The 72089-nt window shown below is 41.4% G+C and overlaps 1 protein-coding gene across 1 annotated transcript; it reads left to right on the top strand.

Moving 5' to 3' along the window:
* The first annotated feature begins 20591 nt into the window (after window positions 1-20591).
* On the top strand, window positions 20592-46258 carry DACT2 (dishevelled binding antagonist of beta catenin 2). Its single transcript, XM_042464845.1, is given in 5 exon segments — window positions 20592-21752; window positions 38507-38639; window positions 40152-40279; window positions 40281-40437; window positions 43632-46258. Coding segments are annotated over 5 exon segments (2439 nt in total). The 5' UTR covers window positions 20592-21527; the 3' UTR covers window positions 45428-46258.
* Window positions 46259-72089: the final 25831 nt, after the last annotated feature.

The raw sequence follows: 72089 nt of genomic DNA on the forward strand, positions 1-72089 counted from the left end.
AGTCTTCCAGGCAAGTGAGGAATTTGCTAGACCTTGAGGATTTGGCCGAGTTTGAATTCCAGCAAATATCAGGATAGTTGAAGTAATCCATCACTACTACATCTCTCCTTTCTGAGTGTATGGCCATCTGTTCTAGAAAGGCATCATCCAATTAGCTTTATTCTTCAGGTTTGATTCTAGTTGGAACTAACAGTGGGGTTCAGGCCCATAGGTGGAGAAATCAGATGTAGTCTTACTTTATGTAGGGAGCAAACAGATCAGAACCAGTTGCTCAGTTGACCCCAGCGTTTGCTCTGAAAAAATGACAAAGTTCTATGTGGTCCCACCAAATTTATGTTTATGCCTAGGAATCGTTTTAGCCATTTTTACAATAATTGGACCTTTCTCACCCTCACTTTGGACACTGAAGATTTACTTCTTAGTTAATGTGGATGGGCTTGCACTGTTAATTCTTTACAACTTTGTGATTTTATGATCCAGCATAGTGTAGTGATGTGAATGTTGGGAACTTATTGAATGGACAAAAAACCTGATTGCACCCCAATGGGATGCAGCCAGATTGCAGGATGCAGGCAGGAATTATCACACATAATTCACCGCCGATTCCACTGGGCGATTGTATCCCGGCTACATCCCAGTACACTTTGGAGGCTGGTTTTCAAAGGAGCTTATCATATGGACAAAATAACCAACTGCACCCCATGTAATTTGCTGCCAATTCCATTGGGTGAGTGCAGCCTGGCTGCATCCCGGGTCCCAGATGCACTTTGGAGACCGCTTTTCAAAGTTGGAAAACTCCCGGCTTTGAAAAACGACCTCCAACAAAAATGTTGTTCCTGTTTCAAAACCTCCCTATAATATTAAATGAGACGGTGTTCAAAAGCTGGAGGCGGGACCTAATAAACTTTATATGGGCAGGTTGGAAAGGAAGAATTAAGTGGAATTCGATGATAGATGCAAAAGAAAGAGGTGGTCTGGCATTGCCCGATTTACAAATTTACTATCATTCCTGCTGTATAGATTGGTTAAGGAATTGGGTCCAGTTGAAGGATGAACATTTGTTAAATTTGGAAGGATTTAATGTAATCTATGGGTGACACGCATACCTTTGGTATGGGAAGGTGGAACAGAATAAACAGTTCAAAGATCATATTATCAGACATGCATTGTTAAAGGTTTGAGAAAAATACAAGGATAAGATATATACAAAATGCCAGTTTGGGTTTCCCCTCATGAGGCCTTCCTAAAGAGAGGTAAAATCGAATCAAAGGGCTGGCTGGGGTATCAGGAGATTTTGAAAACAGAGTGGGGGGAAACGGAAATGAAATGAAAATCCAAGAGGAATTATATGATAAAGGGGTTAGATTAAATTGGTTTACCTACTATCAACTAAAAGAATGCCATTCAAGAGATATTAAGGAAAAGGAATTAACTTCAGACAAGAATGAATTGGATGATATATTGATGAACCAAAAGAAAGGAACAATTTCGAAACTCTACAAATACTGTCTTAGATTACTGTTGGAAACTGAAATAATCAAAACAAATATGTTGGAATGGGCCAAAAATGTGGGACATAACATACTGTTGGGAAAATGGGAGAGAGCCTGGGGGAAAGAACTAAAGTTCACACTTTGTATTAAAGAAAACATCATAAAAATGCTATACAGGTGGCATCTGCCCCCTTCCAGATTAGCTAAAATATACAAGAAAGGAGAGGGTAAATGCTGGAGATGCCAAAAACAAATTGGTTCATACTATCATATATGGTAGACATGTACAAAGATAAGAGAATATTGGAAAGAGGTACACAAGATTATTGAAGATATATATAAAATCAAAATAAAATTTGAACCAGAATCATACCTACTAAATATGTTAGATGAATAAACAGATAGGAAATTTCTGAAGCCAATATTATACTTATTAACAACGGCTAGAATAACAATTGCTAAGAACTAGAAGGGGAAAAACGCACCTGAGATAGATTCCTGGCTAACCAAGGCTCTAGATGTCATTGAGATGGACAAACTAACAACCTACATTAGAGGTAATGATACAAATCAAGAACAATTATGGGATCCACTGATAAAATACTGTTCAGAAATATGGAAATGTAGTTCATGGAAATAATAATTATTTATACCCACTCTTTAACTTATGTTATGTTGTTTATATAAATGAGACGGAGGTAGATACGAGAGCTATATATATTTTCTATATTTCTATTTTGGTGAAATGTAAGCAAAAGAGAATGGTGGATTGATTAAGTTATAGTAATACATATTGCCTGATGGTAGATATAAGCTCGACAGGAAAGATTAAGATGTGGGAAATGGGATGAAAATAGAAGAGGAATAATGGACATTGCTATAAGCATGATTTCTGTTAATTCTGTATGTAAATATGTATAAAGGGGACAGGGAGGGATACAAGGAAGGATTGACAATATGTATGGTTATATAAGAACAATTTAGAATGAATTATTTGTATTTTTTACTAATATTAATAAAGAAAGAAAGAAAAGTGACCTCCAAAGCATGCCTGGAAGCAGAGATGCAGCCAGGCTGCACTCGCCCTACAGGATGGGTGGCGAATTTCATGCATTAATTCCTGCCTGCATCCCATTGGGATGCAGTAAGGTTTTTTGTCCATGTGATAAGCTGCATAGTTGGAAAGCTCCTTGCTTTGAAATGCGGTCTCCAACGCATGCCTGGGACCCAGAATGCAGCCAGGCTGCACTTGCCCAGAGGAAACAGTAGCAAATTACATGCAATAAATCCCACATGCATCCTGCAACCAAGCTGCATCCCATTGGGGTGCAGTCAGGTTTTTTGTCCATGCGATAAGCTCCATAGACTATGATTCTGGAAACCAGGACTCAAATCTCTGCTTGGCCGTGGAAATTCATTGGTGAACCATGGACAGCTCACATTCTCTGAGCTTCAGAGGAAGGCAAGGGCAAACCTCCTCTGAACAAATTTTGCTCCCCAAAATGGTAGATTAGGGTCATCATGAATCAGAAAATACAGGTTGAGTATCCCTTTAACAACTATGTTTCCAGATAATATTTTGATTCCTTTTGTTTTTGTTTCTGTTTATGCTCTCTACTGGGAGTTGTGTCCCCCAGCGTAAAAAGGAGATCATCAAAATAATGAATCCATTTAGTACAGGTTGAGTCTCAGAAATGCTTGGAACAAGAAGTGTTTTGGATTTTGGAATATTTGCAAGTATGTAATCAGATATTGTGGAGATGAGACCCAAGTCTAAACATGAAATTCTTCTATTTTTTTGTATACACCTTATACACATAGCCTGATAGTCATTTTATACTTAATATTTTTAATACTTTTGTTCATGATTTTTTATTATTATTATTATTTTTGCGTACAATGAACCATCAGAAAGCAAAGCTATCACTATCTCAGCCACCCATGTGATCAATTTTGGAGTATTTCAGATTTCAGAATTCTGGATATGGGATACTCAGCCTGTACTTGAAAGCAGACAACAACAAACAACAAGAGCTATCAAAGGTTACAATACAGTACATGGCAGTATGGAATCCTCTAAAAGTTCATTCAAAGACAGCTGCTTTGCATGTATGCACAAAATGGTGTGCCAGTCCTTCCATTTATTTCAAAATAATTTGAACCAAATACTAATTGTCAGCATGTTGTGTGGGATCGTCAAGCAGACAGCTTCATAACTGCACTGCTGTGTGCCTTCAAATAATGTCTGACTTATGGTGACCCTAAGGTGAAGCTATCACAGAGTTTTCTTGGCAAGATTTGTTCAGAGGGGAGTTGCCTTTACTTTCCTCTGAGGCTGAGAGAGTCAGTTTCCATGGGTGAGCAGGAATTCAAACCCTGGTCTCCAGAATCCTAGTCTAATGCTCAAACCACAGCACTGCACTGTACAACAGAAAGGAAGAATTATCCTTGGTGCTAGGAAATATAGATAGAGTGGAATAGAGATGAAGATGAAATAAAGAGAGAGGGGGGGGGGAGAGGTACACACACACTCACATGAATAAATAAATAGATCCCCCTTCAAATAAAGCCTTTGTAGGTAATGGAAGCTGCATCATGTTGCAATGGTCACCATGGTTTTTATTGACTAATTGGCTATATAGGGGAAAGAAAATCCATACTAGTTGTGATCACATGAATATTCTTCTGCACAAGGCTAGCAAAGTGCAAATGTTCAAAGAATTAGCAGATAGAAATATGCCAAAATGCAGCCCTTTCTAACCTCTCAACCTTTCTGTTCTCATCTATTAGGCAAGTGAAGTAAAGTTCATTAAAATCTCAGGTATAAAATGCAAACATGAAGGAAAAGTCATTATGAAAATGACTGTTCTTCAAAACATAAAGAAAAACAATCTTTAAATTTAAAAAGAGAAAAGGCTAAAGCTATATTTCTTATACTGTAAAAAATATTACAATTCCATTTTCAATATGCAAAGAAAAATAATAATAAATATTTACATTTATATGTTCCATATTACTAAACTAAAAAGTTAATGGCACTGGTCTTTGCCATTTGCACAGGGGTTCCCCCCCCCCCCCGGCATGGAGGATGTAGTAATCACATTTTTCTGGCTAGTTACCATCTAACAAGTCTCTCCAAGGTAAGCAAGCCATGCACAAATCTATAGAATACACTTATTGATGGTTGTATCTGCTGGTATATTGTTTGCTAATTTAGCACTTGGTGACTTTCAGCTTAAAATACCAGGGCGCCAGCAGACAGCCCTTTGTGGGCGGTCTGCACCGGGCCTTAGTTATTTTTATAGTTACAGTGGCATGGATTCACTGATTGGTAGAGGGATAATATCATATGCTTCAATTGCTACCATCAGAAGTAGAAGGCATGCTTTGCCTTCTACTGCTGAATTAAAAACATTTAACGGTAAAATCCTAGATGACCTCTTTTCACTTAGTAGCATCATAATTATGCTGTCATGTAGTGGATTCTGGCCAGATATCACCCCCCAAACCCACTTAACAGTAAGTAGCTGCTGGGAACTATGGGGGTCCACCCCCCCTGTCAATTGAGAAGGAGTTGCCTGGAGTTTCCACCCACTCACACGAGCAATCTCTGGCTCAACAAACAGAAAAGGGACCCCTGTTCTAAATCCCCCTTGCACTGGAGATCTCTCACATCTGGGGGGCTGGAAATGTCAGGCAGCTACTTCTCAATTGATAGAGGAATGGATCCCAATTGATCTCAGCATCTGCTTACTGGTAAGTGGGTTTTGGAGGACTGTCACAGTCCCTGTGAAGTTCTTAAACTAGGGGCTGCATAGGGATCAGCAGTTATGAATGCATAACTGTAGATTATATATTCAAAACTGCCCAACAGAGTTCTGGCCATTGATTTAAAAAAAATAACTAAGGCGCGTTCCAGACGCGCTAATAGTATGTGCTCGGCACATACTAGGGTTACGAAAGGGCGTCCTTTCCGGATGCCCTAGCCCTAGTACGTGCCGAGCACGTACAAAATGGTAGTGCCCATTCTACATGGGCACCGCCATTTTGATGTAGCATCCACATGTCGCGGCGTGGAAATGACGCCGCAAGTGCACCATTGGTGCTTTTTGCAGCTTCTTTTTGCTGCGCCGGGGAACTGCACAGTTTGTCCGCTGCGGTTCCCTGCCGCAGCAATTCCCTGCCGCAGCAATCATGGGCGCCGGCAGAGTACCCTTTTTGGGCGCTCTGTAAAGCACCTAAGATTACTATTTATGAGAAATGAAACTGTATCTGTATAGTATTGTACTTGTTAAAATTGTAAAGCTGAAATATGATTCCTGTGCTGGATGATTCAGCTGGTAGTCTGGTCAGGTTGTGTACCAGAATTGGGGGGGGGGGGGCATCTAGTTACCTTTGCCTTTGGCACCACAATGTCTTGGCTTGTACTGGAATGCACTTATGAGTGTAACATTTCTTTCCATTCCTTTCATGACAACATTTCATATTTCTTTTGATTAAAAAGTTCAGTTTCTTCCTTCCTTTATTGACAAAGAATTCAGGCAGTTCAGACAGAGGAACCCTTATGTGTAAGGATGCAGAATGATAACACCACAAATAACAGCATCACAAGTCTTATGCAAAGGAGTCACAGCTCAGCACTTCTGTTCTTGAGAAGAGTGCCCCTGGGCTTTTTTCAGATGAAGGGCTTCTAGCATTAACAGGTTGTGCAGACCGCCCCTAAGGGAAGGACTGTAGCCACTTCCAGCTGCACATAGGGTTGCCATCCCTGAGGACCTCCAAACCAGGAAAAATGTAGGACAAGGTTTAAAAATGTAGGACCTTTTTTTTTAAATTTCCTGGCCAGGAAATTAAAAAAAAAAGGTCCTACATTTTTAAACCTTGTACAAGCCTCAGGGAGGCCTTGGATGACTTGGCGATCGTGGAGCCGCTTCCAGGGCCTCCCTGGGGCCTGGGAGACAGTGTCTCCCAAGCCCCAGGGAGGCCTTGGAGGACTCCGCAATTGCAGAGCTGCCTCCAGAGCCTCGCTGGGGGAGGTAATCCAGGGGGCGGGGCCAAACCAGGGCGGGACTGTGCAGACCTGCCCCAAACCGGGAAAGTCCCGCCCCCAGGCGGGATATGGCAAGCCTAGCTGCACAGGATCAGGGCCATGGCAACAGCTCGCCATGGCCCTGATCTGGCCTTTCCAAGTTGCAAAAAGGAGCCACAAATAGCAGCTCTTTTTTGCCCCCTGGAAAGAGCGTGATAGCCATGGTGCCACAGCTGTAAGGTGCTGCTTTGGCACTGCGTCATGTGGACATAGCACCAGAGGAGTGCCGTTATACCACACACCATGTGGAGTGGCATGCAGAGTCAAACCGCCAGGGTGGCGGAGTCATGGCGTGCATCATATGGACACCACATCCTGACTACACCCCTTAATGGCTAGTTTGCACAGCCCCTAAGTCATGCAGTATAATTCACAATTTGAATTGCAATGGACATTTGACATAGGTCTGTTGTTCTGGTGTGTATATTGTCTGTATGTTCTGTTCACATTAGTGAGGCAGGACAGAAGTGGTGAGGAGGGAATGACAGCTCTTTCTCCTAGAATCATAGAATCATGGAGTTGGAAGAGACCACAAGAGCCATCCAGTCCAACTCCCTGCCATGCAGGAAATCACAATCAAAGCATCTCTGACAGATGGCTATCCAGCCTCTGTTTAAAGACCTCCAAGGAAGGAAAAGCACTATGATTCCACTTGAACTACCATGGAAACATCCTATGGAATCTTGGGATTTACAATTCAGAGGCAGATATATTTTTGATCCAAAGCACGCTAGAGTCTCATCGAACTACAAACTCCAGGAATCCATAGTACGTTGTCATGGTTGTTAGATTTATAGGGCTCCATTTGGCAGCATAAAAAAAACCCTTATTTTAAAACAAACACAAGACTGCTTGCTTTTGCTGCTGCTCCCCTTTCCTTTCCCCAGTAAAAACCAAGGGGGTGTGGCCAAAAGGCCCATGCCTCTAAAAACAGCAAATCACATTACAGGTACCTTCCCAAAGCACATCAAAGGTGCTATATTTTCTCTGCATCATTAACTCATAACAAGTTTAAAGAGAAAATCCACTTTTTTTCTCATTGAAATGAGTAAGCGATGCAACAGAACCGACTTAATTGCAGCCTGCAAATGAGCAGAGCAGAATGACATTTGTGAAGGCTGCATGTGAAACCACCTGCCTAGGCAAGTGGTGCCACCACAAAAGCTTCATGTGAAATTGCTCCTCTTCTGAAATCTGAGGGTACGTTCTGGAGGTTTCCAAGCTGATACCATTGCACAAAGCAGCCAAAAACCCAAATAATTGGAACTCCAGTTCACTCCTCAAAAGAATATTGTTTGTTAAGATTTTTTTCTCCGTAAATGTAATGAATTTGTACACTCTGTTCTGAACTCAGCAACTAAGCTTTTGAAGAGGCTGAAATTTATCAGGCACAGGATAGCTGTGCCGGTTTGAACAAAACTGAAAATCCTTCACTTGTACTTACATTTGATCTCATGTTTGTTTCAAGGTCATTTTTGCATTGGACACAGTACATTTAACTGGGTGTAAATGGACTCTACTCATCTTTGCATCAGTGGCCTTTTTTAACGGCCTATCTTTTAATGTTTATTACTTATTTCCTAAAGTCATACCATCACCTTCCTTTCCCATTTGATCATTTGGCTTTCTTTGGGGGGGCATACCTTTTCACCTTGAAATCCCTTTCTAAGGAATCACATTATCCTAACAAACTGTTGTGACTATATAAAAATCTATATTTCAACCTCATAAAAACAGATGGAATTGTAGAACTCAGAAAAGATGTCAGTAAATGAACTCTAGTCTATCCTTTCCCAGCTTGAACCCTTCCAGATGCTTACACCTGTGTTTGCATATGCAGTTGTGGACTAGTCAAGAGGTGAGTGAACATAGGCTGCATCTGCACTACAGAAATAATCCAGTTTGGCACCATTCTCACTGCCATGGCTCAATGCTATGGAATTTTGAGAACTGCAGTTTTATGAGACATTTAGCCTTCTCTGTCAGAGAGCTCTGGTGCCACAACAAACTCCAAGTCCCAGAATTCCTTAGCACTGAGTCATGGTGTCAAAATGGATTGTCTTTACAGTGTGGATGAAGAAATAATGAACCCAGTCTGGGTTTGTTGTTATTGTGTGTCTCCAAGTCATTTCTGATTTATGGTAACCCTAAGGCAAACCTGTATGGATTTTTCATGGTAAAATTTGTTCAGAGGAGGTTTGTCATTGCCTTCCCCTGAGGCTAAGAGCATGTGACTTGCCTATGGCCAAGCTGGGGTTGGTCATACGTAAACTTGAGTGCATGCACATCTTTTCTCTCAAGTACTGAATTGCCACTTACAATATTTCCAAACAGCATTTCTGCTATTGTTAGCCCTCATTCATTTGGTCCTCTTTCTTTTCAGACATATCAGCTGAACCATCCTTTGATCCTTTTGTTAGCCTGAGGTGTTTTGTTTGCTAAACAGGCAAACATATCTGAGATGCAAGTGGAGACAGGCCTAATGGCTGCTAATGTCACAAAAATGCTGATGCCTTCCTAGATATGGAAAAGTAGTACTGTTTCCCTATGAAATTGGTATGCAGTGGCTCATTTATAGGATTCTTTCAGAGATGAAAAGTATCCTCATCCAGTTTTCAGGTATCTCTTGGAACTGTATCAGAAAGCAAGGCAGTAGACAAGCTGAAAGAGATGTGACACTCAATTGTAGATAGATTTCTAAAAATCTGGAGCATTGTGATGTGAACCCTCTTTTTCGAAAGTACCAGATGGTTTCAAATCCTTGTTCACCAGTAGTTTCACTGCCTTTTAGAAAATAATTATCTATTCCCTCCATTTCCATTTTAAAATATGTGAATAATAGCAGTGTACCTCATGTGTAACCACAAAATAGCAGAAACGCTGGGAAGCATTTTCTGGACATTAAAAATATAGTACAAACAACCTGAACACAAATGAAGACTAAAATGCAGTTTACATTTGAGCTCACATTAAAGATGAGTTGGTCTGTTGAAAAATATAGTCTACTGAGGTAATCTAACCCAATGACACTATTTTGACCCTAATAAAAAAGACGATCACTTAGAAATGCTCTCTTATCTAATATCTGACACATCTTTTCAGAATTTCCTTTCTCTTGTATGTTCAATTGTTTGTTACCTATGCGGTCAGTTGCCCTGAAGGCAATGTTTGGAATTTCCTTAACTTTGGAATGTAGGATCATAAGCTAACTGTTTGTCTGCTGCTATGACATTTCTTTTTATGATGTGCTGGAGGGCAAAACAGGAACATTTATGTCACTACACAGTCTATTCTAGTCTGTACCCAGTGAACAGAGCTTGAGAAAGGGTTATTTTTTTTTTTAGACTACAGCTGTCAGTATCCCCCAGTCCATCTAGCAGTAGAATTCTGGGAGGTGTGATCCAAACACATATGTTTCCAAGCCAAAAGTCTTCAAAAGTTGCTCAGAAGATGGGAATTTGGTATGTGTCACAAATCTGCTCTGAGTACAAGGACAGACATCACTGCCACCCCATTGCACCCCACCCCACCCCTTGCTACTGTCTTTCTGTGATGGTGAGATTATATGCTCCCAGGAGGCAAGAGACTGTACTAACAGTAGCATTTCTGCTGATAGGGTCTTCCAAATCAGACAGATTTTTACTACGGAGCCAGACTAAATATGCCAAACAAGAGTAGGGACGATTTCTTCAGAGACAAAGGCAGTGGCCCTTTAGCTAATTCTTGATATATTGTGCAAAAGGAGGGACTAGTAAACAATTCCCCAATGTCTTTTACTTTGAAATCCATAGGATAAGAAAATTCAAAAGAAAGCAAGAGAAAGTGCTGGGCCAGGCTCATGGAGAACTCTCATTTATAGAGTCATCATGAGTCAAATAAAAATTACAGCAGGGACAAACAAAACTCACAATCCTGCTAGAGGCTTGCTCTGGTATCCACCCCCACCCCCACCACCCCCACCACCATTTTTCCAGCATATGTATTGTTTTAAGCATTGCAAAAAGAAATATCCAACATCTCCATGTGTAATGCCTTTCTGTCAAGCTCACAAGGCCACCTGGAGGCTTCCAAGGCATTTCTTCCCTCCTCCTGAACAGTAGTCAACTTCAGGGATGTTCCCAGGCACCATCCAGCTGCAGTTGTGCACACGTGGAAGAAGAAACAGGCTTGCCCTTGTTAAAGTAGGGTGGTATTGAAGCAAAGGCTGCTACCTAGTCCTCAGATGCAGAAGCGCAGTCAGATGTCACCTGGACTCATCCCACAGCAAGTCAACTGCCCTTGCCTATCAGGGAAAGAAGGATGAGCCTTTGTTCTCAGTTTAGTTTACTCATGCTGGCAGAGACTTCTATTTTGCCAACAACCTTACTGAAAATTGGCCAGAGGAATTGTTCATCACATGGCTTTCAAAGTACCTTAATATTAAACCCATAACTTTTTGTGGAGGACACCCTCCCTGTTGTGTTTCTAGCACTGCTATGTTTCTACTGCACTTCTGATATTTCATTTTCATGTTAGGTAGTCATATAGCAGAAATGCCAACTCAAGACATCATGTTGCTTGGAGCACAGGAGAAAACAGCGCCACTCCCATTTCACGCTCTAAAGCTGAATCAACTAACAGCTGGATATTATTGCAGCACTGGTATTATGGTTCACTCTCTTCCACTACAACTGTGTGGAAGGCTAGTTTAGGGGATACAAAGCAGACCATATGCCCCATCCATAGTGTTATACCATCTACCTGTCCAGGTTTCACAAGGTTTCTATGAATGACTCCAAGTGCCTATTGAGTGCCCAGTACCTGGCTCAGATTCCAAGCTTCCTTTTATGACAACCCTAAGCAACCCTGTCATGGGGTTTTCTGAGCAGGTTTCTTCATGGGGGAGGGGGGGGTTGCCATTCTCATCTTCTGAGATAACAATGTTTTAAAGATTATTTCTGAAAAGTAATGATGGTCCAAGGTCACAAGATAAATTTTCTTTGTTTTCTCAGAAGAATGGTTGTTAATAAAATAGTATTATGGTGTTAGAAAAACTATTAATATGCTAAATAGAATGTAATTTGCAGAATGCACACTTTAGATACCTGGATTTGAAAGGCTGGAATATGAGAACTCTACCTACATGGCTCTCTCCAGATCCTTCCCTTTCCCCAGCCACTGATGGCCTACCCTGTGACTGTGGGATGAGCCACTTTCCTTTGCTCATACCATAGCTTACAAGTACCCTGTATCTGCTGCATGGGGCAGCTTCCTAAAACTTCTTCTTATTGTGTGTCTTTGAGTCATTTCTGGTTTATGGTCACCCTAAGGAGAACTTATCATGGGGTGTTCTTAGCAAGATTTGTTTGGAGGGGGGGGGGTTGCCTTTACCTTCCTCTCAGGCTAAGAGAGTGTGACTTGCCCAAGGCCAGCCAAAGGGTTTCCATGGCTGAGTGGGGATTTGAACTCTGGTCTCCAGAGCTGTAGTTCAGCACTCAGATCACTACAGCATGCTGATTTTCCTGCCTACCAGCAGAGTCAACTTTATTCCATAGCCATTATTTTTAACAAGATCCTCATTTCTCCATAGCATTGCAAATGAAACACAAACTGGATAGCCTACAAAAAAGTTGTTACTCCTTAAACACACACACGCACACACACACACACCAGGGATGTATCTATGCTACTACAGTGTTTTGATGCCATGTTGACAGCCATGAATCCATGTCATGGAATCCTGGGATTCATAGTTTCATGAATTACTTTGAATTGTCTGGCTAGAGAGCTCTAATGTTCTAGTTCACAAAAGCAGACTGTAGTTCTCTAGAAGAAAATGCTAAGTCCATATCTAGAATTTCATAGAGCACGGCAAGACAATTAAAGTGGTAACAAACTGCTGTAACTGTGCATTGTGGATATAGCCTGGGAAATACTTGCACAAGCCATGCAAATGAAGAAAGGAGAGAAATGAACAGGGAGTGTGCTGGCACACAGCTTGTTCTGGGATCTTGATGTCTGAACCAGGATAATGATGTCTGAATCAAGTCACTATATCTAGTAACTAAAATGCACATGAATACTGGCTGACTCACTGCCTACCTCCCCAACTGATGGGAGTGGCTCTAGGACTAGGAAAGATTATGATGTCTATTCAGGCAGCTGCAGCTGGAAGAATACAGTACACCTCTAAGGGGAAAAGTGTGTGTCCTTTGTTGGGGATTTTGTTTGCGTCCATGTTGATTCCAACTTAAGGGAACCCTAAGGAGAACCTATCATGGGGTTTTCTTGGCACAGTTTGTTCAGAGGGGGTTTGCCATTGCCTTCCCTTGAGGTTTAGAGAGAGTGACTTGTTCAAGATCATCCAGTGGGTTTCAATGGCTGAGCGAGGAATTGAACTCTGGTCTCTAGAGTCATAGGAGTTTATCAGACAAGGGCAATTGGAAGTATAATCCGATGGCAATCGGAACGCAATCATGGGGTTTAAGTTTATTGTGTGATAACCCATTACACGCAATTTTGGGCAATGGGAAGTCAGTCCAAACGCAATCATGTGGTTTCACGTTATTGCGTGATAGACTGCCACATGCAAATTTGGGCAATGGCATGCTATTTTTAGGCAATGGGGAGCCAGTTCGAATGCAATGTGTATTCACGTAATTGCGCGAAACTAGTGACTTTAAGTGGGGCATTCTGGCCTCACTTTCTTTTCATTTGAATTTAAGAGAAATTCCTCCCATTTGATAAACTCTATAGTCCTGTGCTCAAACTCAAACTACTACACCATATGGGCTTTAATCTATTGCAATGTCTCTTGTACAAACATGAGTGCAGGGCTCTCAGTGAAGACACAGCCCAAAAACATTTGGCAGAGTAAGGCAGCCACTGTAGAGAATACACTTTGGATTTTGTGAGAAAGCAGCCATTTTCTTATTTTCACACACACACACACACACACACACACACACACATATTTAACTACTGGAGAAGGGGGGAAAGACACTTGTGAGATATTCTGCCTCAGGTACCAAAGTGACTTGGGTGGTCTTGAACACTATACACACTTTGACTAGGATATGGGGTGGAGTGCTACTTGCTGCTTCATCTCTGGCTGCAAAACATCTTGGCTGGTCCTAGAGAAAGGGTGGGGGAGAGGGGGAAGAGAAGGAAAAAGCACATTTAATTTTGAAAATCATTTTCCTTCTCAGCAACCTTTACAGCCATTCACAACACTTAACACTTCTAGCTTTAGTAACATCTGTCTTTTCTTTTCTTCTCTCCTTTTTGAAATCCCAGCAGAAAGCTAAAGAAATAAGAGCTTTGGTGATGACAGAGAGAGATTACTCCAGCTGTTGCATAATTTCTTGGATTAGAACAGCCTCTGCTTTAAGGAAGGAATGGAGACAGTGAGAAATGTCTGGGTGAAGAAGGCAACAGAGGAGACATCCTTGACACTGATGCCCTCCAATATACTTTGCTGATGTTAATCTGAAGTCTGCATTATACCCTTCACTATCGGTTTTGTTGTGCCTACACAATTATATTGTTTTAATTGTCATTGCTCCATCTAAAGGAATCCTGGGCTTTGTAGTTTGGTGAGGTACTTACATTTCTCTGCTAGATAGATATAGTACAATATTCTGAACAACTAATTCCAGGATTCCTTCAGATGAAGCTATGTCACTTAAAGTAATACAATTTTGTTTTTCTGATTGCCATGTCAATCCTACCCTCTCACCCTGGTGGCAGCTTCTTTTTTATCCCCATAGAAAATGGAGTGACTTCACCAAGTATGATAGCTAGGGACAACTAAAGTCCTGCTTCCCATGAGTGCCACAAGAAAGAAATCAGTGAGTGTTGCAAGACTTTTTGTTGCACAAGACAAAAGCCAAGATTTGCCACCTCATAGTACAAAAAACCAACAGGCATTGCAGTTGCATCTTACTGCAACATTGGGAAAAAGACAGCATCCCTCAGTACACCTCTATATAGCAGGCCAGACTTGGGTGGGGTGGATATAGGACAAGCCTTATGGAAGACATTGCTCAATTGATCAAGAGATGGGAATAGCTAGAGAGATAGAGATGATGATGATGATGATGATGATGATGATGATGATGATGATGATGATTCCATTTATTTATATCCCACCTTCCTCCCAGTACAAGGAATGGTCAACGAGCTGCTCCCCCTGCTCCTCCCATCTGCTTCTTAAGGTAGTTACCTCCCTCTGACAAGGCCACCTCAACAGGACTGTAGGAAGGAAGATAGTAGGCTGTCTGGAGTATGTTGCACAGTTCATGAACTATTGAGCTGCTCTACACTGGTACAGACAGCCCTGCATATCTGCAGATTTTTTATCCACACATTCAAGCATCAATGGCTTGAAAATAATTTAAAAATATGTAAATTCAAGAAAGCAAATCTTGAGTTTGCTATTTTATATAAAGGACACAATTTTACTATACCATTTTTAGTATTAAATGTTTTATTTTATTTAATATTATTATTTATTTTATTTTAGTATTTAATGGAACTTAAGTATCCACAGATTTTGGTATACACAGGGGGTCCTGGAACCAAACCCCACTGGGTACAAAGGGCCCACTGTATAAGGGTCTGCTTGATAACTCTCCTCTTTTAGCACCATCCTCATTCCACTCATTGTGTCTGCTGTCATACATATATAAAGTTTGCCCTAAAATTATTATTCTCTAACCATGCTAAAGCTAAAATGTAGCTTCACTTGGAGTGGTTGAAATCCCCCCCCCCCCCCAAAAAAAAAACCCAAAAAATCTGCTTTTCTTAGAATTAACTACAGTACTGTTAAATAAGAATCCATCCAACTGGCTCTACTGATTTGTTGCCATCTTAAGAGGAGAGTATCATTCTGACCCACTCTCAGAATATTCATCCCAGAAAATATTGGCTTATCTGGAAAGCTGTAATCATCAAACTGAAAACATATGAACTTCATAGATCACAGGTCCTCCTCACCCCATTCTATGCCTCTGCTTCCACACTGCAGGCTTCTACTGTATTTTAAATGAAAAGTGCATGAGATTAAAGCTGTTGAAGCTTCCTGTAATCACTTTTTTCTGCTGGATTTATTCAGCCTAGACATGTTCCTTTTGTACAAAAACTAATAAAGTTTTGCCCTCCCTTTTCTTTCCTCTAGGAGATGGAGAAAATAAAGGGGATTGGTTAAGGCTGCCAGATCAACATTTCAGAAGGAAGGGTCTGCAAAATGCATAGTTATTATTCTGCAGAGTTTCAAGCTGCCCGCAATGATTTTGATATATAGGTGCCTTTGGTGGGTTTTGGGGAATGAAATTATGGTGGTTCTGGGCAGCTATCCAATAACATCCCTCCCCCTTTTTTTTTCAGTATGACGCTTTGCTCAGTGACTGGAAGATCACAATTTATAGATGTAAATTAAGAATAAAATTGTCCCCAACAATTAACATTAGGTAACCTTTTTCTGATAGAGGGGCATGTTCCCTGAAGTCTAATCTATCAGGGACCCCATGCCAGTAGGCCAGTGGTTCTCAACCTTCCTAATCCCGTGACCCACAGGCTGAGAACCACAAAGGGGAAGCGACCCTGAGAACCACTGCTCTAGAGTATTATAGATTATGGTGCCAACCCTGGGTCTTAGGCGACCCCTGTGAAAGGGCTGTTTGACCCCCCAAAGGGGCCGTAACTCACAGGTTGAGAACCACCGCAGTAGGCAATCTTATGCTATCTTGGTGTGTGCCACTCTATTTTTCTCTTTCCCTCTTCCATCAAAATGTTGGGAAGGAAAAGATTACTCTCAGTGAAGCCTGGACCAATACTATGCAGAGATGGAATTTCAAACTAAAATGAAGAGTGAGGGCCCTATGTACCTTATCTTTCCTAAACAGAGCATTGATGCAGCTACACTTTAAAATATATTCCTTAATGTTCCAGCTCACACATTCAGCTGAAAATCTTCAGAGGATAAATCCTCAAGCAATACACATGCAAGTGCAAATCATTGCTGAGACTAAGGTCCACCTGCAGAATCACATAGTTGAAAGAGATTTCAAGTGCCATCTAGTCAAACTGTTGAACAGCTCTTACCATCAAGAGGTTTTTTTTTCTAATGTTTATGTGGAGCCTCTTTTCTTGTAAATAGAATCTGTTTGTCCCTGTCCTACTATCTGGTGCAGCAGAAAACAAGCTTGAACCATTTTCTACATGGCATCCCTTCAAATATTTACAGATGGCTATTATTTTTTGTTGTTAACAGCCATCAAGTTGACTTCAACGTATGGTGACCCTATGAATAAGAGACTTTCAAGTCATCCTGTATCTTCAACAACACCATTCAGGTCTTCCAAACTCAAGGTTGTAGCTTCCATTACTGAGTTTTTCTGTCTGTAATCTGGTCTTCCTCTTTTCCTATTGCCTTTCACTTTGCCAAGCATTATTGCTTTTTCTAGTGGGTCATATGTTCTCATGACATGACCAAACCAGACAGTCTTAGTTTAGTTATATTGGCTTCCTGGGAGCCTGATTGGCTCTAGGACCCATCTGTTTGTACTTTTGGCAGTCCAGAGTATCTGCAGAACTATCCTCCAGCACCATATCTCAAATTAATTTATTTTCTTCCTATCAGCTTTCTTCACTGTCCAGCTCTCACAACCATACATAAAAACTGGATATACAATGGCATGGATAAGCCTGACTGTGCTATTCCATGATACATCTTTACACCTGAGGATCTTGTCTAGCTTAGTCTAGTTGCATCTTTCATCACAGTGCTATTTATACGTGTCTTCTGCTTTTTCCCAGGAGATCACTTAGTATCTTCCACTCAATAGAAGGTATTTTATCTTCTGGCGCTATATCTTGTTTCATTTTGGATTGTCTCACCATAGGGTTTTTGTGCTTCCTTGTGCACAGTACTAAAAGCATTAGCTATAATGCCACTGCCAATGTCTCTGAGAGATCTTCTGCCAGTGTCACTCTTTGCTACTGCTGCTGCTCAGTAGCTGTTTGGCACATTTTGTCTGGCTCTCATGTCATTGGGAACCCTGTTACCAGCACTACTACCATCAACATAGTCTCTTGTCTCACAGGAGCACACAATCCCACCACCATGGATAGGTATTACCTCTCCATCTTCTTTTCTCATGATTAAAATACTCTTGAGGTTAAACATATGTAGACATACTCAAGCCTTGGTGCTACAAGATCCCTTTACATACTGATATTCCAGACTAACAGAGCTATGTCTCTGAAAAATGATTTCAGTGTGGAGAATTACTTGAATCATGCTTGTACACATGGCAACATCATGGAAGCATGTGCATTCATTGGAATGATTTATTCTGTGCAAAGAAAAAAGAAAACCTCCACCCTATTCAGTTTAGGGAGTTGAGAAATTATAAAACAGCTTATTTCCTTGTGAGTTGTTTCTATGGGTGCCAATCTCAGACATTTATTTAAACTGGAAGCAAAGCATAAATACAATGTCCTTGCTCTTCAGAAGCTTCTCTCTGTACATATGTGTCTTCATGTCACCTGTCAATTTATGATAATTCCAAGAATTTCATAGAGTTCTCTTAGTCAGGGAATTCTCAAAGGTGGTTTTGCCAGTTCCTTCTTCTGAAATACAGGCTACAGCACCTTCTTTTCATTGCCAGACTCCCATCCAAGTGCTAACCAGGAGTGACCCTGCTTAGCTCCCAAGATCAGGCAGGATCTGGTGCTTTTAGGGTACGTAGGGCATACAGAAGCCTGCATCTCTTCTAACAGACAGAGGGATACAGATTAGAGGCAGGAAAATGACACCACCCCTTGCAATCTGTTTGATCCTGGTATGGATAATGTCTTCTTTGCTCTTCAGTGAGTGCGGTTAATTCCATGCTGCTCTCCATTTGCACAAATATATCCTTGATTTGTTTTTAAAATAAACTGTGTAAAGGTTTTAATGTGCTCCCTCCAATGTTCAAACATCATATATTTAGGGTAAATCTAGTGAAATTGTAGAACTGAAAGGGATCCCTAGGGCTATCTAATGCAGCCCCCTGTCATTCAGGAATAGACAGCTAAAGCACTCTTGAGAGACAGCCATGCAATTTTTGTTTAAAGACCTCCAAAGAAGGAGAGTCTACCACTCTCCAAGGCAACCCATTCCACTGCCAAACAGCTCTTACAGTAAAGAAGTTCTTCCTGATGTTTAAATTCAATTTCTTTTCTTGCAACTTGAATCCATGGTTCAGATCCTAGTCCCTAGAGCAACAGAAAACAAGCTTGATCTATATTTAAAGATGACTTTAAACTTCAGGTATTTAAAGATGACTATCATATCACCTCTCCATTTTCTCTTCTCCAAGCAAAACATACACAGCTAACTTATTCCATGGATTTCAACAGGTCTCCTTAAACAGGAGGATCCACCCCCAGTACTTTTTACAAAGTTTTGTTGTTTTTAGATCACGTTTGGCATCCTGGAAGAAGAGTTGTCTTGCTATAAGACAGAGTTGTTGCAATGAACACTCCACATATTGACATGTTACACTCATTCCAGAGAGTCATCAGGAATTACCAGAAAGTGTAGTAGGTGGGGGAAGGTATAGTGCACAGGCTTTGCTTTTGCCCAAAGAAGATTTTTTGATACCAACCTCTCTTCCTTCCTTCATTTTCCAACATAAAGATTTCAATCCTAATAAGTACTTTTAAAAAAATATTGAATGGGGCATTTGGTTTTTAGTATGTTGTGGCAGACAGAGCTATTCATGGGTGGTGTAGTGTTTGTATTTTATTGTACAGTGGGCCCTTCCCTTACACGGGGGATGCGTTCCGGATCCCTCTAAGTAAGAGGAATTCAGCATATGCTCGTGCTCCATTGGAAACAATGGGGTGTGTGCTTTTGGTGCATTTACCCTATTGTGGCTTGGCTTCAGTATAAGCTTGAAACCACATATGGTGCACCAATGTATGGTGCGGGTGCACTGTATTTTATTATGTTTTAAATGTCTTTTAATGCTGTTTTTACCTGTGTTTTTAGCTTGTGTTTTTTTAAAACCGAAGTTACTTTGTGTTTCAACCTTTGTGTTAAGAGGTTTTAAAAATTGCATTGTGCTTTTACCACCTTTAATCAGAGCTGGATGAAAGGTGGGAATATAAATAATGAATAAATGTTGATGGGGAAAGAATGTCAGAATGAAACAGAGCATAAGGAAGGCCAAATTCAGGTCCAAGTCCTGACCGGAATAGCTTTTCCTATCCTGGTGTTCTCTGGGTAGATTGAACTATAGCTTCCATCCCCTTAGCTAATAATGGTTACTGTTGGCTAGGGAGAATGGGAGCTGTTTTCCAACAGATCTGGAGGGTACCCCAACTGAGGAAGACTGCACTGGATCAATGATGATATGGGCAACCCTTGGTATCTGCTGGGATTTGATTCCAAGCCACATCGTTGATATCAAAATATGTGGATGCTCAAGCCCCATCAAATGCAGTGGCATAGTAAGATGGTGCCCCTTTTATAAAATGGTAAAATTGTGGTTTCCTTTTTGGAATTTATGTATTTTTAAAATATTTTCAAGCTGTGAATGCTTGAATCCATGGATAAAATTTTTTGTGGCTATGAAGGCCCAAATATGCTTAAATGTATTTGCAGGTGCCACCAATCAAACATTGGTATTAGTGTCATTCGAGTTAGCAGCAAGTCATCACTGGCTGCCTCTGCACTGCAGAGATAATCTGATTTGACACCACTTTAACTGCCATGGCTCCATGCTATAGAATTCTGGGAATTGTAGTTTTGTGTGATATTTAACTTTCTCTGTCAGAGAGCTTTGGTGCAACAACAAACTACAGTTCCCAGAATTCCACAGCAGAGCCATGGCAGTTAAAAGTGCTATGAAACCAGAGTATTTCTACAGTGTGGATGCAGCCATCGTCAACAAGCTACAATTCCCAGAATTTTGCAGAATTGAGCCACAGCAGTTAAAGCAGTGCCAAAGTGGATTATTTCTGCAGTGTGGATGTGGCCTCATTACGCTGAGGCCAAGAGTATGTGACTCACCCAAGGTCACCTAGTGGGGTGCAAATGGCAGAGATGAGCTTGGTCATACTCAAACCTTGGTTCCTGCCTTTCTTTCTCCAGTCTTGAACTTTCCACTTAACCATACAATTCTCAGAAGTCCATAGCCTGGAGCCAGGGCAGTTGAAGCAGGGCCAAACCGGATTATTGCTGCAGTGCGGATGGGCAGCCTAGATCTAGAGCACACTTCAGAAATGATGCAGTTTGAGACTGCTGTGACTGGCCTGGCTCAGTGCTAGGGACTTCTGGGAATTGGGAATTTATTCTGGCAGCAGGGCTCTCTGACAGAGAATGCTAAATGCCTCCCAAACCAACTTCTTAGCATTGAGCTGGGGCAGTTAAAGCAGTCTTAAAGTGGATTATTTCTTCAGTGTGGATGGGAAGCCTAGGTCCCAAAGCACAGTGCAGAAATTATGCAGTTTGATACCGCTTTGACTGCCCTGGCTCAAGGAGTTGGGGGTAATTCTGGCACCAGAGGAGGCCAAACGCCTCCCAAAACGAATTCCCTAGCATTGAGCCAGGGCAGCTAAAGCGGGTTATCCCTGCAGAGTGCGGATGGGGGCAGCCTGGCTAGACCTCTGGGTGACCCTTCCTGCTGGGGCGAGGGCGGGGACTCTGGGAAGCATGGCTGGAACAGCCAGCAGCGCCTGGCCCTCTTCCTGCTCCTGCTGCTGCTGCTGCTGCTCTTGAGGACAAGTGTCCCTCGGAGGGGCCTGAGGGGAGGAGCAGGCTCTCTCTCTCTGCGCCGCAGCCCCTCCCTCCTCTGGGCAGGACTCGGGGGGAGCCTGCTTCCCGCTCAGTCAGTCAGTCGGAGGAGGAAGAGGAGAGGCTCCTCGTCCCCTTCGCCATGGCTCCGGCTGCTTGAGACAAGGGGCGTCCGGAGAAGATGCTGCCGCCACTGCAGCAGCCTCGCCTGGCAGGCTGGGACCGGGGCCGGGTGGGCGAGAGGCTCCAAGCCGCCTTGGCGGGGCTCCAGGAGCTGAAGGTGCTGCGGGAGAGGCAGGCCCAGAGGGTCCGGGGGGCGCTGGCCATGGAGACGACCCCCGAGACCCCCAGGCCAAGCAAGGAGAGGCGCCTGGAAGCCACCCTCGCCGCCCTCAAGGAGCAGCTGGTAAGGCAGGGGCCCAAAGGCTTCCCTGGGGAGCGGAGGCTGCCTCCACACCAGGCTCCATGCCCCCGAAAGAGCATCCCCCTACATTGCTTGGGAGGGCTTCTTGGGGCAAGCCTCCCATTTCCCTCCACCAGTGAGCCCCTTTTAAGCCCCCTCTTTCTCGAAGTCTGTGGGGCTCCAAACAGATTTTGAGTCCTCTGAGAATCATAGAATCCCAGAGTTGGAAGAGACCCCCCCCCAAGGGCCACCCAGTCCAACCCCCGTCTGCCATGCAGGGACATGGCTGAAGGAGAGACTGCCTGTGAAAGGGATCTAGGAGGCCAAGTAGTCAACGGTGCGATGCAGCAGCTCACAAGGCCAATGCGATTTTAGACTGCATCAATAGAAGTATAGTGTCTAGATCAAGGGAAGTAATAGTGCCACAGTATTCTGCTCTGGTCAGGCCCCACCTGGAATATTGTGCCCAGTTCTGTTGAGAAACTGGAGCATGTCCAAAGGAGGCCGACTAAAATGGTGAAGGGTCTGGAAACCATGAGGAACGACTTGGGGAGCTGGGGATGTTTAGCCTGGAGAAGAGAAGGTTAAGGGGTGGTGTGATATCCCTGTTTAAATACTTGAAGGGATGCCATACTGAGAATGGAACAGGCTTGTTTTCTGCTGCTCCAGAGACTAGGACCCGGAGCAATGGATGCAAGCTGCAGGAAAAGAGATTCCCCCTCAACATTAGGAGGAACTTCCTGACAGTAAGGGCTGTTCGACAATGGAACCAACTCCCTCGGAGTGTAGTGGAGTCTCCTTCCCTGGAGGTCTTTAAGAAGAGGCTGGATGGCCATCTGTCAATGGGGATGCTTTGACTGAGAGTTCCTGCATGGCAGAATGGGGTTGGACTGGATGGCCCTTGTGGCCTCTTCCATCTCTATGATTCTATGAACTCTCAGACAAAGCATCCCCACTGACATATCGCCATCCAGCCTCTGTTTAAAGACTTCTAAGGAAGGAGACTCCACTACACTCCAAGGAAGGAGTGTGTTCCACTGTCGAACAGCCCTTACTGTCAGGAGGTTCAGGGGGAATCTCTTTTCCTGGAGCTTACCTCTATTGTGGATTCCAGCACCATGATTCAATAGGAAAGCTTTCAACAGACCCAGGAGTCAATTTGGTGTTAGCCACCTGGAGGGGAAAGCCAGGATAGAAGAAAACTAATAATAAACATTTATTTTTTCCCGCCCCTCTACAGAATGCAAACAGGGCAGCTTCCAAGAATTAAAATTATACAATCCAAATTCCTCAATCCAACCCCCCCTCCCTTAAAATACAATTAAGCAATATGGGAAAGAAAACATACATTAAAGACAATAAACAACAGACAGTGACTGAAGGAGATCAGAGTCCAGCAGTTAAAGAGTTGGTGCTCCTTATCCACAGATTTTTTTACTATCCACAGATTCAAGTATCCACTGCTTGAAAATATTGAATTCCAAATTGCAAACCTTGATTTTGCCATTTTATATAAGATTTTGTTATCCGTGGGGGATTCTGGAACCAAAACCCAGGGGATAACAAGGTCCCACTTTAATAATAATAATAATAATAATAATAATAATAATAATACAGTCGGCCCTCCTTATCCACAGATTTTTTACTATCCAGAGATTCAAGCATCCATGGCTTGAAAATATTCCCTCCAAAACAGTATAATAACCAACTATGACTGGCTGAATGTTCAGTTATTTAATCCTAATTTTAATTTTAATTCTTTTAATTCTTGATTGCATGATTGATATTTTACTGTAGCATGGTTGGGAGAGAGGGAAGTAATGGGATGTATTTTAATTGTAGGTTGTATTTTATATGTGTTTTTACTTGATGATGTAAGCCACCTCAATCCTGCAGGAGAGGGGGCATATAAATAAAAATTATTATTATATTATTATTATTCATTCCAAATAGCAAGCATTGATTTTGCCATTTGATACAAGGAACACCATTCTGCTCTGCCATTGTATTTAATGGGACTTGAGCATCGACAGATTTTGTTATCCACAGGGGATCCTGGAACCAAACTCCAGCAAATAACAAGGTCCCACTGTAACAGTAATACTACTACTACTACCAATAATAATAATAATACAGTCAGCCCTCCTTATCCACAGATTTTTTTTAATCCACAGATTCAAGCATCCGCTGCTTGAAAATATTCCAAAATAAGTATAAATTCCAAATAGCCAACCTTGATTTTCCATTTCATTATTGAATGGAACTTGAGCATCCACAGATTTTGTTATCCACGGGGGTCCTGGAACCAAACCCCAGCAGATAACAAGGGCCCACTGTAATAACAACTATTATTATTAATTAATAATAGTGTTTGTTTATTTATATCATTTACATGCCACTTTTCTCCCAGAAGGGACCCAAGGTGGTTCACAGATTACTATTATTATATAATAATATTTGTATAATTTATACTTTTATATTATATAATAATTATTACTATTATTATATATTAATAATGATTCTTACTATTACCAACACTACTGCAATAATAATAATAATAATAATAATAATAATTTCTTATTGTTGTTGTTGCTGTTGTACTACTAGTAGTAGTGTTGGTTGAACAATTGAACAAATAACTTGCCTCATGTCTGTTCAAGCATACTTATTTGTACTTGTTGTATGCCTTCCAAGTTGTTTCTGACTTGTAGTGACCCTAAGACAAACCCTATCACAGGGTTTTCTTGACAAAATTTGTTCAGAGGTGGTTTGCTATTGCCCCTGAGGCTGAGAGAGTGTGACCTGCCCAAGGTCACCTAGTGGGTTTTCATGGCTGAGCAGAGAATTGAACCCTGGTCTCCAGAGTCCTAGTCCAGCACTCACGCCACTGCACCAAGCTGGGTCTCTAGGCATACATATCTTAGAGGCTTATTAGTGGCAGCATGTGTTGCACAAAGAGTGTGTGTTTGTGTGTGTGATACATATACACACATGTGCGTGCGCACACACACACTTTGTGCTACACTTGGTCAGTAATAAGCCTACACACACACACACACACACACACACACACACACAAACAAACACACACATTTATATACACATTCATATATGCCTAAACGTGTGTATAAACAATGCACACACACACACCATTCACAAATGCACACACATACACAGTAGGCAACAGAAAGCCCTAATATCTGTCACCAATCCCACCCGCAATTTTAGGCTTTAGCTCTTTAATCTTTAGCTTCCACCGTACGCCATGTGAAGGGTTAGGCTGATACAGTTCAGTGTGTGGAGTGGCTTACATGGCAGAAGCAATCAATGCTATGAATTAAAATGGTAATATTTTTTTTTTAAGCCAGATCTGTTTCAAAACAATAGCCTTTGTTTTGACCATCCCAGACCTTATGAATAGTCCCCCCACCCCAGAAGTTGTAAGAAGGAGTATGTCTATCTGTATTTCCATTCTAATTCTATGGAGTGATGCTTGATAAGAATCACTTAAAGTCGGAGCCAGTCTCTTAAAACTGCAGACATATAACAAGCCTGAAGTAGTCCCTGTATCTTCTGCCTTAATCTAAGACATGCTTCATATATTATGCTTTCCCGTTGAAATATGTAGTAGCATAGCCAGTGTGCATGAATGTCACATAGGATAGTGCGTTTTTTTATGTGTTGTTTTTCTGACACAAATACTTTCTGCAAAAGAAGGAGATAACATTTCCAAGTGACTCTACAACCCACATACTAGTTGATTTCCATTAATGGCTACATGTTTTGACTTGGATCTTGTATACTCTTGATCTCCTGGGTAAGTACTCTTAGAAACTAAATTGCACCTTTGATCTGCTCCACCCATTTCTTGGTATTTTTTTTTAAAGACAGTTTTGGGCTCCAACCATATGTAGACATTTTTAGGCATAGGTCCTATTGAACGTACAGTACCAGAATTTACCTCTGAATAAGCATACTTTCAGATTCCGTTCCTTCCATGAAACTCCGCTATGTCAACATCCATAGCTCCATGAGTAATATCATTAAAATCCCAGTAAATTCAGTGGTACAACTTTGAAGAGGGGATATGTGCGGAAGGACAGTCTTAGGTACTAAAACAGGAAAGGTCTGATGTTTCATTGTTTTGTTTTAAGACTGGTCATTATTTGGCGCCACTGTCTAATTAGGATGAAGTACTAAACATGCTTACATGCAAACACAAATTAGGATTTATTCCAGGAGAGTTTTCATGGGATTAGGGCTTCATTAGGAATTAATTCTCATTGCTTTAAGTGGGGCTTACTCCTAAGTAAACAGGCATAAGATGGGAGTCTTGGCATAAGAATGGCTTTCATTTTTGGGTTGCCTTCAAGATTTCTGAGAGCCAGTATAGTGTAGTGGTTTCAGCTCTGGAGATCAGGGTTCAAATCCCCACTCAGCCATAGAAACCACCCCCTCAAGTGACCTTGGACAAGTTACACTCTCTCAGCCTCAGAGGAAGGCAAAAGCAAAAACCCCTCTGAACAAATTTTGCCAAGAAAATCATGTAATGCGTTTGCTTTACGGGTCACCATAAATCAGAAATGACTCAAAGGCATGCAAGAAAAACAATGCATTCCACCCTTCAGAGATATTAAAACTTTAAAAATCTTAGACTTTTAATGTAATTAGAATAAAGTTGTTATCAAAGATTGGGCTTGTGGTTTGGTTGGAAGGAATCACCCCAATATGCTTGTTGGGTGTGTATGTGAAAAAGGAAGAGATGGAAGGGAAAGCTTTATTCCTTTCTCTTTCTGATGAAATTATAAAGGGTGGCACACAGACACCAGTGGGTTGGATCTGCAAAACACTTTAGGAAAATCATATTTATAAATGTGTATATACGCCACATATGTTTTTATGAATGAAAGCCAAACCCGAAACCAATTATTAGTTTCAAACAGAGTGGACCCATGAATCAGTGAAGTTTACATAAATTCTGATTTATCATTTAGTAGCTGATTCGGTAGGTCTGTTCTAACTGGGATTAACCATGGAATGTAGGCCAAATATGATGCTGTGGTACGACATCATCCATACTTTCAACAATTGGGTTTTCTTTTTAAACTATTCTAATTAATTATGTCATTGTGTAAATAATTTCAGCTGGATAATTTAATACAACTTTTAAACTATCTGAATATTCATTTATAATAGTACATTCATATTGTGAGATAGATTTATGAATGTTCTGACTGGGCTTTTTAGAATTTTACTTGATTTAAAAGTTATGGTTTTTGGTTTGTTTTTTGTTAAATATTAGAAAAAGTTTAAGCTGATATTTCTCTGTTAGCAGGAAAATGTAAGGAACCAGTCACCTCATAATGAAGTGGCAAAGCTTTTAAGATCACAATTGCATTCTTTGTCATACCTTTGTAAAGAAAGCATACACAATGATTCCTAAAATGTTGCTTTTGTAATTATCAGCATTATCATTGTTATCATCACATCATACATGTGTCCAGTGGAAGATACTGCTGAATAATTGAAAGAGAATAGAAATCTATAGATCTATAAGAGAGAAAGTGGATTTGAAGCAACCAATTGTTAATTTACATCTCTGGTTAAATGATGCGCAACTAGGACCTTATCACACGTGGGAAGGTTTGCAGCTCAGATCCGCAGTCACTCCTGTTCTAGCAGTGCAAAGCGTGCTGTTTTTTCACAGCAGATCCAGAATCACTCCTGTCTAGCAATGCGAATTAAGGTTAAAACGTGATGTTTTACCGCACCTGGTTGCCTTTCCGCTGCCCTTCCGAACTGAGGGGGAAGCGGAGTCAGTTCTATTCCAAGCAAGACATGTGATGTGGATTCAAGCAAAGGGGAGTGAGTGCATATTGTATTACCACACCAGAGGGTTCAACGATTTGAATCAGAACCCTTGCATATGCTCAGTGGGGCTCTGGATGCTGTCCTTTTTCCCTGCCCCCTCCTTAACTGTCATCCTTCATAGGGGTGAAGAAGCAGTCAGGGAATCATGGAATACGTGGCAGTTTGGCAAAGAGGGTGAGATGGGGATGCAGGAGCAATCGGGGGATGATGGCAGGGGGTCACTGGAGCCATGATCGGGATGCAGGAGAAGGCAGAGGATGATAGGATAGCTCGCTGGGGGTCCCTGGGGCCAGGATCGGGATGCAGGAGAAGGCAAGGAATGATGGGATAGCTCGCTGGGGGTCCCTGGGGCCAGGATCGAGATGCAGGAGAAGGAAGGGGATGATGGGATAGCTCACTGGGGGTCCCTGGGGCCAGGATCGAGATGCAGGAGAAGGCAGGGGATGATGGGATAGCTCCCTGGGGGTCCCTGGGGCCAGGATCGGGATGCAGGAGAAGGCAGGGGATGATGGGAAAGCTCCCTGGGGGTCCCTGGGGCCAGGATCGGGATGCAGGAGAAGGCAGAGGATGATGGGATAGCTCGCTGGGGGTCCCTGGGGCCAGGATCAGGATGCAGGAGAAGGTAGGGGATGATGGGATGGGTTGCAGGGTGGCAGAGAAGGCGAGATGGCATGAAGGAGGAGGAGGGGGATGACGGAGTGACATCAGAGTGGTTTTCCACACCAGATCAATTCGTAGTACAATCAAAGTGAGCCTGGAAGCGAATTCTGTGAAGTCACTTTTTTTTCGGTTTTACCAAAATGAGGGGTCACTTTGGAATCACTGCGGAAGCACCTCGCAAGGAGCTCCCATAGAAAGGAATGGCGTTGATAACACATTTACATTCTGACGTGAATGCGCATTGTTGGAAGTGCAGTCACGTCGGAACTGACCTGCAAAAGCTCTAAAAATCTCTCTGTGATAAACCTCTATTTAATCTACTGTGTGACAGTGCTGTCAAGAACAAGGATTCAGAAAATCTTTGGCAGATTACAGACCGCCCAATTGGGGCGGGCTGTACCCGCCCCTTTCCCCGGTGTATCGGGGCTTCAGCTGCTAGAACGGCAGCCGCTGAGGCCCCGATCCGCTGCTTTTCCGGCTGTGGGGAAGCGGCAAAACGCCGCTTCCCCGCAGCCTGAAAAGGGGTGTCCTTGGGACTTCAAGCCCCAAGGATACCCCGCGGCGGTGGGGAGAAGAAGAAAGGGGCCGCTTGGCCCCTTTCTCCCTTGCTTCGCTGGGCGCAGCTGTCTGAAGGCTGCGCCCAGCGACACAAAGCGGCATCGCAAACCAGGCAGGAGCTCCGAAACGGAGCTCCTTCCTTGTCTGTGGAAAGGGCGCACTAAGCGCCCTGGCACGGACCGACGATATCACATCCGCGCCACCCCGTATAGAGGCGGCGCGGTCGTGATGTCGTCATGGCGGCCCCCATGTGGAAGGGGAGCCGCCATTTTGTACGGACTCAGTCCGTACTAGGGTTAGGGGGGTGCGGAAGCACCGCACCTTCCTAACCCTAGTATGGACTGACTCCATACTTTAATGGCGGTGTGTAACCTGCCATTGTCTCTCTCCTGAGTTGGGAATGGATTGGCAGTTGATCCTAAGACATGCAGATAAGCACACTAATACTTCTATACACAATGAACAATTAATGTATGGAATGCACTGCTGCATGACCTGGTGATGGCTGCTAGTTTAGATTACTTTAGGGCTGCCATAAGTGGGACATGAAAGCACACAATAAAAGCAAAAGCCCTGTTCAGGCATTACTCACCCTGCTTCCTTGAACACAGGAGCAAAGAATAGCCTGCTTCATTTTCCTCACATGGAAACCAGTATGTCTGAATAGGAGAGGTTCCTGTTTGTGTGGAGACTTTCCATGCAAGCAAGGACCCTGGAAAGCTTCCACATAAAGAATGCCTGCTCATCATATGTGTTGGTCTCCATACGAGGAAGGCCTCGCATCAGAAGAAGAACTTTGAAAAGGTGAAGTCCCTTACTCTGGAGTTCCAGAAAAACGTGATGAGTAATACCAGAACAGGGCTATGGATGATAAGTCTATGAATTTTGTTGTGTTGGGTAAAGGGAACTGCTATTTTCAGAAAGATTATACCTTTGTATAAAAGTACTGGGGAGAAGCCAGTGTTTGGAAACACACCTTTTAAAAAATAATATGTTCCTGTTACTCACTGTAATATTAAGCATGTAATTTCTTTTGACAGTGACACTTTTGAAATAGCAGTTCACTGGGTTGCACATATTGGCTGCTACCCTATTACTTTCTATGAGATTATCTTTCTTTAGGACTGAGAAGGAAATGACATTAAACTGGGAAAATATACTCCCAAAATGCTTCTAAAAGTGCTGTGTTACAAATCTGAGAAACTAAATTGTTCATAAATAGAAGGGAGATACTAGTACAGCTAATTAACTTAGCTAGCTCTATATTCAAACTTCAAGTCATTTTCTAAGTTCAGACTTGTGTGTGTGTGTGTGTGTGTGTGTTTGAAATTAACAGCATCAACACCAACAGAAATGTTTTCTGTAATTATTTCCTGTTGTACCTTGGAGTTTCAAATCCTTTCACATTCATTATCACTGTTATGTCTCAGATGACTCCGTAAGATCAATATTACTATCATCATATCATACATGACATGTCAGTGCTAGTTTTGAGAGGGAATAGTGGCTTCTCAGGAGGCACTTAACTAATTTGTGGTTGAGATAACATTTTAGCAAGGTTCTCCCTGGCTCAAACTCTTACCTACTACACTGTGCTACATCTGAAATATTGAGATATCTCTCTGTACATAGGCTGGCTGCTAGACGAATTAAGAGACAGGTAGAAATTGCAGTTAGCCATGTTGATTCTTTAGGGGGGAAATCCAAGAGGAATATTTTCATACTATATATTATTATAATAGATTATTGGCCAGAAGCCAAAGGGCACCCTTCTTGATAGTCATAGCATTGGTGCAGAAAGTTTTCTGATGGTACCAAAGTGTGGCCTATCCATACTTGTCTGCATAACTCTTTCATACCATCATAAAACTATTAGTCTCATTTTTTTTAATTGTAAGTTTTTCCATCCAAATCTCCCTACCAACACAATTTGTTTTGCGGTTTGGTTGTTTGTGTTATGTAATATCCTATACCATAAAGAATTTTAACATCAGTGTTTGCACACTTCATAACAACTTTTTAAATTGCTCCTAATAAAGCTGGTTTGTTACTTTGCTAATATACAGAAATGTTTATTATTTATATATTACACAGGCATTTGAAATGACCATGGGGTGAAAAAACCCTCCTGTATTTTTAATTACACTAGATTGAAGTTCTCATCGCAGTGACCTGGGAAACCCTCTGAACTAGATATAACTTACTTCTGAGCAGAAACGTATAGAATTGTAAAAACAGAGCAATTTAATTTGACATCAAATTCTTTTCTTTTCTTAACCTCTGTCCTTTTTTGTGAAGCAGCAAATATATATTAGGGTTGGATCTTGTTCTTGGGAAAAGAATGCAATCAAAACATTATATACTTTAATCTCTCCAGTACTGGCAATTACACACTTCAGTAAACTCCAAGTTAATTCAAATCTCTCCCACCACCTTCCTTCTTATTGGTGTTGGACTTGACTATCCATTATCAATCAGGTGTGAAAACACAAAGAGTATTCACTAACTGTAGGCAGCTTTATCAGAAGGCATCTTGGAGTGAAAATTGGCTTTAACCTTCAGGGGATGCTTAAGCCCCACTTGTGAAACATTGCAGCAAGCATATCTTGATTAGAGTCCAAGTGGCAGCACAAGTGTACTGCCAACCCCTTGATTACCTGTCATTGATAATTTTAACTAATGATTCCACAAAGATAATATAATTTAAAGCATTTATTGCTTGGTCAAGGCCACCAGGTTAATAGAAACACCCAGTGACCTTTGACCAAAGCCATCCATTCTTATTTGACACATGTGATTTGGGAAGTAATAGCTCATCTATGTGTGTGTTTTCTTCCAAATAAGACCTGAAAATGAAGGATTAATTTATCAAAATCTGGTGACAGTCACTGGAGTTTTAAACTGGGTGGTTGGAAGGGCATTCTGAGTGTGTCCCTTTTATTGGCAAAGATAGAGATGCCTACATAGGTAATAAGAAATGTGTTAATTTGTTTCACCACAGGGATAGTAAGTCTAGGGAGGAAACAACTTAGAAACCAGTTTTGACAGGCCCTTGTCAAATGAATCAATAGCTGCCAAAATATGAAAGCTCACATGCTGAACAGGCAGATTTGACTAATGTATATGCAACCCAGGCCTATGAGTGTTTACTCAGACATATGTCTCAGAAGATATATAATAATAATAATAATAAAATTTTATTTATATACCGCCCTTCTAAGAAATCAGGGCGGTGAACAACAAGAGGTAAAAATACAATTATACAGATCAATAAAACACATTATAAACAGTAAAAAACAGTTCAATAAAAATAGTAGAGATAACATGTTGGCAAAAAATGCTGACATGACATGGGGGGGGGAAGAATTACTGGTCTGGGTAAGCTTGTTCGAAGAAGTGGGTTTTTAACCCCTTCCTGAATTGAGGTAGGGAGGTGGCTGAGCGGAGCTCAAAGGGCAGCGCGTTCCAGAGGTTGGGGGCTGAGATGGAGAAAGCCCTCCTAGAGGTGGAATTATATTTCACCTCTGGAACTCTTAGCAATAGCTGCCCTGAAGATCGAAGTGCGCGGGGCGGATTGTACGGAGAGAGGCGGTCCTCCAGGTACCCTGGGCCCAAGCCATTTAGGGCTTTATAGGTAATAACCAACACCTTGTATTGCGCCCGGAAGCGAATAGGCAGCCAATGTAAGTCTTTAAGGACTGGAGTTATATGACTGGCCCTGGCAGTGCCAGTGACCAGACGGGCTGCCATATTCTGCACAAGTTGCAGCTTCCGGGTATGGTACAAGGGTTGCCCCATGTAGAGCGCATTGCAGAAATCCAAACGAGAGGTTACCAGGGCGTGTACAACAGTTTCAAGGTCTCCCCGGTCAAGGTAGGGACGCAGCTGGCGTATCAGCCGAAGCTGATAACAGGTGCTCCTGACCGTCGCATCCACCTGAGATGTAAGGTGGAGCGACGAGTCCAGGAGCACCCCCAAGCTGCGTACAGAGTCCTTCACGGAAAGCGTGATTCCGTTCAGGACAGGTGGAACCACTGCCAACCCCGGACCGGGGGAACCTATCACCAGTACTTCCGTCTTCTCTGGATTCAGGCTGAGTCTGTTGTCCCTCATCCAGCCCATTACCGCCTCCAGACAGGCCACGAGAGGAGAGACGCCAATCCCGGTCACTGCATCAGTCGGAGACATAGAGAAGACTATTTGGGTGTCATCAGCGTACTGATAACACCGCGCCCCATGTCTCCGGATGATCTCTCCCAGCGGTTTCATGTAAATGTTAAAAAGCATGGGAGACTGTTCTGTAAGTATTTGTAAGATTACAGGTAGCTCTAGCAATACCCCTATGGGTCAAAAAGCATTCAATTGCCATCTCACTTACCACTTGCTGCTCTACCCTCATGATAAAACCACTAAAATGTCTGCTGTAATTGTAGGGATTGAACATCCAAGTTAAAATGCCAAAGACTGATTGTGGAGTTCATCTTGTTATTTGCATCTAATCAAATAATGTCTGTGCCTTATAACGCAAAGGCCAACATGTTAAGGTTGTAAAATCCTTCAGACAATGGATTTGAGCTTTTGTTAAGGTTAAGAGGACTTCTGGATTAGACCAAAGTCCAGCCTCCTGCTTTCCCCAGTGACCTATTAAATGCCTGTCTGAAGTCACTCCAACAGGACTTGAGGTCAATAGCCCTTTCTGCCCAGCCACTTAAATTTAAAAGGATACTTTCTCCAATCCTAGAAGTAATGCATAACAATCATGGCTAATAGTAGCCACTGTTAAGTTTACCCTCTATGAATGTGTGTAACTCTTTTAAAAGCTATTTAAATAGGTGGCCATAATCTCTTCTTATAATAGCAAATTCCACTGTTTAACTGCAGACTTTCTGTACTCAGTTTAGAAGAGACATGCAGTTGCCTGATGCCTGTACTCTTGTTTTTGGCTCTGGGCTTTCAGCAAGGGCTGTGCCATTGTTTTAATCTTTATCCAGTGTCTAATATAAACTTAGGTGCTTTCTAAATAATTTGAAAGATATTGATTTTTGGTTTAAATGTCCAAAGGCTTTTGCATAGTTAGGCATTAATGACATTATAATGTTGCTTCTTTTCTAGAATGCTCTATGAGGTAATAGTAAATAAGAGCTTAAAAAGTCAACAACCAAGAGCTTATTTTTTTTTAAAAAAAAATTGTACAGCCTGTGACAGCATAAAACATAAAGATACTTCAGGCTTTAACATTTTAATTAACTCAGTTGTTTAAATAATATATTGATTTATGGTAACTCTCTCATTGTATTTCTATAATATCTCTTTTTCTGAAGTTTCTCCTACCTTTTATAACATTTCTAAGCACATAAGTATCCTTATTGTTTAAATGGGTTAAGTTCTGACTGGTGAAATTTGGCTGGGATTGATTCCAGGATCCTTATGAAGAATGCCACAAGACATAGTTGAGTGATGTAAATGGAATTTATTCTCAGAAATTAGGAGTTAATGAGAAGTATGGAGTATCCCAGTTAGACAACATGAGACTAACCCACATCCCATACTGGGAGACAGTGGGAAAGAAGAAAGAGTTAACAAGCTTGATGTAAATCATTTTATGTAAAGTGCTGCAAATTTACCAACAGATCCTGGAGGTGCAATAAATTATCTTTGAATACCTGAGAGCTTTGCTGAATGCTTTTGTGGCCTCTCTGCCATTAATCAGAAACCACAAAGGGGGGAATTGGATGGCAAAACATTAATCATTAAACAATTAATTCCAGCCTTGAAAACAAAACTTTGTGACTTCCTGAGTGGATGAGACGAAAGGAAGCATAAAGTGCTTCCACCCCACTCCACACAGGAAATTCAGAAAACTAATGTTTTGGTATTAAATTCTAATCTCAAATGTCATTGATAACGGATTGAAAATTATTAATCGTATTGCAGAAAATGCAAAGTAGTTGGAACAGGACTAGTAAAAAAACTCAGCATCCTGTAGCAAGGAAGCACTGAAATATTGTATCCCATGTGTAATAATATACAAGTGCTCAGGAATGTATAGTATAAGTACCAGCCATGTGGAATGTCAGTATGCAAAGAGATCTTGCAGCAACTTTGAGACTAACTGTGTGAAAGTTGTAACATAAGCTTTCGTGCATCTGAGGAAGTAGACCAAGTCTACAAAAGCTCATGATGCAACTTCTTTCATACAGTTAGTCTCAAAGGTACTGCACTATCCCTTTGCATATGCATGTATCTGTTAATTTTAGCAACTAGGATTACTGAAAAGAGACCTTAGCTCAGTATGACAATTTTATCCCAAAACTGTTCCTAATGTATAGGAAACTCTTCTTTCCCAATTATTAGAGTAATAAAGATGAGCAAATCAGTGGGAGCTCACCCTGGGGTATTTTGATAATCTAGATGGGAGATTTCAAGCAGTCAGTGCATGTGTTGAAGTGGGGAGGCTAAGGTCATCACTGTCTATTATTATGGAGGCTATTAGGCCTAAATATCCTAAGGGCACCAGATCCCATTTGATTTTGGAAGCTAAGTAGGATCAGCATGGTGAGTACCTGGATGGGAAACTGGCAATGAATGCCAGGTGGTGTAGGCTATATTTCAGAAGAAGGAATTGGCAAAATCACCTGTGAGTATTCCTTGTCTAAGAAAACTCTATGAAATTAATGGGGTCACCATAAGTCAACAGGTGATATGAAGGCATGTACACACACATGGTGGTCACCAACTAGTACCATCAGGATGGCTGTATATCATGGCCAATATCAGTAGTAGTAGGCTGGGGAACATAAGTTGGAGGGTGCTTTTGCATTCAGGTTGTCCTGGTGAGCTTCCCACAGGTAACTTTGGGCTGATCTGTCATGGCTCTTCTTGTTTTTCAAAACAACTTTGGGCCTACCAACTTAGCATAGGAAGGTTAGGGTAAAATGAGAAAAGTATGTTGAAGGTTGCTGGATGGCCCATCTCCATGGCCCATCTCCAGGTGCTGTGCATGCATAGACCTTCTGTCATTTATGAAGCTGTGGAAAGGATAAGAGTTCAGAATTAATGTTACTAAAACCTTGATTTTTCTAGCTGTGGTTCATTTATTTTCTTGCCCAATAGAGAAAAACAGCTGGGGGAGGGATTACACTTCCCAACTACACATAAATCTACTTCTCACTGCTGCTTTGCACAACGAAAAGCAGGATCGTGAACCCTGTTTTGCTGCCAGACATCTAAATTCAGAGCAAGGAACTTAAATGACAGAAATGTATTAATGCAATATGTGTTGATGTGGTATGCAGGGCCCAGTCTCTTTGGAAGAGAAATATGCTTATTAGAAAGGAATCACTGGTAATTATTTTACTTCCTGAAATGTAATTTAAGATCCATCCTCCCCATGTTGAATGTTTTTTGAGAAATGAAGTCTTTCTCAAGGTATCAGGCTTGAAAATAAATGTGTGCTTCAAGGAACCCAATGGCCCATTACAAATGGACCTAAAAGTGCGCACTCCGTGCGTGCTAGGGTTAGAAAGGAGCGTCCTTTCCGGATGTCCCCAACTCTAACACACACGGAGTGCGCACAAAATGGTGGCAGCCGTTCCACACGGCCGCCACCATTACGACATCATGACCGCGCCACCTCCAAACAAGGTGGTGCGGACGTGACGTCCTTGCGCTGCGCGAGGGCGCTTAGAGCACCCTTTACACAGCACAAGAAGGAGCTCTGTTTCGGAGCTCCTTCTTGGCTTTGCGTCGCTGGGCACAGCCTTCAGACAACTGCGCCAGCGACGCGGAGGAGAAAGGGGCCAAGCGGCCCCTTTCTCCTCCTCCCCACTGCCACGGGGTGTCCTTGGGGCTTGAAGCCCCAAGGACACCCCTTTCCAGGCTGCGGGGAAGGGGCCTTTTGCTGCTTCCCCGCGGCCTGGAAAGCGGCGGATTGGGGCCTCAGCGGCTGCTGCTCTGGCCACTGAGGCCCTGATACACCGGGGAAAGGGGCGGGTACAGGCCGCCGCTTTTTGGCGGTCTGTAACCCACCATAATGTGAACAGAAAGTCCAAACAGATCTCTCTCTCTCTCTCTCTCTCTCTCTCTCTCTCTCTCTCTCCCCTGCCTTGTCTCTTTATATATTAAGCCTGTATAATGAGATGTAAAGGCATTTGGACCCAGAAACTTCAGGAGTCTGACCTGCATCATGAAATCAGGAATGTCCTTCCTTTCCAATTTCTGGGAAATTGAAAGTGTCTAAAGCATTATGATGAGAAAGAAGGAACTTAATCCACAGACAGGGAATTATTAGACTCTTTAGTGAGGCAGACAGTGGGGTATTTTGGTTAAGCACTGTGCTTTATGACTTTGACAGATTTAAGGCTCACTTTCTCTAACCCAAACTGAGATACAACATGTTTAAATATACATCACCTTTTGTCTAAGGTTCCAGGTGTTCATGATGCATCAGGGATTGTTTCCCAAAATCCTCTAAACTTCTGACACAGCCTATTCAGAAGCATAGGGAGCTGCAGAGGTCCCTTTGCCAAGGTCCAATAATTCAAACTGCCAAATGTAGTATTTGCTTGTTCAGTTTTCTTTTACAGACAATTATGTGCAGCAGTATAGGGGATGAGTCATTGAAATGATGGTCACATTGCATCACACATTTTGTGTACCTTCATGTCATAGGGAAAAGAGGAGAAATGGAGCTGCTGTTTGGAGTGGTAGCAACATTATCCCCTGTACATTACAGTACAGTTCTGGCCTCAGAAACATGATGAAGCTCCTGATGGGTTTCTTTGGATCTAGGCCTGTGTTTTGGAACTGATCATGTAGAGCAGTGCTATTCAAAGTGGTGTTCCATGGACTAGTGCCAATTGGCAAGCCATCAGCTGCTAGGCCACAAAGAGTTTTCATGAAAGAATGAAATAGTTGTATCCAATGGATACAAATATGATACTGGTCACTGGCATTTTACAGGGGGAAATGCTGATGCCCCATATCAGTTAGCAAAAGGTGCACAGGTTTAGAGAAGACATGAAGTCTCTACTTTCCAATGTACTTTTAAAAGATGGAATATGAGTGGATGCTGCAGAAACTTAGATTTGTCTAAGTAATTTCTAGGCCTCCACCAAGAAGGGGAGGGGGAATCCCATGGCAACTTGCTTGATAAAAACCCACACAATATAAAATCTTTATAACAAGAAAACAAGAGACAGCACCAATAAACACACATTCCAGAAAATACAAATATCTTAAGCTAAATTACAGCTAAACCCTAAGGCCTACAATTTAGGGGTAATCTTTGTGTCTTGGACAGTTTTAGATTGTAAGCCCGAGGGCAGGGAACCGTCCAATTAAAAAGATTGTATGTACAGTGCTGTGTAAATTTACAGCGCTTTATAAATAAAGCTTAATAATAATAATAATGACATTGGGCTAATGTTTAAAAATTAGGCTCTCTCAGGTGGTGGGATGGCTTCAAAAAGTACAAAATAAGCTGTTATCTCAAATTCTTTTTTGCACTTAGGTGCACTTAGAAGTGGTGGTGGGGGGGACTAGAGTGACTGAAGAATCTCTATTTTATATGAGCCATTCTTTCAAATGCCAATTTTATCCCCTGAAGAATGGAAAATTTAGACTGGGCCCTGTCTGAAATTGTTCCTTTCCTCTCCCATATTGTTCAGTCACGTCTGAGGAGACAAGATGTTGGACTGAAAAGCCATCTGGATCAGCTGGACCAACAGATTAGTGAACTGAAGCTGGATGTAAGCAAAACTTCCATTGAGTACCTTGACAGTGACAGCAGACCTAGTTCAGGTAATCTGGGGGATTTCTTCTTTTTCTTTTTTTTAATAACTATTTATATATTTTGTTTTGTTGTATATGGGAGGGAAAAGCATTAGCAATACAAGCCAGTCAGTCTTAAGTACTGTTCTTATAGCTCATGGATAGAGAACTGTGGCCCTCCAGATGTATCTGATCTCCCACTCCCATCAGCAGTGAGGGATGATGGGAGTTGCAGTCTAGCAATACTGAATTTAGATAATAGATTATAATTTATAAACTAGTCTCAGTTCCTACAAATTATTGATTTCAGGGTTCTTGTTATTGTTTTCTTATGAGTTATATAACATTCTTCAAAAATAGAAGCGAGCAGTTGATGCAAGCTCTTCTGTGGTATCTGCATTAATGGATATTATAAAGGGAATCCACATTTCCATAAGGAAGTCTTGTTTAATCATCCCTCTGACTATTGTCCTGTATTGTGTTCTTTTTATTTTTCAGATAGGTCGACTTTCCACATTTTAGAAACCCATTAAATTGTATACACGCTGGTCACAACCAATAGTAACAAAATTAGATCCTTGTGAAGTATTTACTTTGTCGTCTCATCAGAAATGGGAATACAGTTGCCTCTCTGTTTGCACAGACTTCAGATCCGCAACCCTTGCTTACTCATGAGGAGCAAATAGAGGAGGTTAAAATGGGGCACACACCCCCATTCAAGCCTATGGGGCTTGAATATATGTGAGTTTGAGTTTTTGCAGGGGGAGGGGTCTGGAACAGATCCTCCACGAAAACAGAGGGCTGACTACATGCCCCCAGAGAGGTTCTTGCATTATTTGTTTGATTATCTTTGGTTTATTCTTGTACATAAATGGTTAGTTCTATACTATATTCTCTATACTTCTGTACTTTGCTCTCTGTGCTATACAAAACAAGAATTCCTTATGGAAATGTGGATTTCCCAAATACATTGGAGGACCATAGTTGAGCTATAAGAAGAAAACTTAGGCGGGTTACAGACCGCTGAAAAGCGGTGGTCTGCTGCTGCCGTCGGTTGCAGCATCCGGGAACCGCAGCAGCCAAACGGCAGAGTTCCCGGATGCTGCAAAGAAGGAGCGTGAAAATTGCGCTCCTTCCTGGGCTCCGGATGTGACGCCATGAGGCGCTAGTCGTGCACTTGCGGCATCATATCCAGGGCGCGACGTGCGGATGCAGAGTGTCCGCTACGTAATGATGGCGCCCCCCCCATGTGGACGGGCGGCGCCATCTCTTACATGCTCCATGCGTACTAGGGTTGGGGGCCCTGAGGAAGAGGCTCTTCCTAACCCTAGTACGTGCTGAGCACGTACTTTTATGCCTGTCTGTAACGGGCCTCAGACTGACTAATAGGCACTATTACTGCTTTCCCCTCCCATATACAGTTTTCCTCAAAGCAACTATTCCATGAAATAGAAAATGCTGGAATGCTCCAATTGAGTGCTATAGTATGAATTTGCTCTCTGCAAACTGGGAAATATTTTCTATCTTCTCTTAATCTTCCAGGTTTTTATGATCTCAGTGATGCTGGCTCTTGCTCCTTATCCAACTCCTGTACATCAGTCTTCAGTGAATCCATCTTTTCCTCCCATGCCAGTCTATTGCCAAATTCTTCTCAGCACCCAAAAAAACCAACTCAGCATCGTTGATTACCGTCCCAAATCTGCAGATGAAACCACAGTAAACAACCAGTTCCAACAGCAAGGAGCCTACACCAGTGATGGATGCCGAATCAAAGTTTGCCCTGATGTTTCAGGGTCTCCTAAGTCCAGGCCAAGACCTGTTTCCACAGGTAAATAGTCCCATATCTTGTTCAGACTTATGAGGACCTCTCTATTTGGCTGTAGCCTCATAGCACAGTGTATGGAGAGCCAATGTTTTCAAGATGTAACTTTAAAAAAGAAAATCATATCTGTAGCATGTTCATTGCCTGATTCTGCTTCTCTACTTTTGCTCCTCTCTCTGAAGAAGCAAAGGGAAAAATCATTTATAATACAAACTATTGCAAATAAAAATGATGATGATGATGATGATGATGATGATGATGATGATGATGATGATGCTTTCTTTATATAGTGCTGTAGATTTGTCGTAGATTTGAGATATGACAAGGGACTGTGCACCTTTTACAGCTATATGACAAGACATGAAGCATTTGCTAGATGGATGGACTTAATTAAAGAGACCACAAATATGAGTGTACCAGAGCTGGGCAGAGCACTAGCGGACAGGAGGGCCTGGAGATGTCTCATCCATAGGATCGCCATTGGTCGAGATCGACGTGAAGGCAGTTAATAACAACAGTATTAGAATGCATTGAAGGAGAACATTTCTGTTGCATCACTGCCTGGCATGAAATATCTGTCTGGCAAAAAAAGAAATAGTAAAGGGACAAATGATAAAGCTTCTAGGCAGAATGACTTTTGCATAGGCTGTGCAGTGCTGACCTAGGACTTGTCATAGGACCTGTACAGACAGGCCAAAATAAAGCTGCTTCGGGTCTCTTTGGAGGAATGCTATTTAAGTGACACACGCATCATAAGAGGCCAGATGCTGTGACAAAGCTACACTCCAATCCTTAGGACTGAAGCATGGCTTTGGCATGGTTTCTGGTCTCTTAGGATGCATGCATTATTTAAATAGCACTGTATGTACGAGTCAATGATTAAAATACTCCTCATTCAAATCCAATAGATTGTGCTCCTGCTACATGCAATTTGGAGGGATTTGGCTCTTTTGCAGTGGGCGGGGGATTCCACTGAAAAAGGATTCATGTTTTATCGTGGAGTATCTAAAAGTATCCATGAGGACGCACATTATCAAATGGATTCATTCACTTGGATTCGTATGACTGCAGTTTCTTCAGAGGGAAGGCAAATGGATGCGAATTTGCACAAGAAAATGAAGTCAATTAAATGTTGAAATGTACGAATGTGTGAAAAATAGCAGCAGTTTTTATAATACACTTATGTGTAGACTAGACCCTAGATAAGTGATAGGCAACCCAGTTCTATGACTGCTAATTCAGAAGTTTTGCTTTGTTCAGCAGAAATAGCCTCTGTATGAGTGTGTGTATGATCTCCTTGAGCTTAATAGCAGGGTGGCTTTGGGACAGATTGCTTCTGAAACAAGTCCTTGTAACAATACATCTCTGACTTTCATGACTGGAGTAATGAATATCAATTAGAAGTCTATTCGTCTATGATGTTTTAAAGTTCAGGAATTTATTCAATATGTTACATGTCATGGGAGGTGAAGAGCTGGTCAGATATGTGTATTTTAAGTGGGGGGGAACAATCTAGTACTAAATAAAAAATAAATAAAATTCACTTTCCTTTGAAATACCTTGCATGGTATTTGTATGGTATAGTGGTTTGAATGTTGGACTCTGGAGACCAGAGTTCAATTCCTGCTCAGATATGAAACCCACTGGATAACCTTGGCAAGTCATACTCTCTCATCCTTCGGGGAAGACAATGACAAACCTCCCCTGAACAAATCTTGCCAAGAAAATCCCATGATAGGTTCACTTTAGAGTTGCCATAAGTCAGAAGGAATCTGTAGGCACCTTGGAGGTAACAGATAGAACTGCCCCATGTTTGTGTCATCTTTTTCTCTGGATATCTGTATTCCAGTCACATGAAGATAACTGTTGTTATAATGGCTTGGTAGATGCATTGGGAGGAAATGTTTTGTGGAGCTCAGAAGTAAGGAGCTGCAATGATACCTGCAGTTACCTAATTTGGGAAGTTATCTTCAATGTCATCCTCACTACCAATGCCCCCATATGGCCTCTAAGGAGCCAGGAAAAATTTGATCACTCTCAGGCCATTTTAGGTCCAGGAGAGGCCATTTTTAAAAACAGGAAGTGACCCTCAAAATGGCCCAGGGAGACCCAAAAATAGTGAAATGATAAAAATGCCACCTAGAAGCCATTTGGGGGCAAATATTTGATCCTTGGGGGTTATAAGAAATGGTCAGTGGGCAACATTTTGCACACCCTTGATGTAGGTAATATCAGAATTGTCCCTTAGTTTTGCTATCTAGAGCAAAAATGGATCCTGCCATGAATCTCATTTTAGAAGAAAGGTGAGATATAAATAAGTGAAAGAGGAGGAGGTGATTAGTACTGTGTTCTTTCTTATATACCCCAGGTCCCTTTCAAGTGTTTGAAGGACAGCAGACATGCTGTTGGCCCTATGTCTGATATTGTGTGGTTCCTGTCTCTGTCCCCCAGTGACCACATGTTTACCATGGATGCCTTAATGAGGGACATCAATGTGTGCAGTCCTCTTATGTTACTTGGAAACTACCATCGGAGCTGTTACAAGGGCTGATAGGTTACGGAAATATCTTAATAAATAAATACACAATAGTTCAGGTAGTTTTTTCCAGTGCAGACATTCATGCTTGACATATAAATGTTAAAGGTGGGTTAACAACATGATCCATATATTCCAGCCAGTCTTGATAAACAGAAGGATCTTAGCACAGGTGAGCTGTATGAGCACCTGTGTTGATAGATTGTTAAGACTTGGGAATGAGCTTTATGGTTAAGAAAGTTTCTAATAAATGAAATAAAATTTGCCTGTTAAAGGCTTGTTGTTGTTATAGGCCTTCAACACAACACTTATGGTGACCCAAAGGTGAGCCTATCACAGAGTTTTCTTGGCAAGATTTATTCAGAAGGGATTTTGCCTTTGCCTTCCTCTGTGGCTGAGAGAATGTGACTTGCCCAAGGTCACCCAGTAGGTTTTCATGGCCTAGCAGATATTTGAACCTTGATCTCCAGAGTCGTAGTCCAATGCTCAAACCACTACACCATACTGGCTCTGCTGTTAAGGCTTACTATGAATAAAATATTAGACACCTTCTCCCAACTGTCCAGTAAAAGGGGTCAGGGTAAAATGTGTAGACATGTGATCTTAATACAAACTGATGCTCTTCTCTTGATCACTATTTTTTTTAATCCTGTTGTCTAACTAGGTGACCTTGAAAGACTAACCGTTGGAGATGTGGGATTTCCTAAAGCAACTGACCCCAAATTCTCTCCTCTGCTTTGTCCAGGAGAAGATAACCAGATCTATTGTGTGGACCCCAAATACCAGAGTGACTTGGTCTCTAAGAGTGGGAATGATGTATATCCTTACCCAAGCCCCCTTCATGCTGTGGCTTTACAGAGTCCACTTTTTTCCCTGACAGGGCCATCATCAGAAACTGAACGCCATCCGTTGCCTAACAAAGTTGTACCTAATGTTGTTGGGCCCAGTTTGATTAGGACTCGGCCAGTCAGAGAGTCCAGGCCAGGGGGTTACATCAACAAACTGCTCCAGCTGACACGCTACAGAGGAAACAATCAGGCGGACGCCAGTGAGAGGTGTCCAACAAAGAGCCAGCCATTGACAATGCTCCAGAGACTCATTATAATCCCCAGTGCTGGTGGAGTGAAAATTAACAGCAGTGGCAGCCAGCTGGAAAAACAAGAGAGCTCACCACATAGTAACAAAGCCAAGGGGAAACCGCAGAGGGAGATGCCTGAGGGGGAATGTGCCAAACAGCAGGGGACTCTGGACTGTGTGAATGTAGAGCAGACAGCCACCGTGGTTCATGCAGAGTCTTCCTTGGCTGTGAATGGCGGTTACTCTGCCAAGTCATCTGTGAGGGACTCTCCTGTGACAGAAGCTGGGGAAAGCTATCTGGAACGCAGCTCTTCCAGCTCACAGCTCGGAACAGAGGATTCTAGCCTGAGCCCCACAAATGCTCATATGGCCCCAGTCAAGAAATCTCACAAGAAGTATGCCAATGCCATCAAGGCAGGAGGTCATGATTTTATGCCTCAGGGAGGATTCGTTCATGCAAAGTTTGTCCCTGCAGAGTCCCATCAAGTCAAAGTGAGGTTTGCTAACTCTAAATTGAAGCCTGTGAAGGTAAAGAGGAGAAACAGTGAGAAGGCACTGAGGCCTGGGAAACAGACTTTTTATGCAGAGAAATCAAGGGGGCTTCACCACCCTGCTGCCAAGCTGCCTGTGGAGTGGAATCTATCTCAGAGACAGCTGAGAGAAAGGAACCTCATTAGGAGGCCTACATTTTCTGGGGAAACCACAGTTAGATCTTGCTCAGAGTCCAGCCTGTACCCTGTGCCATTCAGACTCCCCCAAGGACCCTCTGGGCCTGAACTGTATCAAGCATCTGCCAATACCATGTATTCTCTTGAAGCAGCTTATATAGACACAGCCACCAAGAAAAAGCATCGCAAATGGCAGTCCACGGTGGAAATCTCAGCAAAAACCCATGTTGCTAGTCTATCTAGCAGCTTTGCCTTGGGCCCACCAAGACCGCAAGGAAGGAGAGCAGGGATTATGCGTGCTGTAACCATGAGGGCACGTTCAAAGAACCGCCACCCCTTTCGTCCTGGAATGTATGCCAAAAGTGAATCTGACCACTCAGAGTACTCTGCTGAATGCGCTTCACTTTTCCACTCCACCATTGCTGAGACCAGTGAAGGAGAGGTCAGTGACTATACAGCCAATCGCTTTGGGGATAGCGAGTCCAGTGACAGTGATTCTGAGGGCAGCAGCCTGACTATTGACTATGAGGAGGAGGCAGATGAGCACGAACTGATCTGGTCTGACTCATCTGTCAGGCAACTAGAAGCCACTCACACCTCCTCCAAGCCTCTTCCATCCATGCCCAAACTCTGCCGCATCAAAGCTTCAAAGGCCCTCAAGAAGAAGATTAGGAGATTCCAACCTGCCTCTCTGAAAGTGATGACTATGGTTTAAAACTGAGAATCAGTCTTATTTTGTCAGCTGACTCTGTCTCAATTTGCAAAAGAAAGGAGAATGGATACTTAAAAGGATTTTGTTAAATGAAATGGAATTAAACTTCCTCTAACTCCCAGATCTTCAGGCAAGGGTTTTATTGTTGTTCATTTGCAAATGCCTGTGTAAATTACACTAACTTCCCTTTTCTATTCTGTAAATGTGTGTTCTTGTGGCTTTATATCTCTCATCCTTCCCATCCCATACTTCTAGTTATTAAGATATTAAGGGTTCAGATGATATGTGTGCTGCCAGTCTAATGGATATTTTTGAGACATGGATGTGCAACCCATAAAGTATGAAAAATTTCCCAACTTGCAAGGAGTTGGAGTGGATTGGTTTATTTTATTTTATTTTGCTAAGGGTGCAGTTGGATCTCTTCAAATTCAGAGACATTCATTACATTCTCAGTGCCCTTAAAAACTCACATTCTCTGTCATCCTAGTTGCCCATTGTAAGTAATACTCAACAAGTCTTGATTTATTTCATCAGTTTTCTTTGAGTGGTGTCATTTATTTACCAAGGAGGCCTACCATCAGAGTAGTACCATCTGGTACTACTACTACTTCCCACTTGCAAATTAAGGAATTTTCAAGCCTGACTAATACTACTGTAATCTTTTTATATGAAGATGTTTGTGGTGTTGCTATTGTTGTTGTTTTTGAATAGGTAAACTGCATTCCAGACAGTGGGTCACAATGCATTTATAGCTGTGGCTGAAAACATAGTAGCACTGCTCAGATTTTATTGCAGGCTCAATAAAATGTTAAGTTGGTGAACCCAGCTGTAAAACAGCTGTCTGTCTTCTTTGCTTTTATAAAGTGAGGGAGGCTGTTGTCATTTAGCAACAAAGTCAGAGGTTCTGAAAAGGAATTCTTATTTAAAATGGTGATGGTTCCTTCACCCTACTCCTTCCCTCTAACATACAGTTCCTGTCACCCTGTGACTGTTTCCCAAGGAAAATTCTTCTCTCCACCTCCCCCCAAACTACCATGTTAATTACAACTTGCTTGACCTAGTTTACTACACAAGCTTTCTCTGAAATGACTAGACTACAAAATGAGTTGGGGGCTGTATAGCAAGGCTCAGCTCTTAGCCTGGAAATTGCTGACACCACATGTGCTTCCCCTGCCCTTGATAGTGCCAGTTGCTTTTAGAAGTGACTAATATTAGCAAAACATGATTGCTTTATATAAGGGGCCTCAGATTAAAGGTGCATGGACACACAGACTGATAACCAGTCTTCCCTAATGTTTTGCTCTTCAGCTATATTGGACTACAGGTGTCATAATCGCCAGCCTGCCATGGTCATGATATCTATGCTAGGAGATGTAGTCATCCCCTGGTGGGTACCAAGTTAGAAAAGGCTATCAGAAAACAGTAACTGATAGCAGTAGCAATTTTTATTGCCTTCTTTACACAAGAGTAGAGCTGACCTTTGTAAAGAACTGGGGGGGAAATCCTGAGCTGTTAGTGAGAAAGCCATTGGGATTATTCTGGGGTGGGGACAGGATACAGGAATGATTTTAGTTCTTTACTGAGGATATAAAACTGTCCCTGTTGACACATGTGGAAGCACTCTGCATCATGTAGCTAGTTTGATTAGGCCTCCTGGTTCTTTCTTTGTAGAGTTTAAATGCAGAGTGATGGTGCCACAGAGAGAGATGTCTGACATTTTCCTTTTCTGACACTACCCTACTAAAAAGTGCTCCCCCATCACCACTTCTCCAGGTAGTTGATGGGACAAATGGTCTGAGGAAAAAAGTTTAAATGAATGTGCTCTTAATACAGTCCTGCTTGTGGAGGCAAGTTAAGGTAACATATGTTTTATCTGAATAGATGGGGGGAGCATGATTAAAGATAGATCTGTTAAGCATACAAAACAAGACACCCTGGGGCAGAATCAATATGTTTCTGAAAGGAAATCCTGCCTCACAAAGCTTTATATCTTACTTGGGTCAACAGTCAACTGGATAGAGACATAGACTTTCAAAAGATTTTTTAAATAAATTCTTCTGCTAGAAACTGCTGAGTTAAATGTAGAAGTGATGGAACAACAGACATCTCTTACAGACCACTAGAGTGGAGTTACTGTAAATTTCTCAGAATAGGGGGAGCCATATAGAATCTCATGAAGAAACTGTGGTGCGTTACAGACCGCCCAAAAGCGGGCTGTCTGGCGCCAGCTCCATTAGCTGCGCTGAGAAGCCTCAGTGGCCAGACCGCGAGGCTTCCCAGCACAGCTAAAAGGGAGTGCTGAAATGGCACTCCTTTTTGGCCCCTGGAAGTGGCACCGTGAGGTGCAAGGCACACACTCGTGGCATCACTTCCGCCATGCCATGTCTGGACGCTGTGCGTCCAAGACGTAAATATGGCAGCGCCCATGTGGATGGGCGCTTCCATTTAGTATGCGCTCCGCACGTCCTAGAGAGGGGGCGGTTAGGAAGGTGAGAACCTTCCTAACCCTAGCACGCCCCTTCCTAACCCTAGGACGCGTGAAGCGCATACTAAATGGCAGTGCGTAACCCGCCTGTAAGTGTGTGTGTGCATGCGTGCACATATATGTGCCTTTAAATTTCTTGTATGGAGACTCCATTAATTTTATAGGGATTTCAAAGGCAAAAAACACTCAGAGGTGATTTACCATTGTTTCTTCTGAAATATAGCATATAGACCTGGTTGGTAGTTCTCCATCCAGGTATTAACAAGGGTGGACCCTGCTTAGCTTCCATGATCAGATAGGATCTTGTGCCTTTAGAATATTTGGGCTTAATAGCCTCCATTATAATAGTTATGATGACACTAACCTCCCCACTTGAACATATCTACTGCCTGCATGGGACTTGAAATCTTCCTTGATGTTCAAAATATCCCAGGCCTCAATCTCCTTCCCTTCCAAGATCAGACAGGATCTGGTGCCTTCAAAGTATTTAAATTAGTTCAGTTATCATAGTTCTGCTTGGTCATGTTTGTGATTGATACCAAATTATTTGTGATGAGGTAGAAGCTGAATTAGTCTATAAAATGTTCCATAATTCGCACTGAACTTGGTGAGTGGACAACAAAACAACAAATTGGACTGAACGTAAGTGGAAAGAACAAAAAAGGAAAAGTACCCTTTTGAATGTATTAGAGTCCATACAGGCAGGTCTAAACCAGGAAAGAGGTGTTAGAGTTTAGCTCAAAAGATCAATGAAAAAAGTAGTGGCTCTGAAAAACAAATGGCAGCATAGGCGAAGGAATGTCACAATTGTAATGACATTGTAAAAATTTAGAAAAATTTTGGTCACCTCATTTGAAACAGGAGATTCAGAAGGTGCGAGATGCAATACTTCCCTTAGAGAGGAAAGCTATATTAGGGATTGTGTAGGCTACAATCCCATGTAGTTTGGTGTAAGCCCCAGTGAAATCAGTGGGCATTACTTTTCACTAAATGTGCTATTTGTGTTAATTGTGGACCTTATGCATATCATGCAACCTAGCCAGGACGACAAATGGAAATAGAGAATAAAAGCGCATGGGTATCATTTAATTGTAATTATCCAATGTGGCTTAATTGGGGGGAGGGGATATGTTGTGGCCATCAGCAATATCAACATGGAGATTCACATTCTACCAAAGTTACCCAGAGATCAGAAGTGGGATATAGGGAGCAATTAATTTGCTCTGCAGACTCTATTAGTTTCTGCAAGGCAGGTTTAGCAGAGAGAGTGTCTGGATACAGAAAAGTAAATAGTTTCCCTAGTCTATGTTGACACATCTCAGAATACCAATTTACATCAAATCCGTGTGTATGTATAATGCCAAAAGAAAAAAAATTTAAAAATCCAATAGATAATTGTCCTACAACTGCCCAAATCTTTGCAGAAGGTGCAGTTCCCTGGAATTTGACTGACACTCCTGTTCAGAACATTCTCCCAAGTGCTTATGGTCTGGGTTTGGACTTATGGTCTGGACCTACAAACAAAGATATTTATTTTACTGGAATAACCAATTTCATAAGTGCTTTGAACACATGTTTTAATCAGTGGGAAAGAGTGCAGTTGTTAGCCAAAAAAAGAAAAATGGTCTAGGTTACATTCATCTGAATATTCTGAAAGAATGTTTAGAAAATATAATATGTGTAATTATTTATTCCTATGTCTAGCACCTAACAAGCTACATTTTAGAGGTGAGAAATGTGCCACTTTTCCAGCCATTCCATTAACAAATGTATGGTCCAAACAGCTGTGGAAGGCATAGCTTTATCCTGTCATTGCATTCCAAGCATCAATGTCTTTTGTAGCTCTCAGACACCTCCAAGGGTCATCCATCAGGTAGTTAAGTGCTTCCTTTGTTGAAGACAAAAGCTTACACTTGGCTAGGAGACCAAAATGTTCCTAACCATTAAAAAAGAAGTGGTGCTGCAGAAGAGTATTAGGGAGGAATCTGCCAACTCATTTGCACTAATCACATCTGTTAATGTATTTATGGCTGTAACAATCAGGGAAGTGGATCATAGAATACACTTTTGGCTTTGAAAGAAGGGGTGTGTATATGTTGCTGTCTGTGATGTAGAAACACAAGCCTCTCATGTGAAAGTTAGCTGTGAAATAGACTCAGAGTTGAAACCTAAAGCTGCAGCCGCACTGAGGAAATAATCCAGTTTGACACCACTTTTAACTGCTATGGCTCAGTGCTATTCCATAGCATTGAGCCATGGCAGTTAAAATTTCTGCAGTGTGGATGCAGCCTCGGGGGAAGCAAACAAAACAATATGAGATGAGGCATAGCTAAGAATTATGTGCACAGCTTTAAGCTTTGTGTGCAGAAAGTTGCAGGATCAATTTTTGGCACTAATCCTGCTTGTACTGAGGTAAAATAATCTCAGGTTGTAGAGCTCTGCATTGTTCACAACTCTGGTCCTCCCTCCCATAAGCCTCTCATTGGGGAAGGTAATTCTGATACAACTCTGTATTGGATGTGGTTGGCCTGTTCAGACATTTCCTGGAACAATGTAAGCAGCTAGACCAGGCTAGTGATGGTGGCAAAGGATTCAAAATCTAAGAACAAAAAGCCTGACGAAAAGTGCTGGAGAACATAAGAACCCAGGGATCAGAGCAAGAGCTTATATATTCTAGTGTTCTGGTCCTAAAGTGGCCATCCCAACAGCTACCGAAAAGCTACAAGCAGGACAGAAAGACAAAAGCACCTCCCCACTTGTGTACCCTGAGTATTAGTTCTGAGTGGCAAAAAGCTCCAAACTGTATGGAGGAAACATATAGTCATAATGACATAGTAGTTATTGACATCTCCATTCCTGCCCCTGAAAGTCTTCCTTTGGGGCTGAAAACTCCCAGAATCAACCATCCAGCATGGGCTTGGGAAGATTCTTGAAGCTGTTGTCCAAAAATGTGACATCTCCAAGCTCTCATTCTCTATATTCATTCCTTTGTTTAGTCCTCAATAAGGTATCGGCACATTGCAGAGCTGGTCTTATTTTTATAATTTGTGATGCTGAGGCTCAGTAACATCAGGGTGGGATAAACTTTTAGCAAAGGTGAGTTCCCAAAGCCCTATTTCTTGAACAAAAAGGAATACTTCACAGAAGAGAACTGGTAAAAAGGAGCTAGTTTCCTGACCCCAAAAGACCTGGTGCAGGGTGACAATCCTGTATCAACTAGAGGGATGCATCATGGTTGTGGAGAGGATGGCTGGAATCCTCTTTGCTCTGAGACAGCCAAGACTTATGCCATCATACATACTTTTGCAGAAGTTGTGCAAGGAGATATCCAGTACTTCCATGTTCAATGTTTTTTCTCCCAGCTGTGCAAAGCACCCTGGTGAACCCCCAAACGGCCACATTGGTTGGGAGGTGGAATCTGAGTGCTATGCAGCTGCTGCTGTACAACTTGTGGGAAATGGGTCAGTTTCACCCTCCTGGACATAAGCTGAAGTATGCTGGTGATGCTTATACTCTTCCTCCTTTAAATAAGATCTCACCCTAAGTATTTTCAACAATTCCTCTTGGCCAGGACAGGGGAAGCTATGGTTCTCCAGGTGTTGTTGAGCTCCTGTTCCCTTCAGCCCCAGCGAACCTGTCCAGTGGCAATGGATGATGGGAGTTGTGTTTCAGCAACATTTGAAGCATGAGAGGCTTTTCATGCCAGAGCTATACATTTCTTCATGCAGATGTCCTTTCGAAAATAATCTTCAGACAGGAAGAACAGCACCCATGTTAACAGTGGCTTATCAGTGCATAAATAAGGTTTATTTAAAGCAACAATCACTGGATTACTTCCTGCAGTTTATCTTGGAAGGCTAAAAGGGCAACTCTTGAAATACAACATGCCTTGATTCCTTGATTCATGGTGAAAATACATTGGTTCCATTTGTATGTTTTTCAGTAAAGTTTGTTTCTTGCATTTATTTCAGTAGATAATAACTGGGGGAACAAGATCATTTCCCATTTGTACATCAAAATACATCTCTTATAACAAAATGTTGACCTGTAAATTGAGATGTAATGTTCCTATTTATTTTCTCTTCAAAACAGTTACAATAAAGTAAGGCACAGAAGGCAACCTGAATACAGTATGGATTCATTGTTTTTACAGAGCAACCTTTTGTTTCTTTTGCTTGATAATACTGCTTTTTTATTTGGCTTGTTGCCCTTATATTTAGTGGGTCTCGGGTTGAAGGATAAAAAACATTTATTAATACCTTCACCAGCAGAATTCCTATAACCCCTCAAGGCTTTGCTTGATAGGGATCTCTTTTAAAATATCCATATATCTTTTCTCTTTTTTCTGCCAGCTATTAGTTGCCTCAGCATTAGTAATCAAGGACACAGCAGGACACAAATCACCCTGGGCATAAATCCCTTGGAGTCAGTAGGGTTACACCAGCCACCAGGTTGGCCCAGTTGCGTGCCATTGTCCATATATCAGTGGGTGAGATGATTGGAATGACAGATGGAAAATGAGAAAAGAGGAATCAGAACGTCTAGTGTTTATATGTCTACCATCTGCAGAAATAAAAACAGTCCCATGTGGCTTTTCAGCATACATGTTTGCTCTGTAGGTCATTTATGGATTTGTAATGAAACGACAGCTTGGGGAAGTTACTTTTGGACTACTCACAATAGCACACTACACTGTTATAGTGCTATTATTCCACTTTATCTGCTATGCCAGCCTCCTGTAGAATTATGGGGTTTGTACTTTAATGAGGTCTAAGAACTCTCTGGCTGAGAATTATAAATGCCCCTCCCTAAACTGCAAATCCCACAAGAAGCAGACATAGCAGTCAAAGTGAAATAATAGCATCACAGTGTAATGTTATATTGTCCAAGAACTCCCAGAATTCCCCAGCTAGCCGTACTGTCATCCAAAAATGAAATTGTCCCAAACCTTGGACATGTGTGAAGTAGAGTGGCATAAGTAAGACTCACACCATCCAACTCGCTTTTTTGGTCATTGAGAAGGTCAAGATTCTGTTCTAGAAGATTATTGCACCGGGGTTAAAATGTTCCCGGGTGCGTTCTAACGTGCACACGCGGGGGCGCGCACGGAGCTTGATGGGAACCCAGTGGGGCCCAGAACACTATTTTACTGCACAGCAGAATGCTGCCGTTGCCACCTGGCATTCCCATCGCGTTCCCATCAAGTTCCAGGGGACGCCATTTCTGGGAACTGTTTCAAAGCGTCCCCAGAAATAGCGTCCCCTGGAACTCAATGGGAACGTGATGGGAATGCTCGGCGGTGACAGCGGTGTTGCGCTGTGTGGTAAAATAGCGTTCTGGGCCCCATCAGGTTCCCATCACGCTTCGCGCGCACCCCCGCGCGTGCACATTACAACGCACCAGGGAACATTTTAACCCCAGTGCGATAATCTTCCTAGTGTCACAATAATAAAGAATGCCTTTCAAAACCCACCTTTTAAGCAGCACAGCACCCCCAACATGGCCATTTGCATATTGATAGGAGTGGGGGGGGGGAATGAGCATAGAATCATAGAATCTTAGAGTAGGAAGGGATCACAAGGCCATCTCATCCACCCCTTGCCATACAGGTATACACAGTTAAAACACTCCTAAATGATGGCCATTAAATCTCTGCTTAAAGACCTCCAAAGACTGAAAGTCCACCATGCTCTGAGGTACCCTGTGAGCTGTTCCACTATTAAACAGCTCTTACAGTAGAGAAATTATTTCTAATATTTAGGTAGAGTCTCTTTTCTTGTAATTTCAATCCAGTGGTTCATGTTCTAATTTCTAGAGCTGCAGAAAACAAGCTGGCTCCATCTTTTACATGACACCCCTTCAGATATATAAAGATAGCTATCTTTATATACAGAGATGTCACCTCTCAGTCTTCACTTCTCCAAGAACATTACCACATGAGCCCTGTTCTCACTGCAATTGTGTCAATTTTTTATATTAAAAAAAGGAAACATACTAGTTTCACAGCAGCCATTATCACACATCTTTGCAATTTCGTAATTGCCTGTCCTATGTCCTATCCAGCATGGTTTGGGGTCTTAAATTTTATTTTTATTTACTTTCATTTTAACTTTTTCACACAATTCCAGAGCTCTGTTATTGTGATATAAATTTTAAAAAGAATAAAAGAAATAATAACACTAATAATGGCAATCAGCCTACTCTGGAATAGCAAGTAGGAGGGATGGGGTAGTGAAAAAGATAGTGACACCACTTGACTGCCAATACGGGATACGGAGTGGAGACTGCCATGATCAGCTTTGTAGATGATCTCCGTCTGGGCATCAACAGGGGAAATGTGACCCTATTGGTGTTCTTGGACATCTCAGCGGACTTCGATACCATTGATCATGGTATCCTTCTGGAACTCCTGAGAGAGTTAGGCATTGGGGGCACTGCGCTCCAGTCCTACCTCTCAGGCAGATTCCAGATGGTGATGCTTGGGGACAGCTGCTCTTCCAAGAGAGAGGTGACATCTGGCAACCCTCAGGGCACCATTCTGTCCCTCATGCTGTTTAACATTTACATGAAGCCACTGGGAGAGATCATCTGGTGACATGGGGCACAGTGTCATCAGTACACTGATGACACCCAAATCTATTTTTCTATGTCTCTGACTGTTGCAGTGACTAGGGATGGCATCTCTCCTCTGGATGCCTGCCTTGGCTTGGTAATGGGCTGGATGAGGATAAACAAACTCAGGCTGAATCCAGAGAAAACAGAGGTACTTGTGATAGGTACCCTAAGTCCAGGAGTTTTGTCAACCAGTCCTGGACGGGGTCACATTTCCCCTAAAGGATGAGGTTCGCAGTTTGGGAGTACTCCTAGATCCTTCTTTGCAGTTGTTATCTCAAATAGATGTAACGGCCAGGAGTGCCTGGTATCAACTTTGGTTGATATGCCAACTGCATCCCTACCTGGACTGAAAGGACCTTGAAGCAGTGGTACATGCATTGGTAATCTCTCGTTTAGATTTCTGTAATGCGCTCTACATGGGGCTACCTTTGTACCAAGTTCGGAAGCTTCAGTTGGTTCAAAATGTGGCAGCCAGACTGGCCACCGGTAATCTAGGTTTGACCATATAACACCAGTGTTGAAATGTCTTCACTGGCTGCCAATTAGCTTCCGGGTGCTGTATAAGGTGTTGGTTATTACCTCTAAAGTCCTACATGGGTCGGGCCCGAGTTACTTGCGGGAGCGCCTCTCCCTACACAATCCGCCCTGCACACTTAGAAAATCTGGGAAATTTTTATTGGAACACTAGGTTAATGACAACTTCCCATAGGGTGTTTACTGCTGCAGTTCCAAACTTATGGAATAGCCTATCAGAAGAGATTCATCTTATCACTACCTTAGAGGCCTTTAAGAAGGTACTCAAAATGGATCTCTTCCGGCGGACTTATCCATCGGATTCCATATAAAAGGTTATGACGATTGCTCCACTCCTGACTATGATTTTTGGCTATTGATGAATTGATAAATTGTTATTTTAGAGAACTAATAGGAATGTCGGTTAATTCAGTATTAGTGTTTTATTGATTGTATTTTGTATTACTGTATTATTTTTACTGATGTAATCCTGCCTCGATCCTTGGGAGAGGCGGAAAATATAAATAAACTTTATTATTATTATTATATTGCAACTGCCCTGACAGCAACATTTTGTACCTGATGACTAGTGCTGTCATAGCCAGCCACGAGGAGGACTCGGAAGATGACGAGGAGGACTTGGCTCCTCAGGTACAGGAGGAACCTGAGGCTGAGCCAGGTCCCAGCTCCGCTCTCCCAGCCCCAGGAGAGTTGGCTCAGCCAGACCCTAGCTCTGTGGGATCTTCTTCAGTGGATCCTGGGGCTCAGCAGCCCAGCTGAGTAGCCCCAGTAGAGGTTCCAGGCTTGGAAGACATAGAGTAGCAGGGCATTGAGGTTCCTACATTCAGCCAGAGAAGATCAGAAAGGGTGTGCCTTCAGCATTCCAGAAGGCTAGCTGAGAAACACTCATTAGCCACCCAGCAGCTGTTGCCCCTGTCAATGAAAAGGGACAGCCTAATCCTGCTTCAGGGAGACAGCAGCTACAGGTTGGAAGCAGTGGCTGGTGATAAGTATCATCAAAGGTGCAAAATGGCAACCCTTATGTATGACTATTTGCATATACACATATGTACCGATATTCTGCATTATCTATTTAGTTGCACATGCATGACTAAGTAACATCTTTTGGCCCGATCCTGCCCCCCATCCACTTTAGCAGCCAGCAGCCAGATTGATCAAAGGAGTTCTGTTCAGCTGTCAATCAGACTGCATATCAACATTCTACATTTCCAATCCTCTCCCACCAGTGAGTAAGGCCGTGACAATCAAAAGCAGGATCATTGTTGAAAGTCCTTGTTTCTGTTGGACAATTCAAGTTTCCTGAGGCTTCAGCCTTTGTTTAGGAAACAAAATATTTAATAAAATAATCCTGCTAGAGATTAATTTTCAATCTGCAGAGCAACAAAGACATGCCTCTGTCTGTCGCTGCTTCCCTGAGAACTAAAACAGAGTCAAAAACAAGACAAATAGCTTGCAATTAACAAAAGTTTGCTAATTGTTAATGGCTGAATCTACATATGCATGGGGAAGCCTACATCCTAACTATTGGCTAATGAATAGATCAGGTAAAAGAAGAAATCTTTAATCTCATTTTCTCTCCAGAACATGTTGAAGGAGGGAGATGGCAATGAAACACACAAAGAGGAATCTCTTTGTGTAAGAGGAATGTCCTAAAAATTAAGTGGCATGAATCACATGGTTTGTTTAATGTGATACAAAAGGTATTTATTGCATATAATTTAGTCCCAGTACTGAGCAAATGGGAGGTTTTAAATGAGTGAAGACAGCAGAATTTTTAGTTTTTTACAATTTTTTTACAACAGTTTCAGCCTCTGTCATTGGTGTGTAGGCGAGTGGTTGGGTGGGTTGGAAATGGCATTCTCCTTGAGCCCCAACCAGCAGCTGAACAGACCTAATTTGCCTGATATGGCTGTTAAGGTGGATTTTGGTGGAGGGGGGCATTCATGTAGTTTTAAAGTAAGACTACATAGTCTTATTGAATACAAATAAGCTACTAAGTCATAACTTTAGATGATTAATTCATAACAGCAATACTGAATGCCAGCCTCTAGTTTTTTGGAGTAGCTTCCTTTGGACAGTCAGCATACATGTTTGTAGAGGGAAGCAAAACCTCACATTTTATTACAATCCTCAGTGTGTTTGCCTCTAGTTAGTACCAAGTAAAGAAAACCCACTGAATCAATGGAACTAACATAAGTGTTGACTTTTCATATTCCTGTTGGTTCAGTGAGTGTACTCTAGTTGGGATAACAACTGGATTTAGACCTCAGTGTGTAAATCCAGAGGGAGATATTAACCACTTTCCACTGAATTCACTTAGGACTTTATCACACAAGCCTCGGTCTTGCCTCAGTCTTGGCACAATTGCGTTATTAAAAGAGAATGAAAACATACCAGATTTGGAGCTTTTATTACTACAACTTTATCACACAAGCCTCAGTCTCACCTTGGTCTTGGTGCAATTGTGTTATTAAAAGAGAACAAAAACATATCAGATTTGTAGCTTTTATTACTATGAACTTTATCATACAAGCCTCAGTCTCACCTCGGTCTTGCTGCAACCGCAGAATGAAAAGAGAATGGAAACATACTGATTTTGGACCTACTATTACTACACCTTTCTTCAATAGCATGACAGGGCTTTTTGCACCAATGAGGGCCCCCCACATGCTCTCTTTCTCATTCCCCCATTAACTCTGCCTCCCTTCCCCCAGCGCCTCCCCTCTCTCACCTGCCAAAGAAGAAATGAGAGTGTCTCCTTGTGAGGGGACACCTTCACTTCTTCTTTGGGAGAGGGGGGAGCCTGCTCTGGAATAGGGAGAGGAGAAGGGAGGGCAAAGGAGGAGATATGTACGCCTTGTGTCTACCTAATACCACAACTGTCATGTGAGGAAGTTATCACACTTAAGGACAAATGCTACAGCAGCGTGTTTGGGAGCTTACTGACAGGTAAAGTCGATTTCTCTGAAGATGCCAGCCACAGATGCTGGCGAAATGTCAGAAAGAAACTCTGCTAGAACATGGCCACATAGCCCGAAAAACCCACAAAAAATTACTGACAGGTGTTCTCCAGCAATGAAAAGGGACACCCAAACAGTAAAGCAGTGCCAAAACAACTACAATGTTGTGCGATAAGTATTGTCAAAGGCACTACTGTCTACCTTTAATAGCAGATGTAAAGTTATGTGTGATAACCTCCTTAGAGGCAAGGTTGACCCAAGACATTTTGCTCCCTGAGGCAAAGGGTGAGGTAGTTCCTCACCTCCTCATTCCAACTGCGGAAACTAACCAGGCTGCCCCCTGAATGTATTTGAAGAAGAAAGATGTCCTCCATCACACTCAAGGGCAATAGCCTAGTTTAGGAAATGAGGGATAGGAAGCTACACAGCATATACTGTATATGCAGCTATGTGTTAGAGGGAGGAACTTTGTGTGTAACATTTGGTCTCTTCTGTACCCCTAAAATGTGCCTGCTATCCTGAGTTCTAGGAAAGGGAACAATCCTGTCAGCACTACTAAAGAAAAATTCAACTGCCATTCCCCTTTTTATTCTATATATGTCATGTGTACTTTTTGACTCAGGCAGCCAAATATTGTGGACTGACACTAGAGATTATCACACGGGAGGAAAGCGTTGTTCTCTCATGCTTAAATTGCATTAATCAATGATCCAGGGGAAGATTATCACACCTCCACACATTTATCCCATTCTTCTCCCACTTGTAAACAGCAATGGGTCCATTACTGTTTACAGATGGGAGAGGAACAGGATAAGCATGCAGGGGTGTGATAATCTTCACCCTAATTGTGTGATTAATGCATTTAAGCATGGGAGAAGGATGCTTTCCTCTCCCATGTGATAATCTCCACTGAAGTTTCATTTTAAAAAGAAAGAAACACAGGAAAAATGTGAAAGACCCAGGGGACTGAATGATTCTAGAGATTGGTACAGGAAAAAAAGTTGCCCCCCCCAGTCTAGAATAGTCCACAGAATCTTTGTGAGACTTGCTATATTATATTTTCTACTGCCCTCATTGCTTCATTATTTTTGAAGAGCCATTGAGAACTGTCAGTTTCATTATGTAAAATTCAGCAAGATATATTTAGCTTGAGCTCCCTGGGATTTTATCTTATTGCCTGCTTTCCCTGTCAACTAATTTGAAAACTAAGATTTGCATGCATTTATTTGAGAAGGTAATCTCCTGCCTGAGTTTACATGAACTGGACACATAATGAAGAGTGAACATATGCTTTGAAATTTATGACATAGCTTGTGCATGTGTGTTTATGCTTTTACAAGAAGAAACAGATTCCCGCAGCATGGAGAGGAAACAATAGTTTAGACTGCATTCTAAGTATTCCCTGATAAGTACACAAGCATTTTGGAGATCCTCATCTTACCTTTGCCATAAACCCTGTTTTTTTTTTTTTTGTTGTTGTTGTTCTTGTTTTGTTTTTAATTGCAGTGGTCTCACTAAATGCAATTTCTGGTTCAAATTCCTTTTTTACTACAAATTGACATTTTTAAATGTGTGTGCCAATGTGGTGCCGTGGTTTGAGCACTGGCCTCTAGGAAACTAGGAAGTCAGGGTTTGAGTCCCTGCTCAGCCATGAAACGCACTGGGTGACCTTGGGCCAATCACACTCTCAGCATTAGAGGAAGGCAAACTTTCAGTAATTCCAATAATTTTTGCCAAGAAAACCCTAGTATAGGTAAGTCAGAATGAATATAAAGATATATAACACAATAAATGCTTTTTTAAGTCCTTGCATACTTTGTGTCCACATGAGTGAACACACTTTAACGGCACACACAGTTTCTACTTGGGCAGATTAAACCTATTTTTTTATTTAATCTCATTGTTAGTCAATGATCAGATGGTGGTGGTGGTGATTTTGTTTTGCCTTTTTAGCAGCCCTAACATTCAAGGAACCTTACAAAATACAGCTAAAAGTACACATCTTACAGAAGTACGATCTAAAAGGAAAACAGCTATAAAATGTTTCTAAGATAGCATTTGTCTCCTCAGAGAATAGTTAAAATGTACAGAGGTGTGACAAGCAAATTCTGGAAATGTGTACCAAATCCAGGGACATACTGCCACATTTGGTGGACACCTCCTCAGGCTAGAAAATACTGGATATCAGTACAGTGGTACCCCGGGTTACGAATTTAATTCGTTCCGCCGCCGCGTTCGTAACCCGAAAATCTTCGTAAGCTGAAAAAGCCATAGGCGCTAACAGCGAAAGCCGCGATTTCGTGCGAAAAAGCGCCGAAAAGCACCAAAAAATTTTTCGTAACCCGAAATAACCTTCGTAACCCGGAACAGTTTTTTTCAATGGATTTTTTTCGTAACCCGGAAATTTCGTAAGGCGGCGCATTCGTATCCCGGGGTACCACTGTATACAAAGTAATAATGGAGGAATTAGAAATAGGAATCTCATTTAAGCCAGAAACAATGCTATTAGGGATGACTGATGATAAAGTGGAAAAAATACATGGCAGACTTATTTTCTACTTGCTGACAACAGTAAGAATAACATTTGCAAAGATGTGGGTAAAGGAGAGAATACCAAAGGTGAGAAATATTGGCTAATACAAATATATGAAATAATGGAGTTAGACAAACTGACATTTCGACTGAAAGACAAATAGGAGGAAACATTTGTAAAAGAATGGAATATAATGATAAAATATTTAAGAAAAAAGTGGGGAGAACTAATGATGATGAATCTTAGAGAATAAGAGGAATATTAATCAAACTAGGATGGTTACAGAGAACTGAAAGTATAGATGTATTGGTATGGATGGAATATATATACATTTAGATAGGTGGGAGCATATTAAGTAACAAATTCCATTTTTGAATTTATGATGTTTTTTGTTTGAAAATACGTGGAGGTAAAATGACATTTTAAAATAAGACAAATAATTTAGTCCTTCAGATTAGGATAAGTCACCCAAATAGATAATAACAAAAAAGCCTGTTAGGAAAGAAGTCATTTGTTATTTGTTATGTTATGTGTTATTTGTGGGGTTATATTATATTCTGTATATGTGTAGGTTTGGTTAGGTAATGATGTCGTGTTTGCTTTTGTCTTTGTTGAGTATAGATAAGTTTTATGTTACTACTATTGATGTTGTTGTTAATGCTATTATATGTCTTTGTTTTTTGTTTTTTAATTATAAGGGAAGATATTAAGAAAATAAATACTGAAAAAAGAAGGAAAAATCTATTGAACTCTCAAAAGAATTAAAAGTAATTTAAAAGCATGGCTGTTAAAAAGAAAAATAGTAAATATGAGACTTCATAGCACATTATTATAAGACCTTTCTTGTGAACAATTCATCTTTAATGGTCTATTGAAACTTATGCAAATTTTTAAACAGCAATTCCATATATATATATATATATATATATATATATATATCACTAGAAATCCTTTGCTGATTCTCTCAATTATTATTTAAGTGCCCTGCCACCACCCCATAGTCCTTAGGAGGTTATCATAAGGACTATGGAGCATGTAAGATGTCACTCTTTTGTGACAGATGTAACGGAGATAGAGTGAGGTGGAATGAGGCATTATTGGGGAATTTTAAACAACCGGCATTGTTTTTCACCATCCCATTAGAAGCCTGACATTGTACTGTATCCCATTCCCTAGGAAGATGTCTCATTGAAATCAATGGGGCTTACTTCTGAGTTGCCATGTACAAGTCTGTACTGTAAAAAATGTTAAGAACACATGTATCACCTGAAGCAATACATTTCAAAAATGTGACACAGATTACATTTGGAGCAAGAAGTGTTACAAAGAACCAGCATAGTGTATTAGTTACCGTGTTAGAGTGTGGCTTGGAAAACCCGTTTTGGCCCCACTGAGCCTGAAATTCTTGATGAGTACTTTGCTTCTCGAGGTGACATACCTCACAATGTTGTTGTGAGGATAAACTGCAGAAAACAACCAGGTGCACCGTCTTGAGCCCACTGGAGAAAAGGAAATTCATTTCCTAGTGACATAGTCTTTATCTATGTCACTAGGAAATGAATAAATAATGCCATAACTAGAGAGAACAATAACCTGAGTATGTTCATGCTGGTTAGACCAGGTGGGTTGCTAGGTACAAGGTATAAAAGGGGTTTTTTTTGTTCATTTTAAGGGTTAATCATTCTTTTCCTACAGGGATCCTATATAAACACTTACAGCCTCCCAAATGAAGTGCCATCATTGCAGCTGTCAGGCAGGCATGTGTGTAGAATAAATACAAAGAGATTGTAAGTGGAGTTACAGAATGACTGATGTGTTTGCATCCCCAACCGTCAAGGGATTCTTTCCCTGGTCTACCTCTGGTGACAGCTGCTCAAGGGATTAGGTACTTTCCCTCCCTATCTACACACACTCAACACACACACACACTTCTTTGGTACACATTCAATCACCTCCCAGTCAGAGTTGCTTTGCAGCTGAAATGTTTTCCTGATTGGCAAAGAGATCATCACAGAAGGAATTTCACTTCTTCTCTGGAGACTCATCAAATGGTACAGATTAACCTTGGTGTGTGCCCAAAATGTTAATAAAAGAATGTTTGAGCATTTATGTGTGCGGGGTTGACCTTTAGAGATGCAGCTTTTGATGATTCAGGGATAAAAGGGGTTGAAAGTCCCAAATAAAAGTGCATAAGCATTAACCTCATTTGATTCCAATGAACAGTCAGGAAAAAAAGAAGGAAGGTATTCCTGAAAATTAACTGTAGAGTTCTTAGGAGGAGGGAAAAGATTCTCCATGTAAAGTACAGGGTGATCTGTGCTGCCCTGCACTTTTTCAATGAAATTTAGCAGGACAAATATATATGCTTTCTTCTATATGACATGTACTATTATAGGAGATATCCTATAATAGTCAATACATTCTCCAAGTGTGCAGCCTTAGTTAGTTCATCCGTACCACTTATGTACAAGGCCGAGGTATCAGAAGGCATGAGGAAATCCCAAGATCTTAGGAAGTTCAAAAATATTTGAGGAAATATTTCCTTGTTCTTGCTCAAGAATCAAAATGGCGCTGGCAAGCTCTTCTGACTATAGATGACTGCTAATTTTCTTGTGCTGTGTGAACTTATCTGTGCCAACTCAGAAGTAAATCCCCTTAAATTCAGTAGTGCTTACTCCCAGCTAAGCATGTGTTGGGTTGCAATCTTAGGCTAGCTAATATGGAAGAGAAACTGAGTCTTGGAATGTATTAAAAGGTGGTTTTATTCCATAAATTAATCCAACATGTTTCAGCCAAGCAATATTTCTATGGCCTTCTTCAGGGGCTGTTAAAAGGCAAAATAGGGGGAGTGATACATATGTATTAATTATAAGCAAGGCATAGACTGAAGAGGTAGAAAAACTGTATGTGTGTGTATTGTGCTTCATATTAACTTACATATAATATACAATCTTGAAGGAATAATACAGTATATTGAACCAGATAAAACTGCATTTACATTTTTAAGTCAGTGGCGTATTTTGATTCCCCACCCCATTCATTTTATTTCCTTATTTAAATGTTGCCTCTCTGGGATAGCTTTTCTAAATGAAATAATTTGTACTTTCTCCAGTAACTGGAGAAAAAATGCTCAAGATTATTTCTTTTTGCCTTATTTAGTTAATTAAGGCTGCATTGCAATCTTATACAAACCTATCAGGGGAATAAGTTTGGTTGAAGCCAATGGGGCATATTTCTGAGTAGACATGCCTAGGGTTGCATTGCAAGAGAGCTTTCTGTAAGATGCCCTGAAAATATCCTCAGATCCTAGATTAAGGTGTTAATACAACAAAGAGAATCTCCTAAATGTATCAGTAGAAAGTGAGATGAAACTGAGTAAATTCCCAATAAGCTGTTGTTTTTCTCTCTTGGAAAGATGGAGAATTACTTGTATTTTGAGGAAAGAAAAAGACATGAACAAACCTGCAAATATGTAACGTACTCATTCAGTGTTTGGTAGTCCTACAGCTACATGGGAAGAATCTGTGCATCTGTAAATGTCCTGTCCCTCTTCAGCATACATTCCACCACTTTTCACATGATCCTAAACTACGCAAGGGGTACTCATATGGAGACATAAGCCGGGTGTCTGTATTTTCTCCTCATAGGCTAAACAGCTTCTGTTATGAGCCCATTGTCTGGCTGTATCTACACTCCAGAATTAATGCAGTTTGACACTGTTTTAACTGCCATGGCTCAATGCTATGAAATACTGTAATTTGTAGTTTTCTGAAATATTTGGCTGTCTTTCTCAGAGAGCTCTGGTGCCACACTAAATCACAAACCCTAGGATTCCTTAAGCAATAGCCATGACAGTTAAAGCAGTGTCAAACTGCATTAATTCGGCAGTAAGGCAGAAGCCTCTCCTGCAGATTTGCCTCCATCATAGAGATAAACTAGGCAACTGCCAACTGTGAAGAAATGCTCATAGGTCTTGAAAAGAGAATCTGTAGTTTTAGAAGAAATGAACATAGACATTACTAGAAACAACATCAAGAAATATTCAATCTTGCTGGTTCTAGGCAAATGACTAGAGTTGCTAACGCCTTCCCAATGTTATTGGAGTCTATTCCCCCCCACCATTAGTTACCAGCTAGCATAGCCCATGGTCAGAGATGATGGAGCATACAGTTCAACAGCATCTTAAGAGTTTGGATCCCCCTATCTGCCACAGGCACAATTGTAAAAGGAGGAAATAGGATGGTGGTTTGTGTTCTACTTCACAGATCACAGTCCTCTGTCTGAAGGGCTCTCAGGAACAGTCCCCTGTTTGAAGGTCTGTATAGTTCTTCTCCAAATTATGGAGAGTCATCTGAAAGGAGAGTAGAATGGGCCTTGGAGCAGTCCATTGTAAAGTTAGCACCTGAATAATAGAATCATCAGAAACATAGATTATTGCTCTCAATTTTCCCTATGATGCTGTCCTAAGCTGCATTTTTATTTAAGTTATAGTCATTATTTCTAGAGAGAAATAATGGCATAGTGGTTTGAGCATTGGACTAAGGCTCTGAAGACAAAGGTTCAAACCACAGCTTGGTCATGGAAACTTTGAGCAAGTCATAGTTTCTCAGCCTCAGAAGAAGAAAAAGGCAAATGCCCTCTGAACAAATCTTGTCAAGAAAACTCTGTCAATTGTTTAGGGTCACCATAAGTCAAAAACAAATTGAAACCACACAATAACAATAACAACAACAATTATTTCTAAGTTTGAACCTATAATATCAATTAATATATACAGATGTGATACACACTTGTGCCTTTTCGTGTGTATGTCTTGGCTGTGTTTCTACTGTCTGATATAAGACAGCCAACTACTTGAATTAAGAAGGTGATATAATCTTTTCACTTCAGTATCACCATTCTCTATGCAGGAATCTGTCCCAAGATGATCTTGTTTCTTGGTGGAACAAAGAGAGCTAATACACATTCTTTCAACTATTGGTGCTGCCTCTTTCAGCATCAGGGTAGGTTACTGAGAGGCTGTGAAAACACATCTGGAGCTGAGAGGCTGCCACATTCCAGTGCCAGAATTACTTTGACTTTAAGTCTCTGTAGGTTCCCTTTGCCCTCTTACTGTACATAAGAATGGGAGATTTCCCAGAAACTGACTGTCCTGCATGACAAAAGGTTGGGATGTCCTTTGATGGGAGGTCATCCAGCTGCAGGTGGCCAAAGGACAAAACTGTACCATAATGAATAGCAAACCTCTTCTTAGTCTTAATGAAAGTTTCACATTGGGGGGTTTAGAAAGGAACTCCTTCAGTTTTGTTTATCAGACTGTGTTTTGTTGGCCAGTTCAAATGCACCTGCTTTCAGAGTTGACCAAGAAAGTTCTCTTTGTTCAACACAGATTCTAATAATACCTTAGAAACATCCTCCCATCCTGGTCAAAAGGTCATTTAATGTAGGTAAGGATCTGTTCAAGATTGCTTTCATTTACTTTCTACTTGTGATACAGGATTTCTGTTTTAAGTATATAGTGAGAGGAGAGATGACATGGGTTATACCAACTGATCCATATCAGATAAGACTTCACCTCTTAATAAGATATCTTCCACCAATGTCATTCCCCACTACTGCTGCTGCCTGGTAGCTGTTTGGCACATTTTGTCTGGCTCCTCAGCAAAAGCCTTTCTGACATGGGAGACCCTACTAGGAACACTGCTGGCATCAGCATAGCCTCACCTCACAAGAGCACACAATCCCACCACTGTGGAATGCTTGAAATGGTCAGTAGACTAATTCAATTCATTGATCTATTTATATATCCCACCACTCTGGAATGTTAGTTCCATTGGTGGGAAGTTATTTATTGCTCAAATTCTTTTCTCCATTTCTTGAATCCCTACACAGCCATTCTGATATCATGCTGTATTTCTTATCATCACTGGGTAAAAGCTTAGCTAAATCAATTGCAGTTTTCCATCAAAATGGTCAGCAAGAAAAAGAAGACTACTTAGTACTCTGCTTTACTTACAGAATTATATTGTATTTTCTCATAGTGCATAACATGCAAGTAGAATTATAGAACTATGGAGCTGGAAGATACCCCAAGGGTTATCTAGTCTAACCCCTGCCAATGCAAGAATCCACATCTAAAGCATCCCCAGCAAGCAGCCGCCATATGTTGACAGTTGACTTGGAGGGACATAAAAACACTCAACCTTCTAAAAATGATAGCTAATGGGGCTGTCCCAAAAGACTTATTCTCCCTTCTCACAGCTTCCTTCTAAACTCAGCACTGAATAAAAGAAGCTAAATGGACCTCCTTTACTCAGTCTGGCTGGTGGTTCTTAAGATGAGCTGAGGTGGTATCGTCCTTTCTTTTGCATAATTTTATATGAAATCCCAAAGTAGAATCAGCAATGTCACTGTCAGTGGAGCAACAAATCTGCTCCAGGATTCTTACAACAAGCATAGGTATTCGTCCTGAAAATAGACCAGTTATGAATGTGGAACTCTAGGTTACAACTCCATAATTGCAATACTGAATACCAACCATAATTAACCTATCAATAAAATGAAAAGTTGTTAAAAGCAAGCAAATGACAAGAATTATCTCATCATCTAACTCAACAAACAACAAAAACAGCACAACTATAGTTTCCTGTGTAAAAGTGAAGCTTCATGTACCTTGTATTTTGTTTACATCTTGTCCTTCACCTTAGCCACAATGTTGGCAATATAATGGCCACAGTGGTACTTTCCTTTGCATGATTTTCTATGAAATCCCAAAGTAGAATCAGCAATGACTCTGTCAGTGGAGCAATGAAACCTCTCCAGATTTTAATCCAAACTTTAATGGAGCTGTCCAATGTACTGAACCTCTTTTGGCAGTAAAGTTCATTGCACTACTGAAATGGAAGCCACTTACTCATAGGTAGACTTATCTCCAAATACATTTCATTGCATTAACTATCTGCCTGTTTTGAATCAAGATCTTATTTTTAATTATATACATCTGTAACGTGGTTTTCCCCCTTTCCCTGCATAATGAGGACTTCTTATAAAATAGGAGGTGCAAAGAGTAGTACTAACAATGGATGGTGTCTTTTGGCGTATGTATATGTAAAACTAGGCAGAGTGACATAATGAAATATACACAGACCCAATAAAAATATTAGAAAGCAGCATAGTAGAATGATTTTTATCAGTGTATCACTGTGCCGTGGGCTTCCTAATGCAGGAAGATATCTGCAACCTTCTATCTCCTTACAAGTAAACTGGCCTACCACTACTCTGTTTTTAGTCCTTGGTTAAATGCAGAAAACAGCTCCATCAAACTCTGGGCTTAGGTCTCAGGGGCATCATTGTACAGCATGACAAAAGCCTTCCACTGCTAATTGTCAAAACAGGACAGTCTCCAGCCGGGAGCTGCTGGGCTGCTGGGTGATGCCTTGACAGATAACAATCAGTGTGACTCTCCACAGTCCTGAGCTGAAGAGAGAGGAAACAAGCAACAACAAAAAGGGAAAAACTTTAAAAAAAATAGCCAGGCAGCAGCCATGTTAAAAGAGACAACTAGATTATTATTGCATTTAAAGCTATAATGGCCTATGCCTCATAGATTGACACACAATATAAATGTAATAGAGAGTGAATTCAATGAAGCAGACCATCAAAAAATTATGAAAAAAAGAAGGAACCATCATATTTTTATAAATAAACAAGGCAGGGAAGGGAAGTGTGACTTGAATTTAGGGAGAATTAGGTTTCTTGAACCAATGTGAGTTGTGGTTTGAGTGTTGGACTAGGGCTCCAGCAGGTCAGGGTCCAAATCCTTATTCAGCCATGGAAACCTAATGGATGACCTTGGGTAAGTCATGCTTTCTCAGGTTTAGGGGAAGGCAATGACAAGCCCCCTCTGAACATACTTTGCAAAGAAAATCCTATGATGGAGTAGTCATAAGTCAGAGTCAGCTTGAGGTCACATTAACACAATTATACATGTTTCTTGGAAATTTTTACGTGTATGATATACCTGAAAAACAAGGTATGTGACCATCATGCTATTTGTTTACACACTACAAAAACAGTTGTTCTGCAGTATCTTTGGTAGTGAGCAGCAAAAGAGGATTTTGTTGCATTACCCTAATTGTCCTACTACATGTTGCCTTGCAGATGGTGTTGAACTGTAGGTTGAGCAAGCCCTTGACAGCTTGGCCAGTAGTGAGGAATACTGGGAGCTGCAACCCAATAAGATATGGAGGGCTGTATGAATTCCAGGCAAATCTAAAAGTCTTTACAGTTTATTTAATGGAAACACATCCTTGTTTCTCTTAAATTGGGTATCCACGAACCAAGGGACCTGTGCAATTTGCTTAAGGGTGTATTTCAGAAAGTATGAGGGAATATATTATTTGATTTTAATCTTTATGTTTTCGAGACAAACATAAGAATCTATCTCAGCGACTGACAGAACTTTCTGTCCATTTAAAATTCTGACTAATTTCAAATGCCACAGCTTCAGAATTAGTCAGTTTTCTCTTTCACTTTTTTTTAGCAGGGGGGAGCATGGTTCCCTTGTTTTTGCTTTGCGTTACTACATATTTTGATAAAGAGGGTTGGGGGAGTTGAAAATTTAGAACTATTTTGTTAATTTACTATTCATATTAGAGTAATATTCTTGTAATAAAATTTTTTGAATGTTATCTGGTAAAGCATCAGTCAGAAAACCAGTGTGGTGTAGTAGTTTGAGCGTTAGACTATGACTCTGGAGATCAGGGTTCATTCAATTCCTGCTTGAGCACAAAAAAACCTCTGGGTGACCTTGGGAACGTCACAGTCTCTCAGCCTCAGAGGATGGCAATGGCAAATCCCCCCTGAAGAAACTCGCCAAGAAAATCCTATGATAAGGTCACCTTAAGGTTGCCATAAGTATTAAAAAAAAAAAAATCTTAGAGGCACACAACAACAACAATGGCATCAATAAGCAGCCAAAGAGAGTTTTCATTTCATTTATTTCATTTAGAGTATTTGTACACTGCTCTTCTGCCACAAAGGCTCTCATGTATGGTAAATGAGAATTACAGGATTTGCGGGCTGAGAATTATATGATGGCTAAATCCAAATGCTAATCCCAGCTAAAACAACCCAAGTGAATCAATGGGAATATGGTTTATCAATACTTTTGAAAGTTTCTCTACCTCAGTGTGGCTACTCTAGTTGGGACTATCAACTGGTTTTAGGTCTCTCCCTCAGTACAATAGTTTTCAAAATCTAGCTTCTGTTTCTCATTTCTAAAATGGGACAGTTTATGATTTTCAGTGGGGAGACATGGGGAAGGCATTTAACCCTTTTCTTACCTATTGGGTTTCACTCACAATTATAGTCATTTGAATTTCTGTCACTTCATGATATAGAACTATATTTGTTTTTGAAATATAGATCTGGAAACTTGCTGGGGTTGGAAGAAGAGAAGTAGATTCACACGCAACTTCACTGACATGAAAACACAGGCCTGCAGGATATGAACCTTAGATAGCTCTCGAAAATTCCAGTCCTAAAAAACAATATTTGTACCTCTGAAAAACAAAAATCACACTTGTTTTGTTTCAGTCAAAACAAATGGACAGCAAAGCACATTTCAGGGTAGGATATGGTAAGTCCTTCTGCCTTAATGAACCACTGATTGCGTACTATCCAACTGTCATGTAACACCATGACTGTTCCTTTTAGCACATTTTCCTTCTTTTAATAAAGTTTTTAGTTTAGACGTGCTGTCTGAAACTTGACTTTGTTGAAGAAGAATTTGTTAGGGCTGTTACATGACACCAACATCTAATGGATGAAAAGTGGGACACATATGGCCAAGGAATCCCAGAATATGGTCAAAATTGCAAATTATTAATGAGGAACACACTCCCTCGGAGTGTGGTGGAGTCTCCTTCTTTGGAGATCTTTAAGCAGAGGATGGATGGCCATCTGTCAGGGATGCTCTGATTGAGAGTTCCTGCATGGCAGGGGGTTGGACTGGATGGCCCTTGTGATCTCTTCCAACTCTACGATTCTATGATTCTAGAGGAAATGCACAAGCTAGGAGAGGTTGCAACAGTTTGCTTTTGGCTGAACCTACAAAAAAGGAGCAATATTCCATCCCTCCTCTCCTCTTCCTCCTGATGAGTAAATTGAATCCAAACTACTTTTGCAATCTGAACTCATTTTGCAGCATTTGGACTAAGCTGAGAACAAAGGGAGAAATGAGAGGAGGAGAGAGAAATGGGGACATTTTAAAAGCATCTTAAAAAGTGGGGTTACAAAGGATTAATTGGAACTGTCTCTGCTGCCAAATTGGAACAGCTGGAGGGTATACGATTTTAAATTCAAAACAAAACCAGATAGGAAAAAATTCTCATCTCTGTAGACTCCTTTGCCTGTTGATTGATAATGATAAATATATACAGTTTATATATATCCAACTCTCTTCCATGCCAGCATTCTCTGAAGATGCCAGCCACAGATGCTGGTAAAATGTCAGTAACAAACTCTTCTAGAACATGGCCACATAGCCCAAAAAACCCACAAAAACTATGGATGCCAGCCATGAAAGCCTTTGACTTCACATATACAGTTTCCTTGCTATTTCCATTTCCTTTCCCTCTTTTTCTACAGAAAATAAATGATGGAGCTATATCAATGTGATTCAGTATGAAGTACAATCTCTGCAGACTGTGGTGATATACTGTATATGGAGATAATTGGCTGCTTTGTAGTTGTTTCTAATTAATATCTTTGGCCCAGAGAAAAGAAAACTCTGTGAAAATAATCAATTAATATGTTATTAACCATTACTATTGTATTCCCTATACATCCATGCTATTTCCAGGACATATCTCTAAATCCCCATGGGAGTATGGTTTTTCTGTGATGCCTACTGTAGCATCCAAAATCACCATGACCATTATGTTCCTGATTATAGCCAGTGATGGCTGATGATTTCCATATCAGTGGAATATTGCATCTGCTTCAGGTTTTAGTGCAGGCACAGTGAAGTCTTTGGGACCTGAGGCTTCCACCAGGCCTCTATATTTTTTTTAAAAAAGAATACCAAAAGAAACTTTAGCCCCAAATTCCTCCTACAGGATGTGGCAGAAATTCTGCCCCATTTGGATGTGGCTACTTTAGTTGGGACTACCAATTGAATCTAGATATCTGCCTCAGCCCAATTGTTTTAAATGTCCAGCTGTTGTGTCTCCTTTCTAAAATGGGACAGCATATGATTTCCAGTAAGATGGCATGGGGAAAGCACTTAACCCTTCTGTTAAAGGAGAGTGCTTGCCCCCCCCCCATAAGACATTGACCAGAGGGAAGCAAAAACATGGCAATTTTGCCCTCTAGGGGTCATTGAGGGTATTTCAGGGGACTTTAGGAGGGCTATAGTGTGTGGGGGGGGCTTCCAAGAGACCCTGAATGGGATTAATGTGACCCCCCCTCAACTCACCACAGTTCCCCAGCATTGTTCTGTTACATACTTTAAAGGAAACATCCAAAGTACAGATC

This window comes from Sceloporus undulatus, chromosome 1 (genome assembly GCF_019175285.1).
Source record: "Sceloporus undulatus isolate JIND9_A2432 ecotype Alabama chromosome 1, SceUnd_v1.1, whole genome shotgun sequence".
Classification (NCBI taxonomy): domain Eukaryota; kingdom Metazoa; phylum Chordata; class Lepidosauria; order Squamata; family Phrynosomatidae; genus Sceloporus; species Sceloporus undulatus.